The sequence below is a fragment of the Castanea sativa genome, chromosome 2 (assembly GCF_040712315.1).
Source record: "Castanea sativa cultivar Marrone di Chiusa Pesio chromosome 2, ASM4071231v1".
Lineage (NCBI taxonomy): Eukaryota > Viridiplantae > Streptophyta > Magnoliopsida > Fagales > Fagaceae > Castanea > Castanea sativa.
Window position 1 is genome coordinate 9491803 of NC_134014.1, and position 72089 is coordinate 9563891.

At 34.5% G+C, this 72089-nt stretch overlaps 4 protein-coding genes, 1 long non-coding RNA gene and 1 pseudogene across 5 annotated transcripts; 2 read left to right on the forward strand and 4 right to left on the reverse strand.

Annotated features, from left to right (window-relative positions):
• Positions 1-8256: 8256 nt before the first annotated feature.
• On the reverse strand, positions 8257-10493 carry LOC142624736 (small ribosomal subunit protein eS21y). The gene is made up of 4 exons (XM_075798471.1): positions 10221-10493; positions 9619-9713; positions 9372-9504; positions 8257-8537 (listed from the first exon to the last, which is right to left on the reverse strand). The coding sequence occupies exons 2-4, from the start codon at positions 9666-9668 to the stop codon at positions 8472-8474; spliced, it is 249 nt and encodes an 82-aa protein (XP_075654586.1). The 5' UTR covers positions 9669-9713; positions 10221-10493; the 3' UTR covers positions 8257-8471.
• A 2221-nt stretch (positions 10494-12714) lies between these two features.
• Positions 12715-14201, reverse strand: LOC142626505 (peroxidase 5-like; annotated as a pseudogene).
• Positions 14202-23313: 9112 nt separating this feature from the next.
• Positions 23314-25252, reverse strand: LOC142626138 (peroxidase 5-like). The gene is made up of 2 exons (XM_075799924.1): positions 24993-25252; positions 23314-24331 (listed from the first exon to the last, which is right to left on the reverse strand). The coding sequence occupies exons 1-2, from the start codon at positions 25200-25202 to the stop codon at positions 23561-23563; spliced, it is 981 nt and encodes a 326-aa protein (XP_075656039.1). The 5' UTR covers positions 25203-25252; the 3' UTR covers positions 23314-23560.
• Positions 25253-27614: 2362 nt separating this feature from the next.
• On the reverse strand, positions 27615-33257 carry LOC142626034 (cellulose synthase-like protein D4). The gene is made up of 6 exons (XM_075799799.1): positions 32809-33257; positions 31973-32362; positions 30532-31336; positions 29735-30139; positions 29070-29407; positions 27615-28590 (listed from the first exon to the last, which is right to left on the reverse strand). Exons 1-6 carry the CDS (start codon positions 33255-33257, stop codon positions 27615-27617), a joined length of 3363 nt encoding a protein of 1120 aa, XP_075655914.1.
• A 6914-nt stretch (positions 33258-40171) lies between these two features.
• On the forward strand, positions 40172-40839 carry LOC142624116 (protein RALF-like 33). The gene has a single exon (XM_075797627.1). It carries the CDS (start codon positions 40173-40175, stop codon positions 40632-40634), a length of 462 nt encoding a protein of 153 aa, XP_075653742.1. The 5' UTR covers position 40172; the 3' UTR covers positions 40635-40839.
• A 7173-nt stretch (positions 40840-48012) lies between these two features.
• LOC142626425 (uncharacterized) lies at positions 48013-53314 on the forward strand. The gene is made up of 3 exons (XR_012842503.1): positions 48013-48489; positions 52634-52720; positions 52843-53314. It is a non-coding gene; the product is annotated as an uncharacterized LOC142626425 (long non-coding RNA).
• The last annotated feature ends 18775 nt before the right edge of the window (positions 53315-72089 follow it).

A 72089-nucleotide genomic window follows, 5' to 3' on the forward strand; every position in this document is an offset into this window, starting at 1 on the left:
GATTTTTCACCCATGTGGGCCTCTTTTTGAGTTTCTTCCAGCAATGGCTCGGCAAATTCCGCCACCAAGTCAGCGAGGACCTGGCCCTTCACCGAGGTGCGAGGCTTGTATTTAACATCAAAAGCCCCCAGGATGGTCCCCCACTTTGCTATCCTTCCTGAGTAGTCGGCGCTACGCAGCACTGCCTTGAGGGGCAATTGGGTCGAACAACCACTGTGTGAGACTGAAAATAATGGGGAAGCTTTCGCGTGGCATGAACCACGGCAAGGAGCGCTTTCTCTAAGGGTTGATAACGCACCTCGGCATCACCTAAAGACTTACTAACGTAATATACCGGTCTTTGCACCCCGTTATCATCTCTTATCAGGACCAGGCTGACCGCGTGGACGGCCACTGCCAGATAAGCAAACAAAATCTCATGTGCCTCCGGACGAGACCGAATGGATGGCCGAGAAAGATATTGCTTGAGCTGTTGAAAAGCTAACTCGCAGTCCTCGGTCCATTGAAACCCTTTCCACCTATTCAACAGTTGGAAGAAAGGACGACACCGGTCAGCCGACCGAGATATGAACCTATTCAAGGCGGCAATCATTCCCGTTAACTTTTGAATTTCTTTTGGGTTCCGAGGAGGCTGCAAGTCCTGAATAGCCTTGACCTGCACCGGATTTACCTCTATGCCTCTATGAGTAATCATGTATCCCAAGAACTTTCCAGACCCCACGCCGAAAGAGCACTTTGAGGCGTTGAGGCGCAACTTGTACTTTCTCAGTATCTGAAAAATGTCGGCCAAATCATTCACGTGTGAGGGTATTGTTTTACTTTTCACCACCATATCGTCCACATATACTTCAATGGTTTTCCCCATTTGTTGTTCGAACATTCTGGTCATCATCCTTTGATAAGTAGCCCCAGCATTCTTCAAGCCGAATGGCATGACCTTATAATGATAATTCCCCGTCGGTGTAATGAAGGCAGTCTTCTCACGATCCCTCAATGCCAAGGGAATGCGGTGGTAACCCCAGGAAGGCGTCCAAAAAACTCATCCGAGGATGTCCGACAGTGGCATCCACCAGTTGATCAATACGTGGCATTGGGAACGAATCTTTAGGACAGGCCTTATTCAGATCAGTAAAGTCCACACATACCCTCCACGTTCCATTTTTCTTTCTAACAACAACAGTATGAGCCAACCATTCGGGGTAGAAAACTTCTTTGATAGCCCCCGCCCTTTTGAGTTTAAGAACCTCCTCCTTCACGGCCTCGAATGTTCTGCGGAAGATCGCCGAGGTCATGCCTCCTCGGAACAATAGCCGGGTTGACATTTAAGTGATGACAAATGAAGCCCGGATCAACACCTGGAGCTTTATAAGGATCCCACGCAAAAACATCAACATTGTCCTTCAAGAATTCTAACAATTCCATCTTCTCTTGGTGTGGCAAAAGTACACCGACTTGGAAGAATCTCTCCGGGTCATCGGCCTCTGGAAACTTCTCTAACTCCTCGCAATGTCTCATCTCCTGTCACCATTCCGGATGAATCGGGGAGCCGTTAACTTTATAAGTCTTTGGTGATTAAAGCCGAAGACTTGGCTTCGTCCGATGTAGTACGCGGCCGATATACACAGCTACCAATTACCAGTGCCGAGAATTTCCTCAACACATTCCCCGAGGGGGAATTTGACTTTTAACGTGCAAGGTGAGGAGAGCCGGCCCCAAGCGCGTGTAGCCGGGTGGCCTAGCGAGGATGGCTGTATATGGAGAGTACGCGTCAACCACAATGAAATCCACCTCAACCGTTTGAGCCGGATTGAACGGGTAGACGGATCCGTCCCCTTCGGCACAACGGCTCTCCCTTCGAAGCTTATAAGCGGTGAGTCATAAGGAGTTAGATCTTCCAACTCCAACCTTAGCCCCTTAAATAGATCGGGGTACATGATATACGCACCGCTCGATTTTGATCTATCATCACCCTTCTCACATCATAGTTCCCTATCCACGAGGGTGACCACGAGCATCGTCATGGGGGCTGGATAGTCCCTACCTTATCCTCCTCGGAGAAACCTAAGACGGGCAAAGTGCCCTTCAACCTCTTCGACTGCTATCCACATCCTCGGCACGAAGATGGGAAACCGCCATCACCGCTTGTGGGACCCGAGCCGGTCCTACCGAGTGCGGCGAAGATAACATTAATTGTTCCCCGATGCGCCGAGATGAATTGTTCCTCTGGTTGTTCGAGCCAACTTGTGACTGCCCGGTTTGCCAGTGACACGTCTTCGCTTCAACTTTCCCTCACTCGACGAGCCGCTCCGGATGGTTCCACGTGGTCCGACAATTCTCGGTAGTGTGGCCCACATCCACGATGGTAATGCGACAAAAGAGGTTTTGATTTCTTTTCGCGGGGTCCCTGCCATCTTCTTCAGGCCATGCGAAGAAGGGCTCTTTACGAACTTTCTCTAGTAACTGGCCTTGGTTCTCGGAACACATTATTTACGGCCGAGGTCTTTGAGCCGGATTGCCCGAAGTAATCCCTCCTCGGCTTGTTGTTGTGATATCTGCTCGACACAGAAATCCCTTACTCTCTGCGGGATAACCTTCTCCTTTCCCTTCCCCGCTCGCCGGTCTTCCTCACCTTTTGTATTCATCAATACGATCCATAAGGCGGCGTACGCGCGGACGGAGCTTTTTCGTCAGAGACTTTCTTAGGTCGTGGTCAGTAGGAAGACCTACCTTAAAGGTATTAATCGCCACCTCAACAAAATCACAATCTATTACATAAAACATTTCCGAAAGTATCGGTCTGAGTATGCTTTCAGCGTCTCACTTTCCTTCATGGCCATGGATAGCAGAGAGTCCAATGGCTGAGGGACTCTACTACACGTAATGAACCGCGAAGCTAATGCCCTAGTTAGGTCCCCGAATGAGCCTACAGACCCCGATTTGAGACCGTTAAACCATCTCGCAGCCACGAGGTCCTAAATTTGGAGGAAAACTTTACACATCGTGATTCTCGTTGTGAGAGTGCACGCCATCCTGCGGTTGAAGTGACTCACGTGCTCCACCCGGATCGGTCCGGCCATTGTAGATGGTAAAGGTGGGCTGGGTGAACCTCTACGGGAAGCCTCCCTCTCAATCCTCAGTGAAAACGGAGATTTGGAGAAGTTGGTGTAACGCCTACTCATAGCGTCGTTGCCTAAGCCCTAGAAGGAAGATTCTTGCGTTTGCGGGGCCGGGCTCTGGTCGTCCTCCTCACCAGGACACGCGAGGGCGGGCAGTGAGCACGATCTCGGCAGGCTAGCTGCTCCTATCCTCTTCCGAGGAAGGATTAGGTGAGGATGATGAAGGCCTACGTCGCGCGGCGTAGCTTTCTCTTTAAACGGTTGATCTCCTCTCATGCATGGCTTTAGAACCGTCCCTCACCGGGGCGTTACCCCCACCATGAGTATGGGCCGGCGCTGGGTACCTGCGTATGGACACTTCCCTCACGATCCCTTCGATGTTCAAGACGCTCGAAATGGTCCTCCCGAGTTGTGATCACGTGACTCCGCATGGTGAGAGCCTAAGCCTCGCTATAATATCCCTACCTCTTCTAGACTAGATTTCCCACGAGACGGCGCCAATTGTAAGTGCACGGTGCACAGGCCCCAAGAACGATTACGGGCTCGGGCAATGGCCTTAAACAATATGAATTTGTAGAGTGTGGGCTTGAAACCCAGGTTAGAAGTGTCTGAGGAGTAAATGACAAGCCAAAGATTGCAAACACTTGAAAACAACAAGGAATATTGTAAATCGACCTGCTCGGACGTAAACCGAGAGCTGTTCTTATATTATATCTTTCTCTTTTTTCTTTTTCTTTTAGATTACAAAAAAAGGAGCCCCCCCATTCCTGTTCTAGGTTTCTTCTTAAATACTCATCTTTTTGATACTTTGTACACGTGTTGCCCCAACTCCCCCTTAGCCTAGATATTTCTTTTCTCAGTGCCTTTGAATAGTAACCTGAAGTTTCCTTTCCACTGTTCAGGTGTCACTTCCCCATTAATGCGGCCAGGGTGGTAGGTGCAGGGTCTTTAATGTGGAGGTGGCAGCCTTTATCTTTGGTATTTCTCTAACATCGGTGCTTCTAGGACATTCAAGGGTTCACCTCCTTTAACCATTGGTCTTGACCGTGTCATTCCCTAACCTTTACCATGAAGTCCCGGGTTCTCCGGTGTCCGTCCGAAGGGAAATTCATCCTCGGCTGGACCCTCGGATCCTCGGCGTATGGGCCGACCCGTAGTACTAACAAGTTCTAAACCCAAGAGTAGGTCGGCCTTCCTTAGCATGGCCCAAAGGCCCACATCCCCATCAGGGTCTTTTTACTCCCCACAGTTCCAATATGAATAGTGGATGAAAATTAATACCTCGTAATTCTTTGAATAAAAGTAACAAATTATATTTGAGATTTCAAGAAGTGATGAATAAAGTCTAAAGTTTCAAAAAGGAATTTTTGTGTTTTACTATTTGAGAAGCCGTTTCCTAATTGTTTTTGTTGAATTGGAGGGGCAAGCCTACACTTATATACTAGCTATTATTTGTAATGGTCAAATTCGCGGGCTGTTCAAAAAGAGTGAAAGCGATAGGCGCACTATGAACGGAGAAATGGTAACTAGCACAACATTTTCATATCAATTTCCCATTAAATTCTAAGTAAGTTATAATTTCAACGAGACTTCAAAAAAAAAAGTTATAATTTCAATGAAAGACCTGGGAGAAATGCTATGTGCGGTGAAATTTTCGCAACATTTTCATAACAAATCATTTATTTTGGTTTTTGAGATTTCTCTAAACCCAGTTTAGAACCTTTTACAATAACCATATTGAATTTGGTGTGAAAAATTGAAAATGTTACGATATAGCATTACTCATGTGAATGATCTAAAGACAAAATATTTCTCACCTACTTATGTGGCAAATTATTTTTAGTAATTTATGAAATATAATGTCATAAGAATAAGTAAAAATTTATCAACTCAACTAAATTTTTTGTGAATGTAACATTGTTTTAATATTTATAGTGGATGAAAATTAATACCTAATAAATTTTTTTAAAAAAATAACAACTTAAATTTGAGATTTGAAGAAGTGATAAATAAAATCTAAAGTTTCAAAAAGTGTAAAGTTTAATTTAAAATCACTTCCATAAAAAACCAAAAAAAAAAATTCCGTGTGAATGTAATAGGTTCACTAAATAAAAACGTGGTCAGTCACGTCACGTGAATTGGGCCCAGATAGTCAAAACCCACAACCCGAGTAAGATATAAAAAATTGCATCCGAAATTGCACCTGAAGTTTCCAACATTGCATCCGAATTGGATTTCAGTAAGATATAGTCATATAGGAGACCCAATTTTAGCTAGGAATACTAGAGCATTCCCAACAAGGTGTCAAACCCACTCAGAAGCCATTTTTAGCATCATAAACCACAAAAATCATTCTCCATCAATGATATCATATCTAAAAAAATTTGACATCATACTGCAGTGAACTCTCTTAAATGAGAGTTGACTGTAGTAACTTGTTATTATTTTTTAATTTTTTTAATAATTTTGTGGTGGTTAGTTTTTGTGGTGATTGTTTATTATTATTTTAATAAGTTGTTTATATTATTATAAATAAAATGGTAAAAAAATAAAAACTTTGATGTAAGATGAATTATAAAGTGAGTAAAAGGCGTAATTGTACTTTTAGTCTTTACATTTTGACTTGATTTTTATTTTGGTCCTTACATTTTATTTTTACTACTTTTAGTCCCTAAACCAATTAATGCATGACATTTAAGTCCTTATCGTTACCCAACTAACAGAAAATGCTGACGTGACTAACGGCACAGTAAAATAATAATTAAAAAATCTGTTTTGGCATTAAAAAATTGCCACGTCAACGTTTAAATTAATTTTAATTAAATAAAAAAAATTAAAAACAAAAAATTGAATATGAACATGAACAACAACCCCAAAATAAAGAATATGAACATTAAACTCAGAATCAAGAACATGAACATCAATAAAAAAAGAAAAGATCAGACTGAATCGTATCCAAACAAACAAACAAACCCAGAATCAAGAACATGAACATCAAAAAACATGAACATCAACGACAACAAAATAGATCAAACCGAACCACGCCAAACCAACCCAACAGAATCTCTCTTTTTCTATAATTCTTGTAGTTTTTAATTCACATCAATGTGAAAAGCAATTCAATCTTTTCAGTTTTCCTGCCCTCTGTTAACCTTTGTCTGTAAACTCTTTCACGTTCACCACACCAATGGGCTCAAACTCATGTTCTTCTTCTTCTTCGTCTTCAAAACCCAGGAAATTGAAATTCACACTCAGTCCCTTCCTTTGCATACTATTCTTATTCCTCAACGTCCCCACCACCGCTGCCGCCGCCTTTTTCCGAAACCCGTTTCGGAAACCCGAAATCCTTTACTCCCAGCACTGTAACGGCGTCGTTCCCGAGCCCCATTTATCCTCCGGCAATGTCCCCTTCTCCCTCTCCGACGATTTCCTCCGCTTCGAATTTGCATTTTTCTTTGGCTGCATCGGAATCTTCAACCCCTCATATATCCAATCCTTTGGCTTTGGCTTGGTTGAAACTTTCTTTGCCTTGGGAGCCACTTTGGTTGCCTTCGGCTTTGCAACGGACTTAGGCTTCGCCGGAGCAGAAACGGTTGAGGACTTCTTCACCGGAGCGGCAGGAGCGAGCTTGAACGAGTTTTTCACCTTGACGAGCTTTCCAGAGGCGACGAGTTTCTTCAAATGGAAGAGCAAAAGCTTGCGGAAACTCGTAGGCAAGTCCTTGAACCTGTCTTCTCCTTCAGAGTCTCAATAGCCTCCGTAATCATCTGCAAAAAACCAAAATCAAACCCACAAAAAATCAGTTTCAGATCTGAAAATTTTGAAAAAGAAACAGCTTTTTTTTTTTAAATTTTTTTTATTTAAACACAAATTTTTAATGCTAAAATAGATTTTTTAATTATTATTTTACTGCGTTACAAGTCACGTCAGTATTTTCGGTAAGGACTTAAATGTCACGCGTTAATTGGTGGACTTAAATGTCAAGCGTTAATTGGTTTAGGGACTAAAAATAGTAAAAGTAAAATGTAAGGACCAAAATAAAAATCGAATCAAAATATAGAGACTAAAAGTACATTTACGCCTTGTTAAAATTGACAAAGTAGATTTTTAAGCTGTTAAATGCTATATTTTTTGGAGAAGTGTTACGTCTACAATATTTTTACAGCAAATCACAAGTGGTTAGTTGTTATTAGTTCAAATTTAAATTTAGCATTAAAATTACTTTTTTAACTCAACAATGACAACTAGTAATAGCCTGTCACTTAAAATTTGTTGTAAAAATATTATAGACATATCATTTCTCTTTTTTTTTTTTTGAGATCCTTAACGTTAATGCTCGGTATAACGGTCCTGATAATTATAATAATTATTATTATTTTTATAAACACATGGGCCGGATCTTGACCAATAAAGTTTGATGAAAATTTCTAAATAGGAACCGAAGCAGAATTAGATAAAATTGTATAAGCAACAGCAATTGATAAACAACGTCTGATGGAATCTATACATTTAGCTTGCTAATCTGATGGTATCTATTTATTTTTGCGTGCTAGTTTAGCTATACATTTAGCTTGCTAATCTGATGGTATCTATTTATTTTTGAGTGCTAGTTTAGAGATGCGTTTTATTCATACAAATAAATTAGTTTGAATTAGGATTAGTTGGGTTATAATTAGTTTTATTGATAGATGAAATTAGTAATCATAATTTATTAACTGTAGTCTAGACTTTCTTGAAATAGAACATATACCGGTAACAGAAAATTAGCTATTACAATCTAAAATTTTGAAAAGAATCTCAAAAACCAAAATAAATGCACGTCACAATTTAAACACCATCTCAATTCTCAAATCAACAACCTTCTTCTTCTTCTTCTTCTTCTTCTTCTTCTTCTTCTTATTATTATTATTATTTGATGACGTGGAACCACAACAAGGAAGGCCAATTTGGACAAACTCTTGAAGAGTAAACCATGGATACATGGCCCCATCCACCAAAATCGTGTATCTAGTAATTCTGGGGTGACTCCTAATGGGGATCAATCCCAAGATGTCTAAGTTTACAACTCAGACCAAACCTCCAACCATTAGACTGCACCCTGACGAGTTAAGCATTTAGTTCAATAAGCAAATTGAGATGTGTGGAAAGGACCTTAACATTAGCATAAACATTTTAATTGTTGAACAACCATATTAAAACAGCAACACAAGGAAGAGCTAAAGCTAGTTGCAATATTTTGAATAAATGATTAAAAGTACCCAACATCCACAGACCACATTGTCTTTTCTCTAAGCAGAATTTCACAAACAAAAGCAAAACTTGAGTCCCTTCCTCTTTGATCTACTATCTCTTGTTCTACTGTTGCCGGACTTCGGCTTTCTTCTTCTGCCAGAGACGGTCCAACCCACTGTCTGCATCTCCCTGTAAAGAAAATAAAAAGAACAAGTATAAACAACCAAAACTATGAATTAAAAACATATTCAACATATGTGGAACACATAAAGCATTTCATGAAAGACTGAAGTATTACTATCCATACACTTAAGAATAAAATAAGTTATAATGCCTGAATTACAGTCCCTACATAAAGCCCCAAGGTTGGATCAATTGTACATCTTTTTTCTTCCAATTTGCTTCAACTGAGCATCTACTGTGGATTTTAATGGGAGTCCTACCTTCATTTTTAATTGATGAGGATGTAAATTTTAAGAAGACCAAGTTACCCCATGTTGTAAAATCTGAAAGAGCTCAATTTAGGATTCTAATGGTTCAACTACAGGATAGATTTAAGAAAAGAAAACCTATAATCTTTCTTTTAAGAATAACCAAGAATATTAATAAAAAAACTGCAGTCCTTGCTTCAACATTCAGAGTTATCAAACCCTATGATAGAGTCAAAGGAGGTTTCAATTTCAACAATCTCCAAACCATAGATCAACCAGAACTAACAGGAGGCCCCATTTGAGCTAAAGTTCATTGGATTGCACAATTCAAACACATGAGGTAGTGTTATTAGAACAACGCGGGTATACTATATAAAACAGAAAGCAAGATCATTTATTCACATTAAGAATCTCACAGAATCAAATTACAACCAATACCACTAAAAGAACCATTCAACAAAACAAAAACAAGCAAATCAGTTCCAACACTCCTCTACCACACATAAAATAACCTAAAATCAAAGCAGTTACACAAACTATTATCACAAAATGGTTTACAACAAGTACACAAACTTTTAAAACCATAACAAACCTGAGCACGGACAAAACCGCAGAGAGCAAAGGTGGAGAAATGGCCGTTGTACACACCATTCTCATCCAAATGGCCTACATTGATCTGAACAGAAGCGTGGTCCTTAGCAGTAATCAGCCTGTTGGTGGCCGAGCTGCATTCATAATACTATTAATTAGCCAAAACCCAATAACAAAACAAAGCCCAAAAACCAATATCAAAACAAAATAGAATCATAACATATGATTAACTCAATGAAATTGAATACCATTTCCTAGGAATGTAAAGCTCAGTAATAACTCCCTCTTCGTTCTGCATGTTGGCTAGTACGTGTCAAGTGCTTCTTCAAACAAATTAGTAAATCTGAAGCAACAAAACCAAATTAAATCCAAGAAAAAAAAACCCAATAACCAGTAAGTAAGAATCAGACCCAGAAATTAAAAAACATCCAAATTTCTGAATTTCAAATTGATTTTCTAATTTAAGCAAATACCAACAAAAAATAAAGAAAGAAACTTTAGGTTATTAATCCTCACGCACAATTTCTACAGCATTTGAAGTGGTTTTTAATTTAAGCCAAAAATAAACAATAAGTAAGAAACCGACCCAGAAATAAAATAAGATCCAGAACTCTGAATTTCAAATTGACTTCTAATTTAAGCACAAAATACCCACAAAAAATAAAGAAAGATACTTTAACTTATTAATCTTCACACACAATTTAGACGCACTTGAAGTGAATTTTCTCATCCAAATTAAAGGGTTTGAATTTAAATTTCAGAACAAAAACAATTTATGCTTATTTTTTCTTAAAAAATTAATACACTGATAGATCTAACAGAGAGAGACAGAGAGAGAGAGAGAGAGTACCAGAGTTGGCGAAGGAGCAAACGGCGAGGGAGAGACTGAGAGAGGAGGCTAGGGTTTTTAAAGAAATAAACTTACTAAACCCTAAATTTGAGTCAAAAGCCCACTTTGAATTACGGGCTTTTTGTGTGTGTAAGATTTATTTAACCAAAATAATAAACTGTGACGATCTTCATGTGTTTGGGCTGAATAGTTTTCAAACAGAGTATTTTACGGGCCTATGTTTCTTCGGCGGAGTTTCGAATTCATCCACTAGCGTAGAGTTTGTGTGGGTTTTGCCGATCAATAATTGGGATAAAAATCTTATAAATATACACACGTGGAGCCAGGATTTGGAGTTAGAGGGCATTTTTTTTTTCTGCTGCAGGGAACAAAAGGACTGTGTGTGCACTGTGCGCACACTGTTTCAACCAATTTTTTTATTAAAAATGGGACTCGTGATACTATTCACATATTTAAAAATTATTTTGCTATGGTGTTTTTCAGTTTTCAGTTTTCAGTTTCAACTACATCCAAACGGACCCTTAGCCTCTGTTTCGATACTAATGACAAATGAAAATTATTTCACTATTCAGCTTATTTTTGCTATTATTTATGGCCCCTATTGTATTTTTTGGTACTATTCATGAGTCCACTGTACTATTTCAGCTAATTTTTACCTTTATCTACAGTACTTTTAGCATTAAGTTTTCAATTTCAGCAAAATAAGCGGTATCCAAACAGAAGTGTGGCAACTTTGCTGCTTAGTTGTTTGCGAATTGTGACGGCTGTGGCTCTACTATTACTCAATAAGGATAAAATTATTTTATTTGAAGTTTTTAAAAGGGATAAATTGTTGGTTTTTGGGTAAAATTGGTTGTTCGGGCTTAATTTTTTTAGATTTGCTATTAGTTTTTTTTTTTTTTTTGCTTGTATATTTTGTTTTAGATTTTAGATCTATAAATACTTTTTTATGACCTTTAAAAGGAATTAAATGGTAGAGTTATAAATTTTTTTACAAATTACTAATGTAATGAGTGATTATTGATAAATTTAAAAGCAATGCTACAAGAAAAAACTATTTTACAATATTTTTACAAACTGTTAATGTGGCAAACTCTTATTGATTCTCATTTGGGCTCATCACTAACACCACTTTTTTACTTACTAATAGTTGCCCACCAAATCAGCAGTTTGTAAAAAAATTTGTGTCTTTAGCATTCTTCTAAATATAAAAAAGTGGTGTAAGCAGTGGGTGCAAATGCAAACCAGTATTAATTTGCTACCTTAACAGCTTGTAAAAATATTGTAGAAAAATTTTATGGTTGTAGCATCACTCTTAAAAAAATTAATAATATTGTTAAGGAGGTCAAGTGTAATTTTATAAAATAAAATTGTTAATATATATAAACACTAGTATTTCTTAAAAAATAATTTGGAGGATATTTGTCCCCCAAAGTCCAAGAGTACCTTCGTCCCTATGTGTGTATATGTATAAAATAAGTCTAAAGACACAACTTTTACAACTTGATAAAGTAGTTGAAGGTAAATAGAAAAAAAAGAAAAAGAAAAAGTAATGAACCCATTTAAAAGTGATTATCCACCATTCATCAAGTTGTGGTAGGAGTCGTGGGACCTCTTCTTGGCACAACCAAAAGGTGTAGATCATAACTTCCATAAATATCGGATAAAACTTTCTCAAAAAGTTAAGGGAGTGTTTGGTAAAGTAGTTTGAGATGAAATTTTTGTAATTTTTTGAAATACGTGTGGGTGAAAAAGTGTGTGAAAAAGCGTGTAATATTGTTTAAAATGTAAAAATGTGAGTTTGAGATGGAAAAACAAACGGGCTCTAAAATAGCCAAATTTTAAAGTTAAAAATTGTTACTCATATTATAGTCCAGGAGGTCCATACTAAATATTCGCATTTGTATTTTTTTTTAGAGAGTTTCAACATATGGCATCCGCTCCTAATGAGCGCTCTTTGTCATCAGACCAAGACACCAATCAGTTTTTGGTGTAGGCGAGGATTGAACCTCAGATCTCTTATTCAACCATCAGAAACTTTACCAGTTGAGTTAACTGAAACCCACTTCACCTTTGTACTTGTAAAACAAGAAAACTAATATAATTTAGTTTAGGGATAGCTTAGAATTCTCTAGTAAATAATCCTCACATAGCATTCATTGTAAATTAACTAAAGTGCTTAATAGTAAAATGTAACAGTCTTTCTACTATGAACATAGGCTGCTTGATTGATCCGTGTGAATCATTGCTTTTGTTCTCTTATTATCTCTTTTTAATTTCTTAATTACTCAATAATTTTAACATCAAACATTTTATTGCTCATCATATAAATGGACACACTTTTACCAAAATGAAGTGGGCGAAAGCTGCGAAAAAAGGGCCAAACCAATTCACACAGAATGCAAAAATCACGCAATTACAAACTCTAAACTGAAAAAGGCAAGAATGCAAACAAGAAAAAAAAAATCATAGCTTATTAAGGGAAAAAGATATTCTAATTCACCATCCTACAGTTCTTCCTAATTTCACCTTGTTTCTCACTAAGTACATCAATTGAACCCATGTGCACCATTGTAGCAGCAAATTTTGAAGCCCATGAACTCGGATGTTTTACATTTTCTTCACCATATTTCTCGTTAAAGAACTAGTCCATAGCACTTGATCTGTAGCCAATAGCCCCTTGTAACTTTTTAAGTTCTTATAGTAGTTGTTGTCGAGCCGGGTTGGTGTCGAGGTATCGAAATGCACTAGAGGATCATGCATAATGTTTTTTGAGGTTTTGGGTCCTTTGGGGCATTGAGATTTTAAGAACTTAGCATTAGCAGGATTCATGGAGGGATCCTGTGCATATGTTGCATTGAATGAATATAAACGTTTTGAGAAAAAGAGCAATGTGAGCTACCAATAGAGTGAGCCCCAGAGAGTGTGACCATTTCCTCAAGTGACAGCCCTTTTTGGGCAAAGTTGTTTTCCAATTGTGTCACATTGAAAAATGGATCAGGAATATTTTTGATTACTTCATCTTTCCATGAGACCCTTCCATCAAAACGCCCTCCAGGGACATCATAGTGAATACCACCAGCATTAAATACACTATCTCGAGCTGCAAATGCAATTATGTCAGCACATGAAACTGTTTGTGGGCATTGAGCTTCTATCTTGGCTTTAGCTTTGTCTATCACCTCAAAGCCCTGTACCCCTTGGTTCACTGTGCTTTCTTTCTCTGCCTTCTTGCCTGGTTTGGAATCAAGCAGAATAGAAGCATCACATCCCTAAAACATAAATAAAATAATCAAATTTCTTAGACCTTGAAGTTCTATTCTACGAGAAATTGATTTTTACAAGGCAAAACTAGCAATAAATATGGATGTGCTTTCTATTTTTCCCTTATAATTTTGTCTTACCCGGATAGGCAATAGTAGATGTCACCATAGAGAAAAGTAATTCTATTAAAAAAATTATTAAAATTATAATCAAATTTACGGAAAAAAACTTACAAATTGACATGACATCAGCAACATAATAACTATTTTTATAATGTGTAAAAGTTGTTATGTTGTAAAATTTATCATATTTTTAGCATCACTTTATTTGAACTTCAAAGAAAGAGATAGATATGGACCATTAGACCCATTATTTAGTTGAAAATTGATTTTAACACTTTCAATAAGCTTAATCCAAGAGATGGATTGATTTTAAGAGCAATGGGATTTCTATATAATTTCAAAGAGGAATATATCCTTTCTGTAAATCAGGAAAATGAGAGTAAAAAGTGTTATTACCCTAACAAAACAGTCATGGAAATGGAGCCTAATGAGGAAGGCAGCAGCTATGCCAGAATCATTGACAAATACTCTTCACTATGGCCTCAGCTGATGGGCATGATTTCTGATAGAAATCAAGCTTCAAAGGCACTGAGAGTGCGGGAGAGTTCAAAAGTATGGCAAAAAAGAACATTGAATAGGTGAACAAATTTGCCATAGAGGCAAAATGGGTATATAAAACAAGATTGCTCCAAGACCAAGAGAGAACTGTAGAGGACACAAGTCTTGGTTGGTGCATTTTATAGTGACTCACCAGAGCACGTAGACAAGCATCAATTGTGGTAAATAACGGGAATGCTAAAGCAGACAATTGTATTAAAGCTTTTTTTGCTCATCAATTTGTGCAAAAATTCCTATATATTTTAGCATAATAATTTACTCTTTTTATTTTACATACTTTTTGAAATACATCGTATCAGATTATTTACTTTTTTTTTTTTTTACATCACATATCATTAAAATATCAAATTTTCTTGATTTTTAAAATTGTTTCTGTTTCTTCACACACGACAACTACCATCACTCTTTTTTTTTTAATCGTTGGGTACATAAAGAAATAATAAAAAAATAAATGCAAAATGAGTTGTGTCAAATGTAAATTTACACAGTTACTGTAGCAAACTTGTAAATTTATACAATTATACATTGATTGATATGGGTCATTTTTTGGTAAAGTTGTGTACATTTTACACATATTTCTATCATACACCCACTAGTAATAGTGCTCCAAATTTTGTTCTATCTTTTGAAAAAGTTATGATTTTAATAATTGCGGCATGAAATTAGGTTTTTCTTTATATAAAAAAACAGCTTTTGGTAAAAAATATAATAAAAAAAATAATTTTTGAAAAAGTTGAATGTTTGAATAGAACTTATCAAAATTGTGGTTTGGGTGTAAATTACCAAAAATGACAAACTATATATGTAAGGTAATTCTTTCATAATTATGGTTTCACCTTCTTAATAATAATAACAAGAATAACAATTTATTATTATCATTATTATAGTTTGTCTTAGTTATTATTTTTGTTAGTGTCATAATTTTTTAGTTATTACTATTAATGAGTTAGAATCAGGTGGAACTTGGTGCAATTAGAGCATTCACAGCTGGAAATTTTATCTCATCCTATTTTACCATTCCAAAAAGCTATTTTATTAACTATACAATACCATTTTACAATACACCTAACAACCCAACTTTTATTTTTCTATTCTACTCAATTAAATAATATATCCACTAAAATACAAAACCATACACAACCCAACCCACCACCACCACCCGACCAACAAAACCCATTACAACCACTACCCACACCACCACAAAACCCTCACCCAATTCACTACCCACACCACCACCAAATTACCCACCACCAACCCACCACTGCACCAAACAAACCCAGCCATGACACTAAGGAAAAAAACCCAACGACCACCAAGCAAACCCACCACAACACCGGCTAGCAACCACCACCATAATCACAGTAGCCACCACCAAAACCCATTAAAAAAACCACCAAACCCACTACCAACAACAACCACAAAAGTTTCTCCAAAAAAAAAAACCCACAAAAAAGCAACCACCGCAAGAACCGGATCAAGGGAAACCCACGCCGACAACCACGAGAGAAACCCACAAAAAACCACCACCGATCTTGCTGTTGTTGATCTAAAAATCCATCAACCATGGCAGCAAAGCCACCACGCCAACAGACAGAGAAGAGGGAGATGGAGAGAAAATAGAGAAGAGAGAGGATGAGTAAAAAGAGAGAGAAGTGAGTCAGACAAAAAAAAAGATTATTTTTATTTTGGTGAAGAATCGGATCACAAGACTCTTTGGCGGCGCTTTTTGACACTAGCGGCGGCACAGACTCAACGGCGGCTCGGTGATTCGGAGAGAAAGAGCGAAGCTTGACAATGGCGAGAGAGAGAGAGAGAGAGAGAGAGAGAGAGAGAGAGCAAAAACCCAGATAGAGAGAGAGAGAGAGTGGATTCAACATATTAAAATATATTATTGTGATTTGGCATAGTGCTACAGTACCATCTCATCTTTGAGATGGTACTGTAGCACTCTGCCAAAAAAATTTGGCATAGTGCAGTTTTACATGTCCAGTTGTTCGGTGTCTTGGGCTTGAATGCCAAATAGGGCTTGTAATATGAGATGGTACTGTAGCACTCTGCCAAAAAAATTTGGCATAGTGCAGTTTTACATGTCCAGTTGTTCGGTGTCTTGGGCTTGAATGCCAAATAGGGCTTGCATTTGGTATATTGCAAGCCCACTGTGGATGCTCTTATCCCTCCCCACTCAAAAAATATTTTTACCACTTTCACTTTCTAACTTTTTCTAACTTTTCCTATTCAATAATTGAGATTGGAAATTACTTTTTTCAACTTTCAATACTTAGCTATTGAGAGCTATTGCATCAAGTACAATATCTAGTATTAATAACTCCTCCTAATAATAATAATTAATAATTTAAGTTTTTATCATCATGTAAGTACAAATTCAAAAGGAAGATCAAAGCATACCAATAATCTAGTTTAAATTGTACTACATCATTTATAAAAAAAAAAAATGCAACTAGGAATAATCATTCCTCGAAATAGAATTAACAATGCGATTACAAAGAAAAACTATATGGGAAGCAATTAAAAAATCTTATATTGTATTGAATTTAATTGTCATTGAAAAAGATAAAATTATATATTTATTATTATTATTAATTAATGCAACTAAGCCCGTAAATGACTTGGCACAACCAAGATGTGTAGATCATATATTCCGTTAGACATTATATAGTCCAAAAAGGTCCATACCAAACGTAGGCCTTTGTACAATTGTAAACGGAGAAAACTACAAGAGTTAGTTTATGGTTAACCTAGAATTCTATAGTAAATAATCCTTACATTTAAAAAAAAAACACACACACACACACATAAGGGAGAGGAAATAATCCTTACATTGGATTCATTGTAAATTATCTAAAGTGCTTAATAGTAGGAGTAATGTTACAATCACAAACTATTTTACAACATTTTTATAAATTGTTGTTGTGGCCAACTTCTTACTAGCTTTTATATAGGCCACTAATAACATCACTTTTTTATTTATCAATAATCACTCATCACATCAACAGTTTATAAATATTTTTGTAAAAAATTTTGTATCTCTCTTTCTAATTGTAAAAATGTAGCAATAAAGAACTTTTTACTATTGTTAGGGGCGTTTTTAGTCGCCCACATGATGTTAGGGGAGTCAAGACCGAGACTTGACTTTAGGCTTGAAATATGGCCCAAAGGCTGTCGGTGAAGTGTGAAAGACCCATTTTGCTCAAGGTCTAGGTTGCATTCAACAAAAATTATAATAAGGCCCAAAAAATGCCTCTTGCAAAGATAAGTTAGCCCAAAGGATGACACACCACAACTAGTGCTTAAATAATAGTCTAGCGGTAAGCAAGAGAAACATCCAACGACAGATGTTTGGAAAATCAATATTTACATAGTAAAAATTATGCATTTTTTCCATAGTTAGTTAATATAAAAGTGGGTCCATTATCACAAGTACATAAGAGGAAAAATAGTCTAGCAGTGAATATGACAGACTTCCACCGGTAACGTCTAATTAGTCAATAAATGTGTTTAAATGATAAAAAATCATGTAATAGTGCTTAAATAATAGTTTAGCGGTAAGCAAGAGAAACATCCAACGACAGATGTTTGGAAAATCAATATTTACATAGTAAAAATTATGCACTTTTTCCATAGTTGGTTAATATAAAAGTGGGTCCATTATCACAAGTACATAAGAGGAAAAATAGTCTAGCAGTGAATATGACAGACTTCCACCGGTAACGTCTAATTAGTCAATAAATGTGTTTACATGATAAAAAATCATATAGTTCCTTTATTATTATCAAGTCAACATGAGGAAACATTTCCATAGTATCCAAAAAATTATGACTTTCATCATAATAGAAATAAATAAGGATTAAAAGGCTCATAATTACAAGTGAAAGAGGAAAAAATAGGATGAAATGAAGGGAGAGAGAGATTCTAGCTCAGTGCAGCAAATATTGAACTAAGATTCTTGGAGAATATATATGTGAGGCATGAATAGGGTAGTATAGGCTGTTTTGAGTGAATGGGTATGTAAGCTTGTGGTGGTGTGATGGAGTTAATGTTGAGGCTAAGGTTTTAATGGGTAAAGGGTTGTTTGTGACTGATTAGGAAACATTTATGAGCTGTGAAAATGCAAAAAAAAAAAAGGGAATGTCTGAAGCAAAGTGAGTGTGGGCTAAGGAGAATGATTTATGAGCTTGTGGAGAGCGAAACCACAAACAAAGTGATAAGAAAATCAGAAACTTCAAAGGTGTTAAAGACATATTTTATGTAATTGGCTAATTCTTTGACAAAACACATTTTACTTGTAATTGGGTAGATTTAGGATGAGTTTAGTACTTCAAGAAACATGTTGTTCAAGTCAAGTATTAAACCCATGAAGATTGGACCAAAAAACAAGGGAAGAAAACATGTTCATTAAAGTTGGATAGATTCTTAACAGCTATTGACAGATAATATCTATCGAGGATTAATAAAAAAGTGATCGAGTGCCTTATTCTCTCTGAAAGAAGCTACTGTGTTTTTACACCTTAGGGTTTTGTAACCAAGTGCTTCTTGATTTTCATTGTTGATGAAGTGAAGAATTTTGTAGCCAACATCTTCTACAAGTTTGGGAATTAGTTATGTACTAGGAGCCGTTCATCATTGGTTAGTTACGTACTGGATTCGTGCATAAAAATGGTGGCATTCATATATTAAAGAGTTCAGAGGTTCTGAAGTGGTAGAAGGTTTCTGTTGTAAGTCATCTACAAGGATTGTAGAGTTTAGGGATAAAGGTTCTCTACTAGATCTGAAACTTCTCTTTACTATAGTAAATTGCTTTTCTGGAAGGTGTCCCCCAAGTTTTTTTCATTATGAAACTAGTTTGTTTTATTGGTTTTCTTAAGTCATCATATCTTGTCTTATTTAATTTTCCGTTGTGTATGATATTGATGTTAGTTTGTTTTAACAAAGTTTATTTATAATCAATCTAATTAACAACTTGAGTTTAAAACTTGTTAATTCTATCAATCAGGGTCTAAATTTTTCTACAAAAGTGATTGGTCTGTCTTGTGGGCTGGTATGCTTAGGCTTTTATAGGGAAGTTTAAGGGATCATTAATTAGCTATTAACACCCCATTTTGCAACCTGTATTTAACTTCACATGGAGAGTAAAAGGATAATTTTACTTTGAAAATATGCATATTAATTCTGGTGATTAGATCCTTAATCTCATTTCACCAAAATGATCTTGATATTGTAACCATCGAATTGACTGGTCATAAGCCCTAATCGGACCATCATATTGAAAGTTATTATTAAATCAAGTTTTAATGGCCGAGATGCATTATCACAAATTGAGTCTGACTAAATGTGATTATGAATAATTGATTCCAATTGGTTATAATTATAATCAATTTGGGATTAAGGACGTGTCATAATTTGATTGGCTAGGACTACATTTTATGGTAAACTTACATACACTTAATTAATTAGATAGTTAAACATTAATTATTCAATGAGTAATTTGTGCAATTATCTTTTAATTAGGGTAAATTTTGAACTAATTAAGTCTGAAATGGGAGTAATTGGAGCCTATTAATGTTAATTAGAAACTAATTTGGGACATATTAATGTTAATTGTACTGAAATTATTTTCTAACAAATGATCTCTGCTCACCATTTCATTGATATCTCTCAGAATATTTTGAATGTGTGAATGAGATTAATTTTCCCAGAAACTAGACATCCGGGGCTTCAATTTGAGTACAAGAACGAGACAATTCCGATCAGAATTGAGTAAGATATGATTTTTTGAAATTGGCTGTACAGGCTGTTACAGTTGCTATAGGAAAACCGAATTTCGCATGCTTCTCACTCCCACCAATCTCTAAATTTAATGCATCTGATTTCCCCAAAAGCTAAAATAAGGTCTAGGTTTATGATTCTTTATCATCCCTCAATAAATGACATTCCATTAATATTTTCTCCACCATTACTATATAAATCACCCATCTCCTCCATTTTAAGATACACAAAAAACCCCATCTCTTCTCCTGTCTTGAGTTGTAGTGAAGTAGAGTTGTCTTGTCATATTTTGGTCTTCCTGAAAGTCAAGGTATTGAGTGAGACTCACTCTCCCTCTCCTAGTTCTTCTTTTCCTCCACCCTTAGGACTTCCACCAAAAGCTTCCTCCTCCATCATATGGATCTTGTATGCAGGTATAATCCCTTTCCCTAACTGGTTTTTTATGTTGTCAAGATGAGAATTTAAGATTAAAGCATGATAGTAATTATTTAAATTCCCTTGAATATGTTTGAATGTTCTTAAATGTTCTTATGTGTTCTTCACATGTTCTTGGTTGTTCATCACATGTTCATGCATAACACTAGTTTTGATCTTAAATCCACATCAAAAATATAAAAAAGGTATTTGTTTCATAATTCTTTCAAATCCTTGAATCTAGGATATCACTATCCACACACATTCACTAAAATTTATTTTTCAATCCAAATGCGATGCTTAATGAATTGAATTAGGGTTTATCATATGCATTCACATTAAATTCAACATGCAAATTGATTGATAATATATTAGATGATATAATATGAATGTTGGCTACATAGTCTAGAAGACCGGTTTTACCGGCAAGGTGGGTGCCTAACACCTTCCTACCTTGTAACATAGCCTTTGAACTTAGATTAAGGGTTAGTAGATTAAGTACTTGTCTATGTAATTTTCAATTTATAGATTATAACTAGGAAACAAAGCTATGTACTTTATCTTAGATTGTATCTACGACCAAAGCCATGTAATTTCCTATGATCAATGTAAATTCATTTGCAAATCAATAAAATGAGGAATTTTTAAATTTTGGTTTTCTTATTTATTATAATAATTAAATAAGTGGCGACTTCATTGTAAAATCCTTAATTTAAAGGGAAAAATATAACTGGTTGAACCTCCATTTTGAGAGGCAATAACACGACTCCACCTATTTACGTGGATTTGGTTCAATAACATCAAAAAAAAGGGGGTCGGGGGTGCGGTCTTTCACATTAGCAAAAGTCCAAAACGTAGGACTGATTTAGGGACAGAATAACTGATATAATTATCCTAGGATTTGGCCTAAAATGAGAGTTTTGCTTTTGGGGCTGTTTTGCTTCTTTGGGCAATGTCACACATGGGTAAAAATCAGCATAATCTTGCATTAAATGCAAATAATTCTGAGATTGTGTTCAGCCAATGGGATTAAGGCTGGTATTAAGGAGGAATCCTAGTGCTGCAAGTAAGATTTGAACCCTAGAAAGTAGGATTCAACACCCCAAGCCAGGTGTCAAAGTTTAAGTCCACTTCAGAGGGTTATGCTGGAAATCCCTTTATGCCCTCAAAACCACATGTTCCTAAATTTTCCCCTTTAAGATTCACGGGCTTGGTTCATGAACCAATTACATACATTTTTATTAATATAATAAACTATTTGGTTGAGGATTTAATGAGCTTGGAGGTCTTAGTTGTGGTTTCCTTGAGTTGTGACCAAAACTTGGAGAAGAAGAGTATTTATTGCCCATTAGCCTTTAGGTGTCAGCCTCTGGTACTATTTATGTCAGAGTTGGCAGTGGGACTAGTGGCCAACTCTTAATTTGGTTTGAGAACTTAGTTGCTTCTTGAGGTGACCTCCAACGGAAGGCAAAACTGAATGGAGTTCTCCAGCGGAGTCAGTTTCCACACATGAGCTGTTTTGGCTGAGATTTCATGCTAGGCTTGGCCATGAGGGCTAAGTATTTTGGTAGGTCTCTGACTTGGTGGTTCTCTCCACTTAGGCCTATCCTTTTGCTTCCTCATTGTAAGTCCTACAAAATGGACAAAGCTACCATATATTACCATTGATTTTTATTCCACATGGGCTTTAGTTGTTAGTAGAAATAAAATGAATCCATGAGCTTTAATAAATATTTATAATAGGTTTTGGGTATTTATTTCTATGGGCTTTAAATAACAACTTGTATAGTTTCTCATTATTTTTGCTATGGATTATTTTTGTAAATGATATTTTCTTTGGGGCTTTTAAATAATGACCTTTAATATTTTTTGAGAATAATATTTTCCATGAGTTTTAAATAGAGGCAATATCCATGGGTTTCAAATAAAATATTGTAACAATTACAATAATGTAACAATGTGATATTCTCATGGTTTTTTTTAATATATTTTTTATCATAATATGCTTGTGAGGTGAATAATTGTCATGAGTTTTGGAAATAAACATAATGAATGTTGTGATGTAAGATAAATAGTGACCATGGGTTCTTATATAAATTCCATGGGTTTATAATATGGTTGAAATAAATAAATGCCATAGGTCTAAAATAAATAATCATAACTTTCAATGGGCTTTTATATTAGTAACACAAATTCATAATTCTTCATGGGCTTGATGTATGTTTGCCATGGGTTTTGGAAAAATGAATAGTGTTACATAACATAAATAGTTACCATTGATTTATAATATGGTATAAAATAAATAAATGTCATGGGTTTAAGATAAATAATCATAATTTTTCATGGGCTTTTATATTAGTAACACAAATTCATAATTCTCCATGGGCTTAACATATGTTTGCCATGAGTTTTGGAAAAATGAATAGTGTTATGTAACATAAATTGTTACCATGAGTTTTAAAAGATAGATTCCATGGGCTCTTTTAATATTATAGTAATAGGTTTAAGAACTTAAAGCACTGTTTATCATTGGACTTTAAGTGAAATACTTATGATATAGTATTTTGCTAAGAATTGATAACCTTGGGCTTTTTACTATGTAGTGCCAAGTAGCTAGCTTGGGCTTTTAATAGTGCCAACGTAAATTGGGCTTAGTTAAATAATTATAATAAAATTAGATAAGATATGAGTTTTTTAGGCTTTTTGTGATAGTTTATATCATGACCCAATTTAGATAATAAGATATGAAATATTTGTGGTTAACATAATAATAGGGCAAAAAATATTTGGGAAAGCCCAATAATTTATTAGTGGTGTTTGAAAATAAATAGGTGGTATGTTTCAAAAAAAAAAAAAAAGGCGGTACCTAAATAAAATTAGATATAAAAAAAATGCACCCTAACAACTATGAATATAGGCGGTTAGGTTGAACCATATGAATCATTGCTTTTGTTATCTTATTTTCTCTTTCCAATCTCTCAATCACTCAACAATTTTAACATAAACATTTTATTGCTCATCATATAAAATTATAAATGGACACTTTTACCAAAACGAAGTAGGCGAAAGCGGCCAAACCAATTCACACAGAATGTAAAAAACACACAATTTAAGTTACGTAGTCTAAACTGAAAAGGCAACACCGCAAACAAAAAAAACAAAATAAGAAAACATAGCTTATTAAGGGTATAAGATATTCTAATTCACCACCCTACAGTTCTTCCTAATTTCACCTTGTTTCTCATTGAGCACATCAATTGAACCCATGTGCACCATTGCAGCAGCAAACTTTGAAGTCCAAGCACTTGGATGGTTAACATTATTCTTCACCATCTTTCTTGTTAAAGAACTAATCCATAGCACTTGATCTGTAACCAATAGCCCCTTGTAACTTTTTAAGTTCTTATAGTAGTTGTTATCAAGACGGGTTGGTGTCGAGGGATCAAAAGGCACTAGAGGATCAAGTATGGTGTTTTTTGACGGTTTGGGACATTGAGATTTTAAGAAATTAGCATAAGCAGGATTCATGGAGGGATCTTGTGCATATTTTGCATTGAATGAATATAAACGTTTTGAGAAAGAAGAGCAATGTGAGTCACCAATAGAGTGAGCCCCAGAGAGTGTGACCATTTCCTCAAGTGACAACCCTTTTTGGGCAAAGTTGTTTTCCAATTGTGTCACATTGAAAAATGCATCAGGAAGATTTTTGGTTACTTCATCTATCAATGAGACCCTTCCATCAAAACGCCCTCCATGGACATCATAGTGGATACCACCAGCACTGAATACACTATCTCGAGCTGCAAAGGCAATTATGTCGGCACATGAAACTGTTTGTGGGCATTGAGCTTCTATCTTGGCTTTAGCTTCGTCGATCACCTCAAATCCTTGTACTCCTTTGTTTCCCATGCTTTCTTTCTCTGCCTTATTGCCCGGTTTGGAATCAAGCAAAATAGAAGCATCACATCCCTACCCCATAAACACAAGTGACACAAAAATCAAATTTGTTAGACCTTGAATTTCTATTCTAAGAGAAATTGATTTTTACAAGGCAAAACTAGCAATAAGTATGGATGCACTTTTTATTCTTTCCTTATAATTTTGTCATATCCGGATATGCATTAGTAGATGTCACCATAGAGGAAGGTGATTCTAATAAAAAATAAATAAAATAAAATTATAACTAAGTTGACGGTAGAGAGCTTACAAATTGACATGTCATCATCAACATAATAATTATTTTTATTCTAATGTTTAAAAGATGTTACGTAATAAAATTTTTCATTCAGATATACTTAGCATCTCTTGGTATTTGAACTTCAAAGAAAGAGATGGATATAGGCCATTAGAAACCTTATTTGGTTGAAAATTGATTTTTAACACTAAGCTTAGCATCTCTTGGTAATAAAATTTATCATATTCTTAGCATCTCTTGGTATTCAAACTTCAAGGAAAGAGATGGATATAGGCCATTAGAAACCTTATTGGTTGAAAATTGATTTTAACACTTCCAATAAGCTTAATCCAAGAGCTGGATTGATTTTATGAGCAATGGGATTTCTATAGAATTTCAAAGAGGCATATATCCTTTTTGTAACAAAAGGACAATAAAAGTAAACAGTATAATTACCCTTACAAAACAGTCATGGAAATGGAGCCTAATGAGGGCAGGAGCTATGCCAGATTCATTGACAAGTGCTTTTGTTACAGTACTCTTCACTATGGCCTCAGCTGATGGGCATGATTTCTGATAGAAACCATGCTTCAAAGGCACTGAGAGTGCAGGAGAGTTCAAAAGTATGGCAAAAAAGAACACAGAATAAGTGAACAAATTTGACATAGTAGCAAAACGGGAATATTAAACAAGATTGCTCTAAGAGAGAGAGAGAGAGAGAACCGTGTGGTGTGGAGGACACAAGTCTTGGCTAGTGCATTTTATAGTGACTCACCAGATCAGCATGTAGACAATATTAAATCAATTGTGGTAAACCATGGGAATGCTAATAGCTAAAGCAGTCAATTGTATTGAAGCTTCCTTGGTTAGATCGTTTAATATAAACAAATGACAACATGTAATTAACAATTGCAAGGCGTGTGCCCGCCACACGATTCCCTAATATTTTTTTAATACTTTTATTATATGTATAAAGACCGGAACCATATGAATTTCCCCGGCTTAACCTACTTTGAAATTACATTTATTGCAAATTTATTATAGAAAAGAATATAGAATTTTTTTTTTCCCTGAAAAATACAATACCCTTTTGATGTTTTTATTGTAACACTAGAACTCCATGTGATAATGTTTTGTGCATGAATCGCTAAGGATGCATTTGGATAAGTTGATGCAAACCAGTGTTTTAGGTTTAAAATGAGTTTTAGTAAAAAAGTTATGAGAAGCTGCTTTTGTGAAATGAAGTTTTAGGTTTTAAAAAAGTGCTTTTAGGCTTCTAAAATTCCTAACCAAACATACTTTAATTGTGTAAAACTTAGGGTATGTTTAGTATATGTGTTTAAACACATGTTTTCAGTTTTTAAACAACATTACACATATTTTCATACACTTTTTCACCCACACATATTTTAAAAAAAATTGAAAACTATTGTTTAAACACATATACCAAACGGGCCATTAATCTTTGGAGTTTTGAATTTAACACAATTTCTATACAATGTACTAAATGTAGACACATATCATCGCTTTAGCAATTATATTTACTATTTATTGTCAAAGATGTTTAACATTTTATACATAAAATAATATTAAATGCGATTGAGTGTTACTTTCAAATTTAAGACTTTTAAAAAAAAAAAAAAAATTAAAGAGAACGAAAGATTTTGTATATTTTTTCTTTTATAAAATTTAAGTTAGAATGCGCCAATGGTTTTCAACGAAAGATTAAAGTAAATTCAATAATAAACACAACTCGGTTGTCTAATCTAATATATTTTAAAGTTTCTATGTTGTTTTACAAAGACATGGTTCAAAGAAAACGCGTCGAGAGGCTATTGTTTATCTTTTTCTTCCTTTTTATTGGTATTATATTTATATAATCAAAAGCTAAAGGATTACAACTATGATGCATGTTACTAGAAGAACATTTTAGTCTACCATATTTGACTAGGTCTTCCTATATTAGAGAAAGAGAAGATTTCAACTCTACGTTGGAAATATCAAAAGGTGTAGCAGTACATTTCATTTGGGACCGTAGCAGTACATTTCATTTGAGACCATGGAAGTAATTTGTATAGTTCATAATTGTTTAAAATAAAATCAATGGGCTTGGATTACATATGACGACTGAGGTAGGCACTAAATATACATTATATATTCAAGTAACTATGACTTTAGACTTTAGAGGGAGGGGAAGAATGAAGAGGACACTAAAGAACTATGCATTACATAGTAATTGAGTCCATCACCCTTTGTTTTCTTCTTTTGAGAAACAAGTCAATCACTTAATTATATGGGTATAGGAAGAATAACTCTGGTTGTATCCAATAATTTCACAAGAAAGATGGACTAAAATCATAACGTGAGAGTTGGCAACTTATTTTACAGGCCAAGTTCCTTTTGATTTGGTAAAGGGGTTGTAGGGATTTGGTTGAAATTATTTTCAGTCATTGCAATGAAACAAATGCATGCTAGGCCAACAACTTTTTAAAGTAATCATGCAATACTGTTAAGTTAATGACAAAAAAGTGTAGTTTTCGATTAACTTAATTGATAAAGTTTCTGTTTGTTATATAGTCCATAATTCATATGAAATTTTATCCTATTTACACCATAAAAGAATAAATAAAATAAAAAAACTCATTAGCGTTTTGAAATTATTATGAAAATAAATCATATTTGATTGTATTCATAATAGAAGAATCTGTAATTGAGAAGTATTAATACTACAATATATTTATTGCAGTATTTCCATGTTACAAAAAAATATGTTTGCCTTAACAAAAATTATGTGTGCAGATGTATTTGGAGTGGAAGTCCTTGATGCACACACCGGGCAAAATGTTTGATGATGTTGTCCTCCATGCATGCATTACATATACAACATTGTCACAATTGATAAATAAATAGTTTTTTCTTTCTTTGAAAATTCTATAGTACCACAAGAGAACAAATTATGTTATACAACCATTACATATAATGCCCCTCTTATATATAAATGTGTGCTACTTTAAAGTGTTTGTGGATCTCCTTGCTCTGACAGAGGCATTGCATGTAATAAAATCCATCATTTTCTCTTCAAGGGAATTGAAAAGTTGAACCACCTGTTCCTGTATTAGAATCATTTGTGGCTATCTGGGGTGGATTAATGGAAACCCAAAGCAGAGAGAGTGTGATTGCAATGAGACCAGACCAAACAAACACAATTGTTGGTGTCTTTCCTCTCCTCCCCATCAAACCTTTAGCAAAAGGGTACAAATGAGCCAACACCCAGAAGCTGAAAAATGCTCCACCAACAAACTTACTCCACTGAGGAACTGTGCTATACACTGTCCTTGAAAATGCAACAGCAATTGCAATGATATTAACCATTGCAATAACGATTGGTGGGATCATCAATGAGGTCCACTTCACAAGGTACAAGTCCGCAAAAGCGTCCTCAATGTCCTCTCCTCCTGACTTAGAAGTCAATGTGAAAGAAATATCAATCCCTGCAATCACTTTTAGTAGGCCTTGTACCACAGCAGCCAAGTGAGCACTGGTCCCGGAAATGAGCCAAAATTGTTCATTCCTCCACCACTCTTCTAATGCAATACCAGACCATTTCACCTCTAGGATAGCTAGACCCATGAGGCATAGGGTTATGATAAGCAAGTAGATCAAGAAGGCCACACTTAGAGTTTGCACAATGAAGTAACCAGAGAAAAGTGAGAGTGCAGGGAGGAAGCAATAGACAATGAGGAATATGGAAGTGAAGGGGTAGACACCAACATTAAGGTAAGCCAGGCGTTGGAGAAGCTTGAGCTGCCTAGAACCTAGCAAAGGATTGTTTCTAGAGAAGAAAATCTCAACAGAACCAGTGGCCCAACGAAGCACTTGGTGAAGCCTATCAGTGAGGTTAATTGGAGCTGAGCCATGAAATGCATCACGCTTGGTGACGCAGTACACTGAATGCCACCCACGGTTGTGCATTCTATACCCTGTCACCACATCTTCTGTGACTGAACCATAAATCCATCCCACACGGTCACCCCATTCTGTCTTGTCCTCATACCTGTCACGGAAATGGTAACATGCAGTTTCATCATGTAATTACTTGTTGTCTAGGCTTTTTTTTTACCACAAAGGTAGAGCTAGGGGATAGAATAAGTATAAGAAAACAACATTTTTCATAATTTTTGGTAAGGCATGTTGTGATTGGTGTATGATAAAAGTGGTGTAAGTGGTGAACCATAGGAAAATGAACATTAACATTTTCTGGATTCCACTAATAAAAATCCACTAATAATCTACCGCTACCACTAATAATCACACACACACACACACAAACTATCTCATTTGTAAAGTTTTCTTGACCCTTTGCATAATTAATTTCTGTTTTATATGATAATGTGTTTGGTTCTTACTCAAATTTCGATCAAGATTGAGGAACTGAAATTATTGGCACTCATGCATTGCAGAGCATGATTCTGATAGTAAGATTCCAATCACATGAATATAATATAGTAATAATTGAAAGGCAGGCAGGCATACCAGCAGGAAATGACAGAGACAGCTTCAGCAACAGCGGCAGCATCAAGAGGATCACGCGGGGCCCTGAGAATACCAGGAGGCCTTCCATACTTAACTGCAGAATGATCAGCAAGGGGTCGGCCGTGAAACTCAGCAATGGGTATGGACTCAGCCAGCAATGTAGAATTTCCAAACCGCTTTGGCAGATGATTCACATCAAGTTCAGGATCAAAGTCATTGGGCTTCAAGGTTTGCATTTCAGTCTCAGTACTTTGAACAATCTTGTCGGGTTTTGGTGGGTCGAAACCATACAGTGCAAACCGCCTGAACATGCAGCCAGTTCCCACATAAACTGGACCCTGCATATTCAAATATGATTTTGTTATAATTTTCAAACTTCTTGGCCAAATCTTTTTTTGAAAATAATAAATAAAAATAAAGGATAGGGTTTGTTCCGTAGACATTTTTCTTTATCATCTTGCCAAAACACCAATTGAGATTTTATAGAGGCAATTCAATCTAAGTGCTATTCAATAGCTATAGATTTGATCCGTTGAACTAACTGAAATCTACTTTAATAAGTTAATTAAACAGACGTTGAATAAGTTGTGCACACACAACGTCATCCTCCAACCAGTCTTGTGGGAGGAAGTCTCAATCGTGACATGGTTCATATAGTGTCATACCTGAATACCATCAAGGGCACGCATGTTGCCATCAAAGAACACAGTATTATGGTTGGCATATCGGTCAGAAGGATCAATTCCTTCAAATCTTTGAGGGAATTGAATGTAGCAAATGTTCTCGCCTCCACGATCCATCATGAAGCACATTCCTTCGCGGATAGCTTTGCAATTGAAAATGTAGTGATCACAGTCAAGATTGAGAATGAATGGGCCATTGGACAGGATGGCCGAAGCTCGTACCAAGGCATTCATGGCACCAGCTTTCTTGTTATGATCATAGCCCGGCCGTTTCTCACGTGATACATATACAAACATAGGGAGGCGTATGTCCACATCACTGAAGTCTATGATCTTCTCATCTGTCCCTCCCATTAGTGGATCACTACTAGGGGGCTTCAACATCACCTGTGCATTGTTTAGTACTTGAAAGTCAGGGTTCTAGGTATATGATTCATGAAACAATGAAATGATAATCCTAATGGTATAATAATAATAAGACAACACAGTAATGCACAAATAGTAGTAATAAACATGAGTGACATCAGGAATTTTACCATATAATCCATTCAAATTGATGCGTGGTCAATTACATAAAAGCAATTCAAATATCTCTTATGTTTTTTGAAGTAACACCAATCATATTCATTGCTACATCAAATTATAAGTGTATTTATAATAAAATTGTAACAGGTTTAGTATGTTCCAATAAATAAAAAAATTTGAAGTTCATATGCTGGTAATTGAAGTCTTCCACTTAGCAAGCAAAGAAAGAGTGATTAATCTATGCAAGCTTGTACCTGAAGAATTCCTGCATGGTCACCTCTGGAATGTTCAGCATAAGGTATTGACCAGGTACCAGGCCAGTGTGTTCCATCAGCCATCCATGTGGCTTTGGGGACCTTTATTGGCTCCCCAGGTTCACTTCCACTCTCCCTCATATGCTTCAACACCTTCATTTCCTCCCTTGCATTGAATGCTTCTGATCTCCTCCTAATCGAGTCTGTAAGCCCATTGATCCTTACCTTAAACTCATCAAACTCTCTCTTGACCTTCCTCCTATCCTTCACAAAATCCAATCTGCTTTTGTTCTTAGTTGGGTCAACTTTCAAGCCGAAGTAAGTCTCAGGATTCCTAGGCTCAATATTATGTTTTCGACAAAATGGAACCCATAAATCAGCAAAGCTTGCAGCCTCAGCCATTGCCTCAAATGTAAGGAGTGCCCCTCCATCATCAGAAACATAACATGCTAACTTTTCCACAGGAAAATCAACTGCTAGAATTGAAAGAATGGTACAAGCTGTGACAAGAGGTGGTTCTTTTTCAGGATCAGCTGTGGACACAAATAAGTCAACACCAGGAAGGTCAGAGCGGCCTGTGGGATTGGAAGGTGATGGCATATCAAATTTTTCACGTAGGACTTCAAGGTCAGTAGAACGGTTTACTGGGCAGATCTTAGGAACTTGGTCAAGGATCCATGAGAAGGCAAACCATATCTCACAAATTACTGACATGAACCACAACCATACTGCATCAGTGTTTGGATTTGTGAGTCTCCAATGCAAAAAGAAACCCAGCACCACTAACCGAATAACGATCAACAACCTGGGCAATGTTTTAACTCTTTGTCATTTAATAGTACATGAGCTTGATACAATATTAGGCATAAGACAACAACTTTCAAGCCAGATATTTTCTTTTTTATTTGTGAGATTTTCACTTAAATTTTTTGTTATATTTTGTCGATTGCTAGTAAAAAATTTAACAATGGAATCATCAAATTGTCTTGACCTTCACAAGTAAAGATGGATTTACTTAAAATCAAATTAATAAGATTTTTTTTTTTCACATCAATAGCATATAAAGCATAGTATAGAAAATAAATAAATAAACTTATTTATCTAAAATGTGATGTGTGATAAGGCTTAAGGCTAAGAGAAAAATAGAAGTTTAATGAGGACTTATTGGAGAAGAGGTGCTTTTAGAGATAAAGTGAAAGTGTATTTGTGAGTAATTTTTCTTTTGTATAAGATGAAAATATTTTTTTAAGTTATAAAGAAAAAATAATAATTTATGAGAATATATATTTTTTATATGTACATATGATATAAAAATATAACACTAAAATTGAGGCTTTCTTCCATTTTGGACCTTGTTGTAATGTCATATACATTTAAATTATTCATTTTTTCCCCCAGAGGATAACAAATAAATTAAAAATGTAACTTGCATGTAATTTACCTGTAGGGGCTTAAGATGGCTGTTGGAATTGGCAATCTTCGACTTAGGGGCTTCCAAGGCTTATCCATTGATTCCATCATGCCCCCCTTGAAGCCATTATCATCATCATCATCATACATGTCATCTTGGGGCCAAAAAGCATTTCCAACTCCATAGGTGCCTTTTGTCTCAAACAACCACCTGTTGTGGTCAAATTCTCCAGTTTGGTTCCTCTTCATCATAGACATATTTTTAGGATCCCTTTTTGACCCACCTGGGCCTGGCAATTGCAGTGTTCCATTTGAATAATCTTGTGGCTCATCCTCATCTACTTTGTACAACTCCTTGCAACCTGGGCATATACCAGTTTCTTTTTGTGCATCCAAGTAGCAATCTCTACATATTTTGAACCTACACAACACGTTTTAATTGAATGTTATCTACTCATTTTATTCCTAGCTAACAATCTATATATCCTTGGCACATTAGCCTTTCTGGCATTGCAAGTGGAGGAAAAATGATAAGGCCAAAAAAAAAAAAAATGGCGTTCACCTTTGTATTATTAAGAAAATTGCGATTTTAAAATTGGGACAAAAATGCATTTTCAAATCCCAATTCAAGGGGTGCTATTTTTTAAAATTGCCAGATTTTTGCATTTTCATATGATAGATTTTCACAACTACGCTTTTCATAGATTTTACCAAATGCTCAATTGCGTTTTTTTTAAATCATGTTTTCAAAATGAAAAATTTTAAATTGTTTATTTTTTTTTCAAAAACTCAAGCTTTCAAACAATTGACCCAAAGGGGCACTAAATATGCATAAATATATATATACATATATAGAAGAGCACATACCTACACTCACAAGGCGTAATATCATGTCCCCTTTCATCCTTCATGACCTTACCATCACAAGCAGGCATGGCACATGCTGAGCCCTTGGCTCCAGCCATCTGAGGATGAGTCACCTCCGACTCTATAACCTTGTCCATGAGATGTGCTCGCGTCACGCTATTGAATCCCCCCGTGAAAAGGGAATTCGACACGTATTGTTCTTCGGCCTTGGCTGCCACGGACGTATCCATTGGCTGATTGTCCGGCGTGGGAGGAATGTGCACGGTGTAGTTCATGTAATCGGCGGATAACTCTCCTGACATATCAAGGTCATCTCTTGAAAGACTAACATACCTTCCACTTGAAGTTCTTCTTGCAAATTTGACGGTTTGTGAACTACGTTGAGACCCATCAGAACCTGCAGGGGTACGTAAATTTTTCTTTGATGGTTGGGTAGATAGGGACGCCATTGTAATATCTGAATTGCTGTTATATCATGCCAATGTTTAATCACATTTGCATGGAAAAGTTAGACAATAACCTTATTTATTGTATTCTAGCTGATATAATTGATAATATTTTTCAGGAAATGCATGCACAAGGCTTTTTAAAACTCTTCTAGATCGACAATAAAGTGCCGCTTGGGAAGATGTTGAACTAGCACGTGAGGAACAGAAAAATATTGGGTTACATTAATTTCTAATAAAATTGTTCTGCATGCATTCCAATGATTGGAAAAATTCGTAAGGGAAGGCAGTAATTTGTGTAAAAAAAAAAAAATTGTGATTGAATCAGGCGTGGTGGAAAATTAAGCTGTGTATTTCATCAAGTTTCTTCACCACCAACGTTGGAGAACAAATGTTAGGAATTTTGATTGGAGAGAGAGAGAGATGTTGGAGTTTCCGAAGAAGATGAATTAATGGTGAGAGACCAAGTCTTAAAATGACTATTTTTAGAATATCACACTACGGGTTTTAAGGACTAGTGCGTGTTTGTTTGTGGAGGTGATTAGAATAGTTACCCTTCACACCATTTTTATAACAATTTTATAACAAATTTTAAATGATAAGTTGTTATTGGTAGATAAAAAGTGATGTCAATGGTGGACCTACATTAGAATCGATAACAATTTGACACTTAGAATTTTTTGTGAAATTGTTGTGAACCTAACATTACTCGTACATACTTCCCACGCTTGTTGGCCATATAGTTTTTCTTGTTTCTGACTTTTTTCCTTTTCTTTCTTTTTTTTTCGATCTCTTCTTCTTTCTCCCCACCCTCACCATAAATTGATAAGTTATATACCCACTTTGTTGTTTTCATTCATTACCATATATTTTTATATAAAAAAAGAAAAGAAAAAAAAAAGACAGTGGTTAAGTATACCTAAAAATGTAAATATTTACTTCTTCAAAAGTGTTATACACAGTCTGCTAGGTTGATATAACTCAAGAAACATATGACATAGAGAAAATATCTTATGAGATATCTCTTTCATAACATGTAGGATCTACACATATTATAAGAGAGATACTTTATGAAATCGTCTCATAAAATAATTTATAATTTTTTCCTGACACAAACATAGAGTGTAGTTGTTGGGGCCTTTAATTACCAGACCTATTTGAAATGGTTGTTTGTAGTCTCTATAATTTTATTGCCTTTTGAGAGGATGCCTTTGTTTGGTGGGGTTAAGTGTGGGTGATGAAGCCAAATGGGGCGAGGGAATCTTGGGCTAAAAAAGATGTTTGTCTTTGTTTCTTATATATGGTAAATGCACATCTATAGGATAGTTCAAACTTCCTTGAGCTTTTTTTTTTTTTTTTCATCTTTTTTGAGAACCAAATTTCCTTGAACTTGTATTACATACAATTGATGACAAATTGTTTCTGTTTCACCCGGACTAAAAACACGTAGGAAAGTTGTGGTTCATTCGTGGCATCACTTTATCAATACACTGTATCGCTTAGAGAGTTAGAGGTGACAATTTAGAGTAATTATACAAAAGAAATCTTTTCTCGCCTTTTGCTTTTCCCCCTTTGCATTATCCTATGAATATGATGAATGATGATGTTGATCTCAGTTATTTCACCCACAACCAGCAAGATTTTCCATAACCATACGTAATAATGGTATTACAAAATTACATTAGAAAAAAAAAAAAAAAGCTCTTTAACTTTATCATTGCTATGACATGAGTAATAATATTAGGACTACATACTTTGCCACAATTGTTTTACATGGTAAACTGTGAGTGGTGGAAGAAAATTATGAATTCATGTTATAGTAATAAATAGTCATTTATAGTCTGTCACATAGGACAATTACGTTAAAATACGTATTATTAGCATTATAGATGACATGAGGAATTGAGATTAAGGATGCTTAAATAGATATGACAACCATAAACTGTGATTCCTTGGAGGTGCACTTTTCCATGTTAGAGTTGAATGAGTCTCACTCTCTCCCCCATACATATTTCATGGAACCTGTAAGAAATGTACCATTGCTGGATGACTTGGATTTGAGATGTTTAGCAAAGTTGTCCCATGGACACTACGGAGTTTTTGAATCTGTCTCAACAAAGCAGAGAGGATGGTGTGGGAATTGGCTATTTGTTCTTACTGAAGGCTCTACCAAGTAGCAATGAGTGGGTTGCCTATGATTCTGAAGCTGAAAAATGGCATCCTCTGCCCAATATTCCAACTATCCATGCGAACACCACAGTTTTCATTTTACATGCAGTGTTATGATCCCTTGACAGACAAGTATGTTTATATGTACAATTTTTTTTATCTATGTCGTGCTCTTTAAACACATTCCGGTAGCTGATTAATAATTGTCAATTGCTTCTTCGTTTCTTTTTAGCAATTGCTTGCAGGTGCATTCTCACCTCCATAGTAATTTGATGCATTCAATAACAAGAAACTTTCCCAAAAATTTATTGAATGGTGTGCACACTAGTTTTTTACAGATTTAAGTTTCCTCTTTTTCTTCTTCTTTTTTGACAATTTATTTTTAATTATTTTATGACGTGGAACTTTACCTAGGTAAGATCTTTTGGACTCACCCTTAAAGAGTAAACCACAGAAAAACAAGAATAATTATACAATTCTTAAGAGTACAAGAATGATATACTTTCTCTTCTCACATAATCGTAAATCCTAATAATTAAATTTATGATGAAACTTACCATTTATGTAAGAGTAGAGAGTTTGTTATTATTGTACTCATAAAGTGTTGTATATTCTTCCTGCAATTGAACCAGGAAAGAAAACCGAATCCAACATTGCGTGTCATCAACTAGGCAAAAAGGTACACTAGAATAAAATCTTTTGTTCCACTCTTTAACTATAGAATTGAGAATGCTATGCCTTTTTTTTTTTTTCTTTTTTTTAACTTTGGATATTTTATAATGAAAGAAAAAATAGAACTTATGGCATGTTGTGAATAGTAGAGCATAAAATGGAACACTCAAAATGAAACAGATGATTTTCTTTAGGCATACAATACACAAAACCATTGTTTACTCCTCAATATTAGTCATTTATTCTATTTTGAGAACTCCTAAAATATGGTATGTTTTGAAAAATAAATGGACATTTATGATTTCCTCAACTATTCCTCGTCAATACCAAATTTTCATTTTAATTTAATATAAAGAGGATAGTTTTAAAAGCCAATAAATTTTTTTAAAAGATGATATATAAAATATTTCCTTAATTTTTTTTATAAGTGCAATAGAATTTGAACTTATGACGGTCACTCTATGATGAATAAAATTTTAAGATATCATAGAGTTTATATATATATATATATATATATATATATATATATATATATATATATATAAATTTGAAGACTAAAGTTTAATTTGGTCCTTAAAGTTTGGGGTTCTTTTCATTTTGACCTTTCTTGTTTGATTTATTTATTTTTATTTGGCCCCTTAAGCTCATTTTGACAATTTTTTTAAGAAGAAATTTAATTTGGTCCTTAAAGTTTGGGGTTCTTTTCATTTTGACCTTTCTTGTTTGATTTATTTATTTTATTTGGCTCCTTAAGTTTGTTTTGACAATTTATTTTAGCCCCTAATGAAAATTAAAATTTTGAAAAGTAAAGGGCAAAACAAAAAAACTGAAACAAACATGAAGAGCCAAAATGAAAATTTTAAAATGTAAGGGACCAATATGAAAATGAATCAAACATGAAGAGTTAAAATGAAAATTTGAAAGGTGAATGGCTAAAATGAAAACAACCAAAAATTTAAAGGTCAAATGTGTACTTTAGTCAAATATGAAATTATAGGATCTACTTCATGATTATTACTTTATATCACTAGGTCAAGGTATCAATTGGATTTTTCAGTACGGGTGGGATTCGAACCCAAATCCTTTATTCAATGAAAGAAAACCACTATTTGAAAATTAGACTGGACTGATCAGTCTAACCGGTTCAATTGGGAACTAGACTCTATCAGAAGATTCAGAACTGCCGAAGCGGTATGGTAAGAACCGAAAATTGGTATCTTTTTCAGTTCTTTGACTGTTCAGGATTTTAAAACTATACAGAAAATTTTACTAGTTGAGTTAAATTGACTAACCTTTAAAAAATTGAATCTTATGGAGATGACCAACAGGATGGAGGAGTATTTGACATCTTATTACAAAACCATTATTTTGTATTTGTAGTTGTAGTTTTGCTCTTTGATCAATAGATCATGACAATATTTTTGCACTTGATATCTTCGTAAACTTTTCTATAGATACTGTACACGCTACACGGTAAAAGGATCCACAAGACGGTCGGTGGTCTGTTCTTTTATAAAGTGCGGAAAAATTCTGCTTTATACTATGTCACTAACCCATATTTGTTTGCTTTAGTTGCTTCGGTTGAAAGATACACTAAATTTTCCACACAGCCTTTATATAGACTATGAGATATAAATACTATACAGTGGGATTTAGTGTAATATATTGCAATTCCAAATCACTTAGGTATAAGCCGCCTGAATGGAGCTGAACATTTAAAACTCCGTTTGATTTGGGTGAAAAGTTGAGAGGAAATAGGAGACAAAATTAAAATAGGAGATGTTTAGTTTGAGTGACTTTAGCGGGTGGGAGAGTTTTCTCCTTGGGCTCGCCACTTTTTTATACCCCAAAATACGGAGAAAATGAGGGAACTTATGTTAATTACTATTTTACTCCACTTTTTTCAGGTTGATTTTTTTTATTTATTTAATCTTTGAATTACACGTTTGACATCAGTTTTTTATTCCCTAGTTCTAGTGTTTTTTCCTAATAAAATATAGAGTCCGATTAATCAGTGCTTTTAGGGTATTTGTTAAATGACCATTTTAAAAATAAACAATATCTCTTCTCTCGGATTTTCAAATCAAGATTTTTTCACAACAGATGATGTAGAAATTATGATGACCGTGAGAGCCATTCTTTTCGCTCATGAACTTGGTCTCTCATCAATTATTCTTAATGGAGACTCTGAGGTGGAAATCAATGCTTTTAAAAGTGAAGATAAGTCTCTTGCCTCCTTTGATCATTTTCTTGCCTCAGTCCAATCCACTATAAATGCCTTCTAAAATATCTCTTACTAGTTACTGCCGATCATGACTAATTTTTTAAATAAAATTTTGATGTTTTCTTCAATAATTAAAAAAAAAAAAGTCCTTATGATTTTCAATATATGTGGCGCAATTGATGGTTCAGAAATACATGTACACAGCTACTATCTTTATCAAACTTCAAATAATAACAATAATAATGAATAATACTAATAATTGTTTGTAATAAAAAAAATAAAAAAGGCTTGTTTGTAATAAAAAAAAATATAAAAAAAGGCAACTGTGTCTGTGAGGTCTTTTGCCGTTTTGCGAGCGAAAGTTGCTCGCGTTTTGGCCGTTCATACTAATGAAGAATTTGATTCTTACTTTAAAAAAAAAATATATATATATTTGAGGGATAATTCTTACTTATTATTTTGATGTATTTGCAAAAATTAGTAAATTACAATCTCTCTCTAATTAATATATATATAAAAATGCTACGTTCACAATATTTTTACAACATTTTTACAACAAATCACAGGTGGTTAGTTGTTATTGGTTCAAATTTTAATCTAACACTAAAATGACTTTTTTACCCCAGCAATAATAACTAGTAATAATCTACCACTTAAAATTTGTTGTGAAAATATTATAAAAATATTATGGACATATCATTTCTTTTATATATATATATATATATATATATATATATGTATGTATGTATGTATGTATGTATATATATTTGGAGTCACATAAATTAATAAATTAACCTCATTTACGGCACAAAACGCGCTAGAAGGCTAGAAGCTGATAGCATACAAACTGGACCCAACTGAGAAATGAGAATCATTCCATTGCAAAATACAGCTACTACTTGCAAAACCAAAACAATATTTTTTTATTGAAGAGTAATTCTATTTTTTAGGGTGGTTTTGAAGAGTAATTTTAGTAATTCTAATAACACAAAAAAGTCACAATTTTTATCACAATTATCTCACTTAATTAACTATAATTATTTTTTTATCAATTTTATATAAATTCACAATTTTTTCGTCGCTGCTTTGTGGCACAAAACGCGCTAAAAAAGGCTGGTATAGTACAAACTGGACCCACATGAGAAATGAGGAAAATAGTAATACAGCTACTACTTGCAAAAGCAAAAGATTTTTTTTTTTTTTCTTTTTTGAGAAGTGGAGTAATTTTTTTTGGAGAATCAATACGTGGAGTAATTTTAGTAGGACCTAAAAAGTCATAATTTTATCGCAACTATCTTATGTGAGACTATAATTAGTTTTCTATCATTTTTATATAAACTTACCATTGTTTCGCTACTACTCATAATTTGCTATATAAATCGCTATTGAAGAAGTTGTACATTTTTTTGTGATACTAGATTTTTTTTTTTTTGAATAGAAATTTATCCCATTTACAAATGGATTCATCAATCACCATATGCCACACTTTTTTAAAACGCTCCCAATTGTCACACTCACACATTGGCTGTCCACTAACTGGCCTAATTGTTAAAACAGCTCATAATTCATTGCATCATTTAATTTTCTCACTCTCTTTTTCATCATTTTGGGAAGAGACAAATGCAACAATTTAATGAACCAAAGAGTCAAAAGGTGAGATTAATATTGTTAGTGGGGTGTGCATAAAGTCATTGACATTCTTAAATAATAAGCAAGCTAAATCAAAGCTACTTCATGCTTCAAATTTTAAAGTCAAGTGGCAAGTCTTTGTAAATAAACCTCAAAGCCAATGTCATTTCCTTACCCCAACTGTCATTTATAAACTTTATATATATTAAGAGCCTCTCCCAAACATGTCCTTCAAATTCCTTTTCCATTCTCTCCAAAAAACTGAAACAGAAGGTAAAGGTAACTCACCTTCCAAAATGGGAACCTCAAAGCTGTGCAGTTTTATCCTCGCGATCCTAGCCGTCCATCTCGCGCTCAGCATCGGCTCAACCAGGGCCGTTGATTTAAGTGGCGGTGGGGACCACTTCCAGCTGGGCTTCGCCCCGATTAAATCGGAGTGCCGCGGCTCGATCGCCGAGTGTTTGCTAGCTGGCGGGGATGACGAGGAATTGGGGTTGGAGTTCGCTATGGACTCGGAAACCAACCGGCGCATCTTAGCCTCGAGGCAGTACATAAGCTACGGTGCGCTGAGGAGGAACACTGTCCCCTGCTCTCGACGTGGCGCGTCGTACTACAATTGCCGAGCTGGCGCTCAAGCAAATCCCTATAGTCGCGGGTGCAGTGCCATTACTCGTTGTAGACGCTGAATTTTCATTTTATTTATTTTTCTCTAATTAAAATATTTTTATTCTTTTTTTTTTTTTTGGTGTAATTTTTAGTTTCTAAATATATGTTTTTTTTTTTGTTGAGAAAAGTTTCTAAATATATGTAGGTAACCTCAAATTACAAATTTCTGTGTGTTATTTTATTATTACATTACATATTTGGAATAAGGTTGAGATTGTTGTTTAATTTTACACAATTTGTTTCTTTTTTTGGGTGAATTTTGTTTATTTGTCAATATTATTGTTAATTTGTTAATGATTATCATGTGGGATTGTTGAGAATGATTTTTTTTTTTTTTTAATTTTATTATTTTGAATTTTTGAGAACAAAATAGTGATGGGTGTGATAAGGAACTTGAGGTCGGTATGCGTTGTCTTTGTACAGTTGGTCAAGTTAGGAAGTCATTTTCTGTGGTTTTCTAGATGGGTCTAAAGGCTCAGGCTCTCTGCTCAATTTTTATTTTTCCTTTTATTTTTTCTTTTTCTGATGGTGCAAAATATAAATAAGCGGGTTAATATTTTAAATTAAAGGATTTTTTTTTTTTTTTGTTAGAAGGGCTAGTATATATATATATTAGATTAATCGGAAATATAAATAAGTATATTTCGAATGTTTGCCGTCTTATCTAAGACGAGAAAATTCTCCACCACATCCGGGTGATCAAAAGGTTACAAAAGCAGATTTCAGGAATTTTCATTATCTAGGAAAAATAGTTGTGAAAAATGTTCTAGGTGTCAATCATGACTTCAATTTGCCTTTTTCTTTGAAATTCGTTTGCTTCATGCCATGGATAGCAATAATCTTTAAATCGACCAATTTGACATAATTGTTGTTCTCTAAGTGTTCGAATTCAGAATCTATATCATACCAAAACTTTAACCAATTGGATCATGACCTTGGATGATGTTAATGTTTCCTTAATTTGTGGCCATTAGATTTTGTGGAATCTAAAAAAGAAAACCTTCACAAGCTTATATTGTCCCTTCTTTTCTTCTTCCTGTTTTTTATTCTTCTTTCTTTTTGACTTTTCTTTAAAAAAATGTGTACATGTAATTAAGGAATGAACAAGAAAAGCTGGAAGTCCTTGTATGGCTTTATACCTACATTTCAAGCTAGTTTTACACTTTCACTTTCTAATCAATTTTGGTTTTTCTTATTCTATCTTTTGCAAGAATTTCAAATGTTCTCTCTTTACTATTTTTTTCATTAATAAGTTGCACATTTTAATGAAGATGACATTATCTTTTTTACGTTTCCTCTACCAATAGAGGAGGTGTTATTTGAAATTCAACTCAATAGCTTAAGGATTACAATATGTAGGTTTTACTTAACCAAAAACAAAACCTTTCTTCAAAATCACGGACCAAAATTTGTGAAAATTTTTTCTTGAAAGACCTTGAATAGAATTTGACCCAAAAAAGTTAAAGAAACATTGGGCCCAAATGCATCAAATTAATAATGGTTTGTGGGAATCTGATTCTGTTCTATAGGGCTCACATGCATCCCCTTTAGCAAATCAACATCAATGATTGATTGTGACACTCACTAAATGGGTGTCACTTATCAGAGCTTTTTGTGACACAATTTAAAACACGCCTCAAATGTCGTTGTCGTAACAGCTTAGATTAACTATAAAATCTACATTAATACCCACATAGTGGAGGTCCACACGTACAATGCTTTCATTTTAAAAATAATAATAATACTTTTCCTAATTTTCTTAAATATGTGCCATATTGAAGTACTTCAATCCAATATATTTTACTATTTCATAATATTCCTTTCTAGGAGCTTCCATTCAGTGGTGCCAGGTTGTCAATGGCCCAGATCGTAGATTTTTTTTTTTTTGGGGGTAATTCTAGATCATAGATCTACCTACATTATACAATCACATTGAAATTGTAATGAAAAAAAAAAAACCTAAAAAAAGTATAGAAATGTTTTAATTCTTCCAAATTTTGTACCATCTACATATAGACCAGACATCACATATCAACATTCAATAGTGGGGGGTGGGGGTGAATTGTACCATCAAGTAAAAATCAAAGCAAGAGGTATTGAAGTCAGAAAAAACTTAGATAATCTTGGAGCAGTGCTCTGAGACTATGTAAGAATTGCTCATTGAAATTTGAAACATTTATACACTAAAATTAGTTGATTTCATATTCCTCCTTCAAATCATAAAATAAAAAACAAACTAAATCTTATTATGCTGAAGGGATTGAAAGAGAAGGTGAAATTGTTCTAGATTTGTATTTCCACCCCAATTTATTGAAAAAAAAATCCTTATTTAGGTTGGAAATTACAACCTGTTGTTTTACAATTAAAAAATATGTATATGTACTTTATCTAAGAAATGTCAAATGTGAAAAAAATAAAAATAGATCTAAAATTTCACTGTGCAATCTATTCTCTATCCACATTTGTGGAAGGCACAATTGTTAGCTTATTAATGAAGTTTTCAAAAAAAAAAAAAAAAAGAAGTTTTCAACAAACCAACCACCCCAACCTCACCCTGAAAAAGGGCTACTCAATGTTAATAATGTCCTTAATGAAGATGTTGAGCAAAAGTTATATATGATCTGACTATACTTAAGCAATACCCTACAGAAACAAAATAGATTTTCATTTTTTTTATTGATAAGTTGTATGCATGGTTTATGAGTCTTGAACCGATGACCTTACCCTCTATCTTACTATTAAGGAACGAGGGGCAACATTTGAGCATGAATTTATTGGCCAAAACAGACAGAATCGAAATGGCAAAGAACAAATGGAATGATTTCATTTTATTAAGGTGTCGCATTAACAAGTGACGTAAAATCATATCAAATGATTCAATTTCAATTAAATTTCAGATTAGTAAGTGATTCAATATGCAAAATAAGAGAAATGATGGAGTCGGACATTATCATGAACCTGGATTGCTGAAAATGCCAAAAATAAAATCACCATACTAAGATCCACTCATTTTTAACAACTTAATTTCGCATAGCTGTGCAGGAACTCACAAACCTGCCATATCAAATAATAGTGCTCTGTTTTGATTCAGCTGAATCATGCCCCATCCTGCAGAAAGAAATAGAAGAGACACTACCACATAAAATGTCGGCCAGAGTACCAAAATGATTATTGAACGAACTCATCTTTAGCCAATAAAGGTGAAGTTAATGACTGATTTAGTGATGTAGGACAACCTAAGCTTCCCACCTAGATTAGTCCCCACCATAGACCTTAAGCTTCCCACCTAAGCTGTTTGGATTTATCACCAAACAAACACAATGCAATTTTTGTAAATAATCTCAATAATAATAATAATAATAGTCTGTAAAATGCAAAAGGAACTATCTGGAGTTTTATATACAACTTTCAGGAATCACAGTAATAAAGATAAATTCTCCTAAACAAATTCTAAACAATCTCAAATACTAAGAACAACCACATTAGTCCGTTTAAAAATTTTCATCTATTTTACACTAAAACCTACTTTTTCTATTTTACACTATTACATTTCCAAAACACCCACATCAATTTATCTATTTTACACATCTATTCTAATTAAATAATATTATTTTTTATTATTATTATTATTATTATTATTATTATTATTTATTATTACTCACTCTCTCACCGGTTCCTCTACAAGTCTACATATTTAATTTTTCAGCTCTTTAAAAAAAAAAAAGCTCTCTCAAGTCTCACCCGTTCTGTATCCAAAAAAATCCTCACCCATTCCTCTCCTTCCCTCACTCTCTCCCTCACAGCGCCGTCACCCAGCCCGCCGTCACCGCCGATCCAGCTCACCGCCTCAGCCCTCCACCAATTCGACCTCCCTCTTTCCTTCGCCCCTCCCTCTCTCCTCCACCACCGACCATTCGCCTCCCACCCCTAACCGACGAGCCTTCGCCTCCCACCTCTAACCGACGAGCACCGATCTCCCTAGCTCCAATCCACAAGCACCGATCAGATCTGAGATCTCCCTAGCTTCGATCAGGCTCCGATCAAGTAAGACCCATCTCGGTTAGATCTTCCTAGCTCCGATCAAGCAAGACCCACGAGCTCTGATCCAGTCAAGCACTGATCGTTTCACAAGCACCGATTGTTTCGATCAAGCACCAATCTGTGTTTGTGTATCTCTGTGTTTTTTTTTTCTCTTTTAGAGCAAGTGTATCTCTGTGTTTTTTTTTTCTTTTTCTGAGCAAGTATATCTCTGTGTTGATTTTCTGTATTGATTTGTTTATGTGGATGTGTTTGTGTGTGGGTGTGTTTGTGTGCATCTGAGGAAAAAGAAAAAGGTGAGAAGAGCCGTTACTGAGTTTGTTAAGCATGGAGAAGAGAAAAAAAGAAGCAAACGAAAAATTGATAAAATAATAAATGGACAAGCTATAGTAGCTGTGTAAATATACACGGCTACTGTAGCTCGTGGATGAATTTCCACAATTTTGCACAGCTTTACACCCACTGATGTGGGTGTTTTTTTTACCCAAAATGTGTAAAATGAGAGAATTTTTGTATTTTAGAAGAGTTTCCACCCACTGATGTGGATGCTCTAATATGATAATCCTAACAATCTCAAATACCAATACTAAAGATAAACCCAAATAAAGATAACATAAATGATAAAGATAATCTCCACAGATGTGCTATCATGTGGTGTCCACACCAACTCCCCTAGGGTGGGAGAAACTCGACCCCGTCGAGTAAAGCTCATAAGGATCAAGTGTGGGTCAGCATGGCTCCTCCATCGACGCTTATATGTGCGGGTGATAAGAGGTAGAGATGAGGTGGTAGCAAGTGTATCCAAGTAAGCCTCCAAAAGAGCGGGATCAAGCTGCTGCAACTCCTCCCTGGTGATCCATGTACAATCAGAATTAGGTCATCCTCGCTAACGAACCAAGAAGCTCTGAACTGTTCCATCCCTAGTGAAAAGAGACTACTCATCCAAAATAACATCAATAATATCTGAATGTGCCTTTTGGAAACAAGATGGTGTAGGGCTTGGGACACGGTTAGCCAAAGAAGAAGAGGGTGGATTATTAAAAGGGTTATAGGGAATAACTGCTAGACCTTTAAAAGCAATTAAATCAGCAATATTAAAAGTAGAACTAATACCATAATCTGAAGGTATATCAATCACATAAGCATTAGATCCAAGTTTCGTTAATACCTTTAATGGGCCAACACTGCAGGCCTGTAGTTTCTTAACGATACTCGAAGGATACCGTTCAGGCTTGATACGAATCATAACATAATCTCCTGAATCATAACATAATCTCCTACATCAAAGTCTAAATGACGTCGATGTAAATCAACCTGAGTTTTAAGATTACTAGCATGAATTCGTTTGTTGATCTCTTTATGTAGCACATGCATGTGACTAGCAAACTCTACTGTAGACACATAAACCCTATCATGTGAGGACATTGGGAGAAGGTCTAAAGGTCTCCTAGGTGTATAACCATGAACAACTTCAAATGGACTCATAACTATGGACCTATTGACTGAGTTATTGTATGCAAATTGGGCTACAAGGAGTATAGATTCCCAAGTCCTACCATTCTCAACTATGAGACACCTCAAAAGATTTCCTAGATTCTTATTTACAATCTCAATTTGACCATCAGTTTGAGGATGGTATGCTATGGAGAATTTCAAATTTGTTCCTATCATGTGCCAATATTCTCCCAAGGATGGTGTGGAACTGGTAGAGGAGTGTAAAGGACAGTATTTTCTTGCAATGCTTAGCCAGTTGACATTGATGACATTGACCAATTATCTTGGCAACATCTCTCTTAAGACTTGGCCAATAGAACTACCTCCCTACCTCTTCAATTGTCTTATCACGTCTAAAATGTCCTGAAATCCCTCCCGTGTGCACTTCCCAAACCAAAAAGTCTCTAACTGATGTGCGGGGGATACAAAGCTCATTAGCTTTAAACAAGTAGCCATCTCGGAGGATAACATCATCAACAACCTGAAGATGCTCATTCCAAAGCGTAGTGTACACTTCTCCAAAATTTGGGCAAGATTCATACTCCTCTTGCAACTTCTCAAATCCTATGACTTTTGCGCTCATCACAGAAAGTAAGGTGAATCGATGACTCAAAGCGTCAGCTACCTTATTCTTAACACCAAATTTAGGTCTCAAAACAAAAGAGAATCTTTGCAAATACTCAACCCAAGGGACATGTCGAGCATTCAATTTCTTTTGGAAATTGATGTGGCGGAAAGCATCATGATCAGAATAAATGACAAACTCATGGGGTGTCGAATAATGGCTCCAATATCTTAAAGCTTGTACCACAGCATAGAGTTCTTTATCATATGTTGAATACTTCTTCTTAGCCTCATTTAATTTCTCACTAAAGTAAGCTATAGGGTGACGATCTTGGCTAAGAGCTCCTCCTATACCTACACCAGACACATCACATTCCACTTCAAAGACCTTATCAAAGTCTGGTAGGCACATCACCGATGCTTTTGTCATCTTCTTCTTGATTTCTTGAAATGTTTTACTAGTAGTTAGGCCTATTCAAGGATATACCGGCACTGACAAAACTGGTTTGACCGCATCGCCCTGCCCCGCTCAAGGCTCCGCCAAAGGTTTCCAGCACGGTGGTCGGCAGTATATCTTCAGTGCCGACGTCGGACTGGTGCGGCCATCGGCACTGAGATGTGCACATTGCCAAAGACCGAACCGACTCGAGCATGGTTTCTATATATGTTAATATGTATAAGAAGAAGAAGAGGCCTAATGTTCATCCATGAACAGGGTCGTTCTTATAAAAAAAAAAATTTTTGAATTCTTATCCATGAATGTACAGGCCTAACGTCCTTATCAAAAAATAAATTTTGAATTAAAAAGGAAGTTAACGTGTGTTAGGTAGTATGAGACTCTGAGTGGTCTTGTCCAAGTAAGACTAGTGTCTCCCACTTGCATTTTTTTTAAAAAAAATATTTTAAAAAAAATGTTATATGGCCGTATGGGTTAGTGGATTATAGTCATGCCACTTCGTTTTTTTTAAAAAAAAATGCCGCATGGGTTAGTCATTTTCTTGCCACTTGCATTTTTTGAAAAAAATATATAAAAAAATAAAAATAAAAAACGATGTTTGTCACTGTTTGAGTCAGTCACTGTGCAAGATATTTTTTTTCTCTTTTGATCTCAGCCACATATGTCTTTTCTCTTGAGTTGTTTCCAACTCAGCTACTCTCATTAGTCATGTCTCTTCTTTACTCTCATTTCTCCTTTTCACTCTCTAGACTTCTGCTCCTCTCAAGTCTCACACTCTCGCCTCTTTGACTCAGAAGTCAGAACTCAGTCATCAGCTACCTTCATTTCTCTTTTAAGCCGTAATCCCGCTGAACAAAAATTAATTTTTCCCACTCAATATCAGAATCTCAGGCTCTCACCTAACCATTTTTCTCTTCTTTTTTGCTCTCAGCCACATAATGTTTCTTCCAAACCCTAATCCCGTTGAACAATTAGTAGTGTTTCCCTCTCAATCTCAGATTTTCAGGCTCCCACCAACCATTTTTCTCTTCTCTTTTGCACTCAGCCACATAATTTTTTTTCCATACCTTAAAACCACCGAACAAACAGTAGTTTTTCCCTCTCAAATTCTCAATGTGAGGCTCCGACCTAACCTTCCACTATTTAAGAACACAAGCTCTCAGTCTCACTCTCAAGACTCATCTTTGATCCTCAGTCTCACTCTGTCACAAAGAAAGAATTTCCTTTCAATGTCTCACGAAATTCCTAATACCTAAGTCAGTCAATCTCCTTTTCATCTCCGTTCTCCACCGTGGCTCTGCCATTATGTAGTTCTGTCTTTGGTAACCCTAACCCTTACTTTGTTTTAGTTTTATTTTATGGTCACTACATGTTTCTTGTTGATTCTTTTTTTTTTTCGTTATTTTCTTGTAATTTCAGAGGTAATTTAAAAGATTCAGCTTTAGCCTAGTAAATGAATAAATCTCAAAGGCTTAAATAGTTCCTGGGTATTTTCTCATACTATCTATATTTATTTTAAGCTCACTATTTTTTATTATTTTTTTAGTTTTTGTTTGATTTTGTTTTAAGGATTATTTTTTATTTTGTTTTCAATTCGCCATGTTGTGTCGAACTTTCATATTTGTGTTTGATTTTGCCTTTAGTTTTAGTGTTGTTTTTTTTTAAGGTTCACTCATGTTGTTTGCTGTTTGGTTTTGTTTCTAGGGTTCAAAGACTGTAAATTTATTTTTTGATTAATCATACTATTGTGATTTTAGTTTTTTTTTTAATATATATATATATATATATATATATATGTATATAATATTTCTTTTATGGTTCACTCATGTTGTTTGTTGTTTGATTTTGTTTCTAGGGTTCAAAGATTGTAAATTTATTTGTTAATCATCCTATTGATTGACTATACTGTTGTAATTTTAGTTTATTATATCATGCTAATATGTTGTGATTTTAATTGATTATCTTGTTGTTGTGATTTTAGCACTGAGAAAGCTGCTTGTATAGTTTTTGTTTACTAATATTTTATTGAGATTAGTGTATGACTGCATGTTTAAGTTAAAGGTTGCTTGCATAATTTATTTGTTGTTGATTCCTTAATTATTATATATCTATGATTGTTATTTATATTGATGTAATTAGATTATGGTTGCTTGTGCTTCTTCTTCCACCCCCCGTACTGAGCCTACTCCTAGTTCATGTGTTGAGGCTAATCAACCAAAAATACAATCTCCCATTCCACCATCAAGTACTGCACCCCCTCAAACACAAACAGAAACTCAACAAGCTACTATTAATGGTGGTAAATAGCCTTTTAAGATATGGGACCATTTCTCTAAAATAGAGGGATGTGACCCCCTTTACCCTAAGTCACAGTGCAACTATTGTCAAAAGAGTTATAATTGTCACCCAAAAAGAAATGGAACCTCCGCCATGTGGTCCCATATAAAATTTGGTTGTAAGAAGTACTCCTATAGGTGTGATAAAGGTCAAACCACTTTGAGTTAAAAAAAAAAAAAAAAAAAGGAGAGAGTGGTAATGAGCTGGTGTTGAGGAAGTTTAGTGTGGAAAGACTACGGATGGCCTTGGCTAGGATGATAATTGTTGATGAGCTACCTTTTAGGTTTGTTGAGCATGGTGGGTTTATTGATTTTATGGCAGAGGTAGAGCCTAGGTTTGAAGTTCCCTCTTGGGTTACTGTTGCAAGGGATTGTCTTAGACTTTACATTAGGGAGAAAGAGAGTTTGAGAAAGGTTTTAATGGCTGGTCAAAGAGTGTGTTTGACAACTGGTACTTGGACTTCAATTCAAAACCTTAACTACCTTTGTCTGACTGCACATTATATTGATGTTGATTGGGTTTATCATAAAAAGATTTTGAATTTCTGCCTAGTACCTGATTATAAGGGTGAGACCATTGGTAGGGTGGTTGAGTCTTGTTTGCTTTAATAGGGGGTTGATCATATTTTTACAATTACTATTGATAATGTAAGTTCAAATGATGTGGCCATAGAATATCTTAGGAGGAAAACAAAGGACAGGGTGGGTAGCTACTTGGGTTGTGGATTCCTTCATATGCGCTGTTATGCCTATATTTTGAATTTAATTGTGCAAGATGGGCTAAAGGACCTTAATGAGTCAATTGTTAAGGTTTGTAATGTAGTGAGGTATGTGAAATCCTCTCCTAATAGATTTGAGAAGTTTAAGGCATGTGCTGAAAAAGAAAAAATTCAAAGCAAAAGTTTGTTGTGTCATGATGAGTTTACTAGGAGGAATTCAACTTACTTGATGTTAGAAAGTGCACAAAAGTTTGTGGCTGCATTTGAAAGGATGGAGGAAGATGATGGACATTTCCTTCGTTATTTTGAGGATCCATCTAGTGGTCCCCCTCGGTTTTTAGATTAGGAAAATATTAGACTTTTTACAAAGTTTCTTGGTATGTTCTATGAGGCAACCTTAAGATTTTCTGGTTCCTTGTTTATGACTACTAATGTGTACTTTCATGAGCTTGTTAGGCTTCAAGACCAGTTAAATCAATTGTGTAATGGTAGGGGTGATCCTTTGTTAAAGGGTATGTCACAAAGAATGAAATTGAAGTATGATAAGTATTGGGGAAGTGTTGATAGGATAAATCTGATGTTATTTGTGGCTGTTGTGGTTGATCCTAGATATAAATTGAAATATGTGAAGTTTTAGTTTAAGCAATGGTATGACAACGAGAAGGCTGATGAGTTAGGATTGAGAGCTAGAGAAACTTTAAATAGATTGTACAAGCACTATTGTGGAGCAATGGGGACCCCATGTGGAGCTAGTGCTAGTGGGATTAGTGAGTTTGGTAGTAGTGATGTTCCTGCCATGCAGTGGCGGCGCCACATATAGGTCAGGGTGGTCCCAGGACCACCCTGACCTGAATTCTTTTTTTTTATAATATATATATATATAATAAAAAAATTTATTTATCTACCTATAAAAAAAATTAGGAAGAACGCAGACAAAAAAATTAGAACGTCAAAAAATGTTATGGCAATAAAATTAAATTTGGTAGATTATTTGTTACATTTTGGCTGGTACCAATTTTTTGAAAAAAAAAAAACTCTTAACTGACGGCAGCCAAGATAAGATGCATCATTACTTGCGTCGAACACCTAAAAAACAAATCCAACTATCGCAAAGGTTGTCCCTTCTTCTTCTTTTTCTTCTTCTTTGCTTCGTCTCAGACGTTCTGCTAGTCTACCTTTTCTTTCTTTTTTTACTCTAGTTTTTGCTTTGTCAAATTTTTTCTTTAGTTTGTTTTTTAGACTTCTAGATTGCTGACCCCACCCACATGACAAAGCTTTGGAAATGACAAAACTCAAAAAGCTAACAAAAGATTTTGATTTCAAATTTATTTATTGAGTCTTGCCTCTTCCCAATGTGATATACATATATACACTCTTATTGTACTATTTTTTGTTATTGTTTTTCATTATTCAATTACATATTTATGTTTTAATATTCTAAAATAATAATTGTTATGTAATAACTAAATGATTTGAGTGTCAAAAAAGAAAAACTAATGATTTGTTTATTTGAGTTTTACTTTTTTGGATCAATAACTTTATGTTGTATAAAAAAATATAAATATTTTTTATTTTTTATTTTTTTTTAGAAACCCCAAAACACCCTGAAATGGTACATCGAAATAGATCGGTACTAAAATATTCCGCTCCACTAAACAAACCGAAACAAGGTCCAAAACGGTATTCATAACATTGCTTTAAAGCAAAAAGAAAAAGCTAAAAAAAAATTTGAACTAAAATCTAAAAAAAAAAAAATTGTAATAGAGAATCTGAAGAAAAAAAATTGTAACAGAGCAAGCCCACCGAGGAACACCCTGAGAAACAATCCTGGAGCCGCCACTGCTGCCATGTCCTCCATGCTAAGTGGCTTTGGTAGTGCAAAAGAGAGGATGAAGAGATACAATAACATATACAAATAGCACTTAGTAGATGAAGGTAGTGTAGAATGCAAATTTGAATTAGACCAATACTTGTTAGAAGCTAGTGTAGATCTGGAGACGGAAGGCTTTGATATTCTTGATTGGTGGAGGGTGAATTCTTCAAGATATAGGATCCTTTCTCAAGTTGCCCATGATGTTTTGGCAATTCCCGTCTCTATTGTTGCATCATAATCTGCATTTAGCACAAAGGGTCATGTCTTGGATCCTTTCCGTAGCTCATTATCTCCCAATATTGTTGAAGCTTTGATTTGTACACAAAATTAGTTGAGGTCCAAGGATTCAACTGAACCAATTAACCTACGAGAGGCAATGGATGAAGTGGAAAACTATGAACTTGAATCGGGTAATGTGTTTATGTTCTTTTCTAATTTTAACCTGCTTTTTTTATTTATATTCTCTTGTATTTGTTTTTTGTTATTTGTTTATTTGTATTTTATTACTTATATACAATTTGTTTTTTTTTCCTTTTAGAGCTTGCACCAAAACTCACTGTGGGTACAGATTATGTTCTAGACTGATTTGGAAGGTGGGGTTGTTTTTTGGACTTAGCTACCTAAGGTAACTTAAAAATTTTATGTAATTTGCTTATGTTTGTTGGCTGCTGTTTGTAATGGTATTAATTGTCATGTATTACTTTCTACTTTCTACTTATCGTTATTTTTTGGGGATTGACATTGTAGGGATGGAGTTTTTTGTATATGATAACTTGGAGTTGGAGCTGTTGGCTAGCTGATTGCAGAAATTCTTTGTGGTTGAATTGCTGACTTAATCATGGAGATGACCAATTTAGGAGTGTTTGAGTGCTTGGGCTGTTGCTGGTTGTTGGCTTGATGCTTCTTTGCTGCTTTCTCCTTTATTTTTGTTTACTAGATGCACACATGACAACACAAGCACTGAACACACTTGAAAATTATTAGACTATTAGTCATAGTAGACTAGACTACCTCCATTTTTTGTGAAAAATATTTAGTTGTGTAGTGTACCAGTTGTATATTCTGGTCCAACTTCTATTATGCATATTTGTATAGTGCTTCTCAAGCACTATTTGACTATTTTGTAGTGTTGCACTATTACTTCTTCATGGGGCTGTGCTACTGCTTATATTTGATGTGATTACTATGATAGAAATATTAATGTTAATGTTGCTGCCATGCTATAATTCTCTTGTTATGGTTGAGACTTGATACTTTATAATTGTGTGTTTCATTTAGAATGTTGTGACAGGTTTAGATTTATTAAAATTTATTAATGTGTTTAATAAACAAATGTTTAATTTGACAGGTTGAATTTAAGTTATATTATAATTGAGACTTGATACTCTATAAATGTGTATTTGATTTGGAATGTTATGAGTCTAGTGACAGATGGAGTTGTCTTCTTGTGGTTGAAACTTGATAAAGAAAGGTTTTGTTGAAAAGAAGTCTGTTAAAAAGAAGTCAAAATGAGCTCAAAATTCTAGTTTTTAAAGGCCTAAAAGCCCAAAGCTTAGAATAGTAATTTTTAAAAATCCAGGCCATATAACTGAACGAATCGCACCAAGCCGTTAAGATTAACCACACCTTGTGTAGACCAAATTTTATCTTCCAAAAGTGAGGTGCGGTTAAGCATAGGGTGAAATTGAACCCTATAGGTGTGGTGCAAAAAACCTCTCCAAAACCGACCAAACCGAACCGAACCGTGTACACCCCTACTAGCAACATTTGACCATTAGAATTCACCTTGCTTCATACAATCAGTGATTGGTGCCATGATTATACTAAATCCATGTATGAAGCGGCGATAGAATGTTGCAAGCCCTTGAAAACTACGAACCTCATGAATGTTCTTGGGTTCGGGCCAATCCATTATGGCATTGACCTTTTGTGGGTCAGCAGAAACTCCTTTAGATGAGATCGCAAAATCTATGAAATTGACACTATCAGTGAAAAAAGAGCATTTCTTTAGGTTAGCATACAAGTTTTCTTTCCTCAAAGTGGAACAAACTTGTTCAAGATGGTCCAAATGTAGCACTTTTGATTTACTATAAATGAGGATGTTATCAAAGTACACTACCACAAATTTTCCCATGAAAGGCCTTAGTACTTCTGTCATCATTCTCATAAAAGTACTAGAAGCATTTGATAAACCAAATGGCATCACAAGCCACTCATATAGACCATCATTTGTCTTAAAAGCAGTCTTTCATTCATTGCCTGGGTGGATCCTAATCTGGTGGTATCCACTTTTCAAACATCATATCAAACATCATATCAAACATATCATCTAACCTAGGGATAGGAAAACAATACTTCACAGTAATCTAATTGATTGCACGACTATCCATGCGCATTCTCTAGGATCCATCTTTCTTTGGTGTCAAAAGTGCAAGGACTGCACATGGGCTTAAGCTTTCACGCACAAATCCTTTGTGCAAGAGCTCACCCACTTGTCTAGCCATTTCATCATGTTGAGGAGGGTTCATTTTATAGTGGGGCAAATTTGGAAGTGATGCTCCTAGGACAAGATCTATGGAGTGTTGAATATCACGCATAGGAGGCAACTGATTTCGGAGCTCCTTAAGGAAAACATCTTGGAACTCTTAAAGCATTGACCGTACTTATTTTCTTGGTTCCTCAAAGCTATCTAGTGCATCTTCCTTAACAACCAAAGCAAAGATGATGGAGACTTGATTGACAGCTCTTTCAAGTCCTTTTAGACTGATGAGGTTCATACTTTGCTTTTTTGGGATCTTCTTTAGCCTTACTTGCACTAGCAAACTTAGTTTTGACTGGGTTAAGCTTAATCCTTTGTCCATTGTGCATGAAGGAACAAGAGTTTGAGTGACCATAAAGAGTGACATCTAAATCATAGAGCCATGGTTGTCCCAAAATTATGTGTCCTACATCCATTGGAATCACATCACATGAAATCTGAGCCTTATATGAGAGGATATGAATAGGAACAAGACACCTTTCCTTGATGGTGATAGATGAATCATCTACCCAGGAAACCTTATAGGGTTTAGGATGGGCAACTAACTTCAAACCTAAGAGAGAGACAAGTTTAGAAAAAACTGCATTAATGCAACTTCCACTGTCAATGAGAGGATAGTATTTCTTTTCCAATCGTCACTTTCTTTGGACTGTGCTAGAGTACACCTAATAACACTCATTACGGGAGCATCAAGACCATACTCACTGAGATTATCAAAAGATGGTAGGGCTTTAATGCAAGCTAATTGGGTGGAATCATCCTCTCCTATTTCTACAATGTCTTCAATGTTGGGCTCATAGACTACTTCTTCTACCTCTTCCTTCCATCCAATTCTTTAATCAATAAAGTCTTATTAGGACATTAGGCAGCCATATGACCAAAGCCTTGACACTTAAAACACTGGATTCTAGAATTGGGCCTAAATGTCTCTCTAACCACACTCTTCCCTTTGTCTTTCGAGCGCAAGGGCCTGTTTTTGGGATTGGGTCTATTTTGAGGACCTTGTTGGTATCTACCCTGAGGATTCTCTTCTATGTGTAAGGGTCTTTTGTTGGGATAAGGCCTATTCTAGGCACCTTGGAGGTACCTACCTTGGGGACCTTCAAAATTGTTATGAGGCAACATGCGATTGTCAAATCTCCTTCCACCTTGGGGCCTAGATATCAGCTCTAAATCATGCACTAAGGTATAAGCATCATCAAGAGTTGAGATCTATCGGGCCACCAATTGTCTTTGAAGATCATAATTGAGACCTTTCCTAAACCTACTCAAGGTAATTGTCTCATCTTTAGTTGCATTGCTACGTATCTTGTACTCTTCAAATTGTTCTACCTACTCAATAGCAAACCTATTATCTTGTCTCAAATCATTCCATTGATCCAACAAGTTGCCTTGATGAGATACTGGTAAGTACTTTTCATTGAGCTTTGCCTTCATTTCTTTCCAAAGATTTATGGGTGGTTGGCGGGTCTTTCGGAGGTGATTGACAACACTATCCCAATGGAGTTTTGCTCTTTCTACAAGTTTCATTTTGGCAAACCTAACTTTTCTGCCCTAAGAAAATTCACACCACTACAAAAAAAATGCTCCATCTCTCTCAACCAATCATTGTAGACCTAGGGGTTCCTAACACCATCGAAGGTAGGGGCCTCTACTTTGATATGCTTTGTTGAGTTGTCTTCATTGTCTATATGGTCTTGCCTAAGATGAGGGCCATGTCTATTATTATTTCTTCCATCATGTACATTATCCTCGTCATACCTAGCCTTTAAGTGGCCTAGATGAGTAGTAAGCTCTACAATGGCTTGTCTTAATTCGTCTTGGGGAGGAGGATCCATGTTCAGGCAGGATTGGGGACTAGAGTGGGATTTAGAACCAGATTCTGATTTGGAATTAGACTGTTCTTCAGAACTAGTTACTAGACGACCACTACACAAATGCATGCAAAGAGATCAACAAACAAATTCTAGCAAGTGAATAGTAAGGATAATACTCAAGTTAAATTATAGGCGTAAATGCACTTTTAGTCCCTACATTTTGCATCTTTTCCATTTTGGTCCCTACATTTTCATTTCACCACTTTTAGTCCTTAAATCAATTAATACGTTCTATTTTGGTCCCTACTATTACTCACTTAACAGAAGTTACCTATGTGGCAAACAGAAGTTACCTATGTGGCAAACAGAATACATAGTCAGCACACACAATGTTTACATGGCTATTAAAATAATAATAAAAACTTTCAATTTTGCATTTTAATATTTAAAAACCCACAACATTAAAAAATATTAATTTATTAATTTTAACTAAATAACAAAATTTAAAAAAATTATTTAAAAAGGAAATTAAATTAAAACTATGATTCAAACATGAACAAAACATCCAGATCTTCTCGTCAAAAAAAAATCCAGATCTTTCTCTCTCAGTTTCTCAAAAAAACCAAATACTTTCACTGTTCATTCCTCGTTTTCTCTCGCCGAGTTTGCTACCATAGCTGATTACGAATCCGAAGCCTCATCTTCTTCGTCGCCAAAAGCTGAAGAAGATTTGGAGGTCGCTAAGCTTGGAATCTCTCAAGAGATTATCTCTGCTTTGTCTAAGAGGGGTATCACCAAGCTCTTCCCTATTCAGGTCTCTTTGGCTCTTACTCGTTATTTATTTTCACTTTTCCTCTTATGGGTTTCTCTTAATTTTCAATAACAAGTAACAAAAATCATTTCTTCGTAATTTCAAAAAAATTATGTCCTTGTTTGTGTGGCTAGTGATAATGGTTACCCTTTTCATAACTATAAAAAAAAAAGAAAAAAAAAAGAAAAAATTAGGATCTTGTTTTAGAATCTGTGTGTCTTGCCTTTGATAATGGGGTCTTTAAATTAATGGGTTTTTGTATTGGTGAATTTTAGTGAAGTTTGGCCTTCAATGACCTAGATTTTATGAGGGTTTTTTGTTTTTGTTTTGTTTTGACTCTGAAGCTTAAGCCATCTGTTTTTGTTGTATAGTGTGTTTGTGCAATAAAATTTTTGGTTTACGACTCAAAAATGTGGTTTATGGCTAGAGATTTGGCTTGAAAATGTGATTTTTTCTGTATAGAGGGCAGTGTTGGAACCAGCAATGCAAGGGTGTGACATGAACCAACAAATTGCTTCTAGAGATGTGTATGGTACTTTGGTTGCTTACAGACTGTTACAGTTTTCTCTGTAAACATTGTTGATGTGTTTGGTTCGTAGAAATGTAAAGAAATTGCGATCTTGATATTAAAATTTTTCTTTTCAAAATTCATATTTATCTGGGTTTTTTTTGAGAAACCGAGAGAGAAAGATCTGGATTTTTTTTTGATGAGAAGATCTGGATGTTTTGTTCATGTTTAGATTAGAGTTCTAATTTAATTTCTTTTTAAATAATTTGTTTTTAATTTTTTTTATTTAGTTAAAATTAATAAATTAATTTTTTAATGATGTGGCTTTTTTAAATATTAAAATGTTGATGTGGCATTATTTAAATGAAAAATTAAATTTTTAATTATTATTTAATATTCATGTAAGCATTATGAGTGCTGACTGTGTATTCCGTTTGCCATTAGCCAATTTCTGTTAAGTGAGTAACGGTAGAGACCAAAATGGAACGCATTAATTGATTTAGGGACTAAAAGTAGTGAAATGAAAATGTAGGGACCAAAATGAAAAAGATGCAAAATGTAGGGACTAAAAGTGCATTCACGCCTAAATTATATGTGAAGAGAAGTCATGAATTCCATAGGTTGTTGCATTCAAGTAGTACTAGCTTCAACAAGAATTAAATTAAAAGGACCTAATTGTTACAATGTGATTAGGCTAGTTCAACTACTAATACTGAGAATTAATTACTTTAAAGGATTTTTTTTTTGTGTTTTATAATTTTTTTTTTTGTGGCTAAAATAAAAGATTGAAAGAAAATAAACCATAGCTAAAATAATAAAGTCATGTAAAAGTTTAAGTAGAACAAAGGATAATCTGTGCACGCCAAGAGCCGTGTAGCTCAATGGCATTGCTTGGTTTTCTTTATAAAGAGAATCATGGTTCAATTCCTCCATGCCTACCACCCGATTTTTTGTACCAAATAAATTATCAAAAAAAAAATTTCCTTATACTATATGTAAACAACTTAAATTGACGTTACAACTAGATATGAAAATGTTTTTAGCAAAGACATGTATGCATGTCTCCATCCTCAATAATTAGATATCCACTAGAGACAAAAAAAAATCATTAAAAAAAGATCTCTCTTTCAAAAAACAATTAATTTTATTCTAACTTTACAACTTTTTTTTTTTTTAGATGCCAAAGATTGCTGCCGTTTTATTCAAATAACTGGTAAATCAATAAACATAATAGAAATTAAATCTAGTGGAATAGACTACATCCAGACTTGTAAAGGAAAAGAAAACCTTGTTCTCTAGGCTAAGCCATGCGCTATTACATTACCTTGCCTACCAACATGAGAGAAGGAAAAGCTTTGTAATAAGCTTACATACGACATAGCGTCTTTTATAATGTGACCAGCAAAAGAGTTTGTCATACCATTACTCCGTAAAGAGTTAATCACAATCTCAAAATCACCCTCAAAAGAAGACTTATAGTTATTACGTTACAACATTTTACAACTAAACATATGAACCATAATAGTTATTACATTACAACACTTTTTATTACAAGTAATATAAATTATCATTTCTATTGTAATCTCCATTCAATATACCAAACGTGTCATAATATATTAGGTAGTTAACATTTCTTCACTGGACTGTTGGTATTTAGCCATTAGTTTGTTTCTAAAAAAAAAGGTAAATTACAAATTTGTTCCTTATCTTTTACATTATATCTCAAGTTTGGTCCTTATCCTTTTAATTGTGTTAGTTTGGTCCCTAACTTTTTGGTATTGTGTCAAAATGGTCCTGCCTTTAAGTGATAGATAAAAAATATTGACATGGATAACTGTCAAATTAAATTTTTTTTTTATGCTATATGACTTCCACATAAGCTACCACGTGCATTAATTATAAATATCAACATTTCCTAATTCACTTTAATGCTCTCTATGTTCCCTTCTCTCTTTTCTGAGACTCCAAAACCAAAACTCTCCAAGTTCCTCCAGTTAGGCCAATCAATTGAATACAAAATGGAGTAAAACACAAGTTTTTTGTAAGATTATTTTAAGAAGAAATGAAGCCAAGAAAACAAATACAAATGCACCCCAAAATCAAATACCCACTTGAGATCAATACTGTTATAGATTCTTAAAAAAAATCAATACTGTAAAACTAAAAAGCTGAAATTAGCAAACAATGTAAACAAGATTAAAACCCAAAAGGAAACAAGTAAAAACACAGATCTTAAAAAATTGGAATGATTATACAAAGAAAAAAAAGAAAAGAAAATGTTAGGCCAACGAAGAGCTATAAAGGTGATCCTCTAGATGTATAATTGTATTGTCTCTGACTCTCCCATTCTCACTGTTTCCCTCAAAACTAAACTGAACCCACCATTATACTGGGCACTGGGCAGTAGCCATGATCATACAATGAAAATCAAAGATATATTCACACCTGTTGCATTACCAAAGGATATTGGTAGCATTGTTTTCAACGCATTTTATTGTGGATCATTGTGTGCGCTTTGGTTTTCGTTTGGCAAAGGAATATCTTTGATGGGTTTTTTGAGTTTGGTCATGGTGTTAATCAAGGAAAGCATATGCCAGGCTGAGACTTGTGGCGTTTAATCTCATGGATTTTGGAGGTTTGGGTGATGGGTTACTGTGAGCATAGAGGGCATTGATGATTTTTTTTTAATTTCATTTTAGTGTTGACGTGGCAGTACACATGGCCATCTATGTAAATGAAAATAATATATTATTTTTACAAGTTAGAAATGTCAGTATTTTTCGTCTATCACTTAACGGGACCATTTTAATACAAGACCAAAAGATTAGGGACTAAACCGACACAACTGAGATATTAGGGACCAAATTGAGATTTGACGTAAAGGATAATGACCAATTTTGTAATTTACTACCAAAAAAAAAAAAAAAAATCAAATTTTCATAAATTTCCAAGTTGATCATAACCAATAATTATACTTTTAGTGGATTCCAGCTAACTCAACTGGTAAAGTCTCTAATGGTTGAATAAGAGATTTGAGGTTCAATCCCTGCCTACACCAAAAAACGATTGGTGTCTTGGTTTGATAATAAAAAGTTATAATCATAAGCGGACGCTATAAGTTGAAACTCTCTCTCACAAAAAAAAAAAAAAAATTATACCTTTACAAATAATTACTACATTTACCTAGTTTACCAAAAATACCCTCATGCAGCTAAGAACACCCAAGCCCCAGCCATCCAAAAAGGGTCAAAATCAAAATATCAGAACACCCAGGCCCCATTCCAAAGTCTTTCAAGCAGAAGACACAGAAAATGGTAATTTTCTTCTTAGTCGTGTAGTTTTCACCACAGAGTAACACAATATAGTCGTGTAATTTTTTTTTTAATTATCATGCATTTTATTAGTTATCTTAATCAAAGTTTGTCTTAGATTCATTTTTAGAGTTTCAATTTTTATCTTTTATTTTGTTGTTCCTTATTGCGTTGGTCGAAAATGCTTTGTTAGAGATTGTCTGTTCAATAATCGTAAATCTATTTTTTAATTTGAAATTTATATTATTTTCATAGTCATTGAATAATTGGGTTTTATTTAATGCGTTGTTGTTTTATTTGGTTGCGTTCTATTTGGTTGCTAAGAAAACTTGAGAAAGTGAAAGACAATGAAATTTTTAAATGTTTTCATTTTCCATTATTTGCAACTGTAGAAAAACAAGGAAAGTGCTACTAAAAGCTTTCAAACTGATGTGATAAATCAACAATAATGTAATAAATAAATTTCTAATTATTTTCGTACTTTTGTATATAAAAGTTGACAATAACATTATAAGATTTATGCGTTAAAATATGTATAGTTGTAGCGTCCTAATACTCGAATCTCAAGTAAATTTAGGTTAATATTTTCTGTGTTTAGAACTTAGAAGGCCAAAACAACAGAAAACTTGTGGTTTAGAATTTAATTGTCATTCCGTGTGAGTTAGTTTGTCTTTCTTTTATTTCCTTCTTTCTTTCCACAATATAAGTGCAGAAAGAAAAAAAGAAAAAAGCAATATACTCTATTTTAGTCTGTCTTAATTAAAAGTTTTTAAATTCTAAAATGTCTTGCCAAATTTCTTACGTAGCATTAACTCCAGTTTCATCTACTAAAACTATTTCATCTACAAAAAAATGCACATATGCTAAAATACTTTCTCTTGAATTGATTTCCTAAGCTCACCTATCACTAGAATCTTGTGCTATTAATATGTAATTAATAAAAGATTTTTGGTTTTAATTAAAAATTACAATAATCTTCTTTTTGGTAGAAAGCTAGACCCTAACATATTCAAGAAAGGCATACGTAATCCATCTTGATGATGTGCTGAAATCCTCAGTAAGTTGTAGGCTCCAAATCACACTAATGGGTACCTGTGGAATAAGAACAAATGAACCAAACAGAAGGCACCAGTGTGGTACCGACCAGGAACCATTCGAAGGTCAAGTCAGTGAATGAGAAATCTCTAAGAACTCTATAGTGAGAGAGTTATGAATTTTCTGCATATTTGAGAAATGAGGAAGTCTGGTGCTTATATAGTGGTGAATAGTGAATCAAGATCCCTTAGGACTAGGGATTTTCCCTTATGGGGAAAAATCTACTATTAGGGTTTTCGAGATTTTAAGGTTTTCGTGCGTGGTGCACAAGATGTTTCCTTGTATGAATATTCGTGGGGCCAAGAAAGACCAAGTTGGGCTCGTTGGCCTTTTACTCACCTTGCTTTTCCTCGTCACTTTTCACGCTGTCCCTCTGGATCATCCATCTGCTTCTGTGGAACTAATGGACCCGTGGGCGCCGTCAGTTTCCTTGCGTGATGTTACTGAGATTTGTTGAACCTTAGTCAAAATTACCCCTACCACATCTTAACGTAGCATGTTCTATTAATACAAACGTGGTTCATCTTCAAGAAATGCAAACACAAAATCATCCTCAAACATATCAATGTTTTATATATCTATGGCTAACTTCTGCTTTCAAAATGCAAAATTTTGCATTTTTCCTTTGATCATATTTATGACATAAAAGTACTAAAATATATTATTGGGTAAATTACAAAGTTAGTCCCTATCCCTTACACCATATCTAAATTTGACATCTAACCTTTTAATTGTGTCAATTTGATCCCTAATCTTTTAGTGCCGTATCAATTTAGTCCATGCCGTTATCTTTTGAATGGAAATTACTGATGTGACAAACAGTCCAAATAAAATGTATTTTTTTTGCCACATCAACAGACACCTGTACCACCATGTCATTTTAAAAAAATCAAATTAAATCCAAAACACGTGACAACCTAAATCCCTAACTCATCATTATCTCTTCTCCCTCATCCTCAAGATTTGAAGTTGCAGACAGCAGTGAGGACAGCGACGCTTCTATCTTCTGGTGGCACGAGGTCTCTCAATTTTGGCAAAAGCACAAACCTATAGACAACCACAACCTCAAGATGCAACAAGAATATGCATTGACTGCTGCTCCCTCTTAATACTATCTTTAGCCGTAGCATCGAATCTGGTTATTGGGGCCTTTAAAAGCAGACTGTTTAAAGCTGAAACAGCCCAAGCCTTTCTCAATGTATTGCTGATGGTATTCCTCTGCTCGGTAGAGTTTCTTGGCAAGTAGCATCTCAGTTACAATCTTCATGTTCAACAGTTTCTGTTGTCGTTCCAAAGACTCACGCTTCATTTTCTTGCTTAGGTGTATATAAGTATATACCATATCTATACTGTGTCCCCACATCATTTCCCTGCACACCAAGGAGGTTATTGTTAGCATCTGTAAAGTGACAAGGCCGTGAGACAAATGTGTGTGCAACAAGGTCAAATCAACAAAGCATCTGTTTTGAACATGGAAGTGTGACTTTTTAGACTTAGCATATGGGCATGCAAAATTAAGAGACCATAAAAGTAATAATCTTAGAGATTTTGGATGGTGAGTCTGGTGACTAAGAAGACAAAGGGGGCAAAGAGACAAAGATGAGTTAGAGATTAAAGATTTTTTTTTTTAGGGATTTTGATGGCCAAGTGTTTCAGTATTTCAGATTTAACTTGGTCTATTTTTTAACGACGTAGCGGTACATTGTCTATTGATGTGGAAAAAAATAATTTTTTATTTGGGCCATTTGTCACATCAGCAATTTCCATCCAAGATTAACGACAGAGACTAAATTAACACGATATTGAAAGGTTAGGGATCAAATTGACACAATTAAAAGGTTAATGATCAAATTGAGATATGGTATAAAGGATAGGGACTAATTTTGTAATTTACCCTATATTATTTATAGGGATTAACAGAAATTGATCCAACCAACATTTATAAAACACCTTAATTAGAAAACAAGAGTTTGCCTTGTATTGCACGAGACGGGAGCGAACATACAATTTGGATGTGAAATGTAGTTACATAAAATAACGAAAAATACAATGCCATGAGAATTGTTATAGAACATAAAACTATGTCCTAGGAAAAATGGACACTAAGGTCTGTTTGGTTGAAAGAGTAGAAAAGTGAAAGGATAAAAAAGAATTAAGGTCTGTTCGGTAAGAGATTTTAAACATTGAAAACTGTGGACCAAAAAAAAAATAATAATAATGCGTTTGATAGGAGATTTCATTTAGGAGTATTTGAATTATATTTCTTATTTTAGAGTGTTTGAACACTGAATTTAGAAAACTCCTCTTATCAATTTTTAGTTTTTGAGTAACAATGCTAAATGGCACATTGTTGTAAATATTTTGAAAAACACGAGACCCACTGAATTGGCTGCACATTAAACTGTTTCTCTCTCTTTCTTTCACACACTCTCTCTCTTTTTTCTTTCTTTCTTTCACACTTATCTTTATCTTCTCTCTCTCTCTCTCTCTCTCTCTCTCTCTCTCTCTCTCTCTCTTCCACACTTATCTAATCCTTTATTATTTTTCGGTATGTTTGTGTATAATGTTCCAGATGAACGTAGTTTTTTTTTTATTAATTAATAATTTATGTTCATGATTTATTCTGCTATCATTCCCTTGATTTTTTGACCCACTGATCCTAAAACTATAAGCAGCCTCAAGTAACAAAGTTTGACCTTATCTTCTTTAAAAAAAAAAATGTATCTGGGCTTGGTTTTTTTTTCAATCTTGACAGACATTTGATTCTGCCAAAAAAAAAAATTATCTTCTCTCTTTTTTATGCTTCTCTTTCTCTAAGTTTAGATCGGAAATTCAAATATGGTGCCATTGGTATCTTGGGTTGTTTGTTTGGAGAGAGAGAGAGAGTGTGCAATAAATTATTATATAAAATGCTAGTTAAATATTATTTAAGTGATAACATAAATGCCCCATTTGAAGATTTCGCCTTAGGCCTCCAAAACGCTTGAGCCAGCCCTGGATGTGGGTACTCAGTTTTGGTTGAATGATTTGGGTGTAATTTTATGACTTTTGCAAAATAGGCCTTTGAAGCATATGGGAAGAAGATGTGGGAAAAAAGAGGGAGAAGAGGAAGAAGAAGAGATATGTGTGTGGCTGTGGGAATGGGTGGGCCGTGGAGCTCTCATCAAAGAAATTAAAAAACTTAAAAGTACTGTTATTGTCAGAAAAAGTAATAATTAACTTTACCAACTTAAAAAAAGAAACACATACACATACATATACCAAACACAAAATTTTATTTTTTTTGCATTTGAAAATATGTTATTAGAAACATGGTACCAAACACATTTTTTGTATTATGAGCACTATAAACATGTGTTTTGAAAACACTTTTTAAATCATAATTTTCACATAATTTTGAACAATACTTGAACATCGCTACAAAACAGGCCATTAGTTTTCTCCCATTTGTGTTTAGTTGAGAAAATGAAAAAATTGAGAGATCGAAAACTTATACTCTTGGTTGAGAAGAAAAATGAGAGGATAGAAAATGAAGTTGGTATAAATTTACAATTATGTCCCCATTAAATAAAACCAAAAAGTAACATTTTTTTTATTTTAAAAAATTTGTGTGTGGTGTATGGACACTTCAATTTTTTGATTATTTTTTAAATAGCACAAGTCAAAGGAAGATAGCACCCAAAAAAAAAAAAACACTACTGAGAAGTACAAGAAAAGGCGAAAAAATTAATAATAAAAGAAACAAAGAATTAGAAAAAAAAAAAAAAAAAAAGAATAAAGGAACAAAAAAAAAAAAAGAGGAAAGTTGAGGTAACACGGAGAGAGAGAGTCACAAAAACAAACACCCACTAAAAATACTCTCCCCACTTTTCTCTTTTCGATTTTCCATCTTCCCTAACATTCCTCCAAATAAACATACCCTAAATTTAAATTGTTATACCAGTGTCCAACATGGGACACTTTTGCATGAGTGTCCCAATCATGTATTATTATTATTTTTTTAAATGTGGGACACGGCCAAAATGCGGGAGAAACACTTATCTTTTATTTATTTTTAGTTTCAATCTTGAACACTTAATTAATTATCTTTTATTTACTATTTTTGATATTATTCTAGGTTTGTATCCTAATTTCTAAACATTTTTTTATAGGATTTCTAAACATTATTTATTAGTCATGAATTCACTTTGTAATATATTATTACTCTTAGATTAATATATGTTTAACATTATATTAATAAAATAAATGCTTAACAATTTTTAAAAATAAAATTAAAAATATATTTAATAATTAATTAACATATGTATCCCTATCATGTTTTGTCTTAATTTTAAAAAATTATCGTGTCGTTGTGTCATACCTATATATGTCTGTGCTTTCGCCCATGTCAATTGCATTGGTATAGTAATGTGAAGTTGGCAAGAACTTATACAAGCTCCAGAGGTCTCATAGTAATTTTAATAAGCACATACATACAGAGGAGAGATGACAATGTAATAGATGTTCGAACGCAAGACAAAAGAGATTCATCTTCATTAATTTAGAAATTAATAACAGTACAAGATTGTGATAGTATTTAGCAATAGTTCCACGACCAACTGTTCAAGTAATTATGTTTACACTCTATATATATCTATATCACTTTGGTAATAACAGATAGGTGAAGTGTGTAAACACTGAAAAACTTGTACAATCTGTGAAAAGGTTGGTTTTTCTGTGTTGGCACATATATAGCAAAATAAATGCATAAGGGAGAATCTCTCATTTTTATTGTTCTAGTTAGGACTTAGGAGACTAGTTTGACTCAGACAGAAGTATGGTAGGTGAAGATGGAATGGAACTATGGAAGGTGAAGATGGAAAGGTTAAGAATTAGACTGAAGAGCAAGAGTTACAGTCACATTTAATGGGTAAAAAAGCACAAAATCCAGGAGGCTTATTGGGAATGTCGCATCTGACGCTATAGCAGCATTGCTGAGTGGTGCAGCCTTCCTTGGTATTAGGATCTGGGCAGCAAGTGCATTTTAAACAACTCTGTCCAGCAGCTTTATCAGGAAAGCCTGGAAATCCAATTTCAAAAATTGGGCCTATGGGCACTAATGTTTTGGTTGATGTCTCAACTGGCATCAGCTCAGCATTGGATCCTGCAATGCATGCACGTAAATTGACTATAAAGAGAGAGAGAGAGAGGGAGAGATTGAATTGGAGCCTTGCTCAGAAATCACAACTAAAACTTACCTGGAGTGCTGATGATGATGATGATGATGAACTGAACAAAGATGAATAGTGAGAGAATTAACTTGTTATTAATTGTGAAATTTGCCATGGCTTACAGATGACCACACACACGCATGCGCGCACACACACAGGAGATGTCTTGAAAGATATGATAAAAGAGTGCTTATATGCAATTGTGTGCAGTGGAGAAGAGGTTTGTTGGGAAACGGGACAATGAATGGAAATATTAATTAACTTTCCATCTGTTCAAAAGAGAAATAATAATGAACTTGCCACTTAAGCATAGATTTAATTCCTTAAAAAAAATCAAAAGGTTTTAATGGATGGATTCATTTACTCTTCTATTTAAGTAAATGTTTAATAAATTATTTAATTGCTATTATTTATTTATATTTAATAATAAATCATTTTATTTTGAATCTATATGATGTTTAGTCATGTGGCACATATTTTGAGAATTCTTTAATTTAGTCTTCCACTACATCATTTTTTAATTAAAGGTCATGGTAATGGGTGCCTTTAAAATAATTGTTAATAAATCATTTTAAAAAAATTTTGACACTACTTCAACAAAAAATATAAAAAACTGTCAATACAATTAATTGTTTTATCATTTTCCAATTAAAATGTTTTTAAAAATAATTTCAAATCTAATACTCTTAGAGCATTCATTAACATTTCTCTTTTAATTAATGACACATATCATTCTTTAAAAATATATATATATATATATAATTATATCTTTTTCTCTCAAAAAAAAATAATGAATTGATTCATTTAAACTTCCACCTAATCAATTAACCTTCCATTTAAGTTAAGGTTTAAATAAATTGATTTACTTAACCTTCCATTGAATCCATTCTACCTAAGCAAATTTTTAATGAAATATTAAATTTTATTATTTACTTGTATTCAATAATAAATTATTTTATTTTCTTAGCATTTAACTTTTATTTTGTGTGAGAACATAAGATCTTATGATCATGATCATGATCATGATTTGCATTAACACACACAGTCATACACACACATTTTGCACTAAAATTATGACTTATAGTTGAAAAAGTCACGTTTTTTAGTGCAAAAGTGTATGTAGAGTTGTGTGGAATAAGGTGTGTATAATAAATATCATCCTGGTCTAAAATAAATCTAGAGTTAGGATATGCCACGCCATTCAAATAGTAATTAATGCTAACTATCACTTTAATGGAGCATTCCCTCTGACCTAAACATTAACTTGAAACAAAAGAAAGAACAGGGAATTGGGAATACGAAAAGACTGAGTTTGGTAGTTTGATTCAGAGTTGCTGGGTCTGATCCAGAATTTCTGGTTTGAATTTATCGTTTTTTTTTAGGGGATTTGAATTTATCGTTTAGTGAACTGTCTTCCCCTTCTTCACTTTAATAGGTAAACATAAACACTCTTTCTCTCATTTCCGTTATGTTATTTTTTTTCTCTTTAATTTTTTTGTTCCCTTTATAATGCATTCATTTGGCTAATTAAACAATTTGGTTGAGCTCTCTTTGCTTATTGTCCTTTTCTTTTTCTGGGTTTTGTTCCATTTTTCGTTTGTATCTTTGAGTTGTTTGGTTGCCACAAAACAGAGGAACATATCGGAAATGTGGTGACCATGAAATACTTCTCTTTCGAGCTTTTTTTTTTTTTTGATTGAACTAAAAGGTAGAATCTTTATTGCTTTAAGTATAGAGTTACAACTTACAAGCAACATTGAAATAAGCTTTGCTGCACTTGATTAATATATTGTGGTCCTCATTATTCTAGCACTGCATTGGGCTAATATCCCTAGTATATCTCTAATGTTAATGAGAGATTTAAGGAGATAAATTTTCCTTTGATGAGGTCGCTGAGATGAGCTGTATTTCCTTAACAGAGATGGTCTCTGAGTTGTCTTTTAGATTACTAGTGATCTTTGTGAGGGAAGAAGATTCTTCAATTAATCTTCAATACCAGAAATATTTTTGTTACCCGATATATCAGTTTTCCTATTGATGTAAGAATTTTCCCTATCAGCACTCTTGCTGATATAGGAATTTCCAATATCAGATCTTTCCTTATCAGCCCCTTCAAAGCTAATGGTTTGGGACGTAACTAAGGCTATAAGCAATAGAAAACAATAAGCATCAATAAACGGCTATAAAAACCAAGATACAAAGCAATACTAAAGAAAAAAACTGAGTTTTAAATTAAAGTACTTAAAAACTTTAAACGAAAGCACTATAAATATCCAAAAGCTATAAATGCGTAAAATAAAAAAAAAAAAGACTAGCCAAACAACATGGTTAGACTATCCAAAAGTGTGAGTGGCTGTAGGTTAGCTTCCTCCTTTTGAGCCCACTAATCTCCCCCTTTCAATATGCACACCTCCTTTCATGTAATGCTCTCCCCCTTACTATATGCTATAGTCAAAGTTATTCATAATAAGTGCTCTCCCCCTTTTTGGCACGAATAGCTAAAGACTCTCCTCCAACTTGCGCTGAATCTCATCCAACTGTGTCTCAATGGTGGTTAGACGAATTTGAACTTGGTTGTTGGTAGAGTATATGACATTAGCAAGACCAGAAATACGCTCATGCAATCCCTCAACCAAGGTTGTCAACCTATCCGAATGAAAGCTAGATGGTCACGACTGAGTGCTAGTAGATTGAAACTTGGGAATGTGAGGAAATGTAGTCTCGATTTGCTCGGGGATAGTGGGAGCAATTGATCGTTTTTCGGAAGGAGTGTCATGTTAGGAGGATTCACTTTTCGGAGTCTTAGAGGGAATATACTTTTCCCTTTCAGTAGAGGAGTGACTTTTGCTCATTTGAAGTGAAATCAATGATATTGGTCTTTTTTTTTTCTTTTTTTTTTTGAGAAACAATGATATTGGTCGTTGACGAAGCAAGATAGTTTCATCTTTTGGTGGACAAACACCTTTAAGAACCATGATTTTCATGACAAAACTACAGAAGAGAAGACACATTCTTGTAGCTAATCTTCCTGCTGTTTTCCCCATGGCCTGAAATATGTGAGCACAAATGTCAATTTGAGCTCCTTTGATCACATCACACAAAAACTGTGCTCTTCCAAGATTGATAAAGCCAGTGTTAGATAGAGGGTACGGGTTGAAAAACATGATCAATGTGAGAGTCTTCAACTCCGGTCCAAATTTTGCAGTCCCAATGGAAGTGCCTTTGGAGGAGACTTCATAATCAGTTACTAGAATGTCAAGAATCTCTATCACTGGAGCTAGTCTGTCATCATACGATGAAATGTCCACATTCTCCGAATGATTGATGTGAAGAATCTTTGCTAGATAATCTAGAGTGATGATAAAATCTTTTCCTCGAACCTAGCACTTCAATTCAGCTCCGGTGAACCAAGCGTTTGAGTAAAATTCTTTAACCAATTCATTAACGGGATCCTTAAAGTTGCCAAACAAGTTTGCCCAATCCTTATCCACAAATATCATAGGGATAAAGGTGGATCCTAGGTTGTCAAATCTTACAACCCTTTCCACCACAGTAGGCGCATCCTCAAAGTTATTGGAAAAAGATTGAAAATCTAAGAGAGTCTTGAATCTCTCGTTGTCCAAATCACCGGACGAATGATAAGTCCTCTTTGATACAGGAGATGACGTGAGGTCAATCACATGTTCTTTACCATGAGAGGAACGATGATACATCTGCAAAATGAATAGCCACATAAACAAACAACAAGCATAAACACGAAAACAAACTTGATTAGATACAAGTTAGGCCATAAAAAAAATAAAAAGACCTAAAATTGCACAAAAGCTATAAAACAGAGTCACAAGATCATGTTTGAAGTGCTAAAGGTCTAACAAAACTTATATAGCATGAATGAAATGCAAAACATGTTAAGTGATCAAGTGTGTGCGTCAAGTGTGCATCAAGTGTGCTTGTGATGTGCATGTGAGAGGCATGAACAATGCATGACAAGGCACTCATGGGGCAAAGTGTGTGAAACACACAACTAATGTTTAAAACATGTTAAGAATGTAAAAATATAGTAATCCCCAAAATTTGGTACTGATCGGAGTCCAAAACAACGAGAAAATGTCATTTAGGCATTTTATCAAACACTTAAAGCGCATACACACCACTAACATGTAAAACAATTCATGAACATGTTGAAATCTTGCCTAAATACATGTTAAAATGCCACTTGGGGCCAACACAAACACAATGGGACACAGCCCAATCAAGAAAATTAAAAGAGTTTTCAAGAAAAGAATGGGTCGTTTGGTAATGTTGTTCTAGTAACTTTATTTGTATTTTTAGAAATACGTGTGAGTGAAAAAAATGTGTAAAAATGCGTTAATATTGTTTAAAAACTAAAAACTGTTGTTTAAATTGTGATACCAAATGGGCCCTAAGTTTTTACCAACCCCTTCCAAAAATAACTCAACCCTAGAAATCCTAGGATCTAAGACTTAATTTAAGGATTCAAGAATGAAAGAGTGTTAAAATATACCTTATATGAGGCTTAGGGATGAAAATTCTTGAGTTTTTGGATGAGATTTTGAGTGAAAATGTGTTTTTGGTTAAGAGAGGCACTGAGGAGGCAAAAAGAGAGATTTGAAAAACTATCACTGTTTACCCTTTAAAAACTGAAAATTTGCTCATTTCGCGAGTAAGCTACTTGCAAAGTT

What these genes read in the sequence shown, in the direction of transcription:
- LOC142624736 (XM_075798471.1), bottom strand. Translation starts at nt 9,668, where the DNA reads ATGCAGAACGAAGAGGGAGTTATTACTGAGCTTTACATTCCTAGGAAA. An exon ending in CTTTACATTCCTAGGAAATG is followed by an intron (nt 9,505 to 9,618) that starts GTATTCAATTTC and finishes TTATGAATGCAG; the next exon opens with CTCGGCCACCAACAGGCTGA. An exon ending in GCGGTTTTGTCCGTGCTCAG is followed by an intron (nt 8,538 to 9,371) that starts GTTTGTTATGGT and finishes TTTTCTTTACAG; the next exon opens with GGAGATGCAGACAGTGGGTT.
- LOC142626138 (XM_075799924.1), bottom strand. Translation starts at nt 25,202, where the DNA reads ATGTCAAATTTGTTCACTTATTCTGTGTTCTTTTTTGCCATACTTTTG. An exon ending in TCCATGACTGTTTTGTAAGG is followed by an intron (nt 24,332 to 24,992) that starts GTAATTATACTG and finishes TTTATGGGGTAG; the next exon opens with GGATGTGATGCTTCTATTTT.
- LOC142626034 (XM_075799799.1), bottom strand. Translation starts at nt 33,257, where the DNA reads ATGGCGTCCCTATCTACCCAACCATCAAAGAAAAATTTACGTACCCCT. An exon ending in ATTACGCCTTGTGAGTGTAG is followed by an intron (nt 32,363 to 32,808) that starts GTATGTGCTCTT and finishes CGTGTTGTGTAG; the next exon opens with GTTCAAAATATGTAGAGATT. An exon ending in ACCATGCAGGAATTCTTCAG is followed by an intron (nt 30,140 to 30,531) that starts GTACAAGCTTGC and finishes AACAATGCACAG; the next exon opens with GTGATGTTGAAGCCCCCTAG.
- LOC142624116 (XM_075797627.1), top strand. Translation starts at nt 40,173, where the DNA reads ATGTCCTTCAAATTCCTTTTCCATTCTCTCCAAAAAACTGAAACAGAA.